The sequence below is a fragment of the Anas acuta genome, chromosome 19 (assembly GCF_963932015.1).
Source record: "Anas acuta chromosome 19, bAnaAcu1.1, whole genome shotgun sequence".
Taxonomy (NCBI): Eukaryota; Metazoa; Chordata; class Aves; order Anseriformes; family Anatidae; genus Anas; species Anas acuta.
In genome coordinates this window covers 11548648-11612540 of record NC_088997.1, presented here as the reverse complement: position 1 = coordinate 11612540, position 63893 = coordinate 11548648, and the positions used below count along the sequence as shown (strand labels likewise).

At 44.7% G+C, this 63893-nt stretch overlaps 1 protein-coding gene across 1 annotated transcript; it reads left to right on the top strand.

The window, feature by feature from the left end:
- The first annotated feature begins 5140 nt into the window (after window positions 1-5140).
- Window positions 5141-60264, top strand: BAZ1B (bromodomain adjacent to zinc finger domain 1B). Its single transcript, XM_068656302.1, has 19 exons — window positions 5141-5420; window positions 11650-11766; window positions 13800-13944; window positions 14896-15094; window positions 19033-19154; window positions 20035-20232; window positions 22464-24159; window positions 34149-34287; window positions 34777-34907; window positions 36590-36701; window positions 43063-43161; window positions 43563-43740; window positions 44711-44896; window positions 49282-49429; window positions 51033-51180; window positions 52978-53096; window positions 55512-55663; window positions 57328-57431; window positions 58035-60264. Exons 1-19 carry the CDS (start codon window positions 5308-5310, stop codon window positions 58399-58401), a joined length of 4473 nt encoding a protein of 1490 aa, XP_068512403.1. The 5' UTR covers window positions 5141-5307; the 3' UTR covers window positions 58402-60264.
- Window positions 60265-63893: the final 3629 nt, after the last annotated feature.

Sequence of the window (63893 nt, the reverse complement as noted above, 5' to 3'; positions counted from 1 at the left end):
GTGAATTTGGATAATGCCCGTAATAATATATTTTAACTTTGTGATAGCACCTAAGTAGTCTGACAATTGGACTTGATGATCACTGTAGATCACTTCCAACTGGAACCATTCTACCTGAATACACCTAAGTGTAGGAGGATGACCAGAATTAGATCCCAAACTGATGCTAGTTATGTCCAGCAGCCTCTGTGATGGGCTGTTCATCCAAGACTGCCCCTGGCACCCTTCCAGCAACTGTGCCTCTTGCTCATCTCCACTCTTCTTCCTTTGAGCAAAAAATTGTCACCTCTCCCAGACCAAAGGGCAAGAAAGGTGAATGAGTATGGGACATGAGTTGGAGTGAGGATGCAGCCCCTGAGTTGGATTGGAAAGGGGACAGAAAGCCCTGGACAGGATGAGGATTACATGGGGGTGCTGGTGCAGGCAAGGGAGGACAGGGACAAAGGGGAAGTGCAACAGTGGCTGAGGGGTGGGAGCGTGGAGCAGAGGGAACTCCTACACCTCCTGGTGGGGACTGGGCTGTCAGGAAGGGTAGGGAGGGAAGGTTCCTATCATGTACTCCCTGCACAAACAGCTAATGGCAGTAGCCATGGCTCTGACTGGGAAGGCTTTTTAGTGTGAGCTAAGTACTTGCAATAAGGCTTTTACCTGGCTTTGATTAAAGCCCTCAAACTTGGAGGCACTGAAGCTGCACAAGCCTCCCATCTTCAGGTCCTCTGTGGTGATACTTCCGTGACAGGGATGCTGTGCCATTGCTGATGTTTGCACCATCAATACATTCTCTGATGAGCCTACTGTACTCATTGCTGATGGCTCACTGCCCTAATTTATCACTTTATATCTCACAGCATGGACCATCACCTGCTGCAGACACAGCCCTCTCTTCTCCTCAGCAGAGCCAAGCACATGACCTACAACTTGGGTTTTATTCCAAGCTTCAAACCACTCTTCAAAAAATCTCAAGCATGATCTGGGGAATGCCTGCATACATTGTCCAAATGCAGGACTGCCATCTCCTGGGCAGCTGGGAAACTCAGTCTACAACAGCCCCTGAAAACCACCCTGGAATAACTCAGAGGCCATGTGACCAAGAAGGCACAGCCATGGTGGGTATAGCCCAAGGAAGAGAGACACAGCATTGGGGTACTTCGGAAGCAAATCTGGCCTGCTCTGTGTTTAACCCATGCACTAAGCAGAGCATGAGCAGTGTCTTTGGGCTCTCAACCAGAAATTAGAGAGCCAGATGGGCCAAGCAGGCTGCTTCCTGGGTGCTCAGCACTGCTGTATCCCTGCCTGCCTCTTTGGAGCAGTTTCCTGCACACCTCTGACCTTCCTGAAGGGCGGAAAGACACCAGGCCGAGCTGGGTGGCCCTGCACCGTGGCTGGAGGGTGCTGGCAGGACAGAGGCACTGGACTGGCACTGGGTTCAGGGAACCGCAGCTCTTCTCCCACCCCTCCCCATGGGTCCAGCCCCCTCACCCCAAGCTATTCTGTGGTCCGGATCTGCACCTGATCCCCGCAAAACCCAAACTCGCATCTGCTTTCCTTACACACCATTTTTCCTTCTCATCCTCACTTTACCCTGCAGCCCGTGGAAGTGGACAGGAAAGTTCAGCCCAAGAAACTGAGGTCTGATAAAGCTGCAAGCAAGGAAAGCAACACTTATGGGATGTACCATGCAATCCTCTTTCAATGGCTGTGATCCCACTCTGCTTTGAAAATAACTCCTATAGCTCCTACAGCACCTGACCGAGGTAAAGAGAAACCTCAACAGAAATTCCTAAACTCACCATTATATTTATGGCATTAAATCCCAGTTCTGGTAGCAGAAGTAAATAAGGACAAGTGTTAGCATAATAGAGATTCATTTATCTCAGCATTAGTTCTGTGCTCTATTAATGTGTGCAGGGAGCCAGGTATGGAGTGGGGGGAAGCCCTGGCGGGTCCTGCCCCACACACTGGCAGGACAGGCCTGGGGGTTGGCAGTACCAAAGCAGGATGTAGGAACCAAGTGAGAACTGTGCGTGTTTGTTGGGACCGAGCTGAGCATGAGCAGAGGGTGAACCACAGAGCAGACAGTGGTGTGGCTGATCTTGGAGGGGCTGAGATGTAGCCAAGCACAGCAGGACACCAATGTGCCTTTTGATGTACGAAGGACAACACCAAATTTAGTCCAAACACAGATGCCAGGTTAAAGACAACAAGTGTAGCAACGCAGTGAAGAGACAGACTATTTCTAGCAACTGTATACAGACTATCAGATAAAGAGAGAAAGAGAAGCCAACTGAATGCCCCCTCTGTGACTGCGTTTCTGCTATTAAGTTACCCTGTGAAGTCAATTACTCCTGCATGGCACAGCATGTGCACAGGGGAATAACAGGAGCTCTGCGCTCCTCAGCACCCATTGCCAAGTGAGGTCCATCAGACCCACCTACGTACCTGGATCCTCCCTGGCACCATGAGAGCATCCAGGACACAGCTGATTTCTGTTGTCTCCTTTCTCTAAGCACGCCATTTGATCCCTGCATTGCATCTTGTGGAGTTAGAGAGAGAGATGCATTTGTATCTGCATCTTAGGCACTCTTATTCTGTTAATTAACTTTATCCTTACATTACAGCATTACCACTATCTCCAGCTTGTTAAACAATCATTTAAACATACTTTCAGCTGATTTCTGTATGTCAACTGGCACTGTGTTCAGTATGGTAACTGACATGTTCAAGGGAGACTCAAAGCTTTCTGAGTACCTTAAACAAATAAATGCCCCGTGAAGTTAATTTCTTTTCCCACTCCACCAGCAGAAATGATGTGATACTTCTATTAAAATAATCTGGTAAATACATTTTCCCATGTGAAGGGTGTGATACAGAAACTATCGTGTCTGTTACAGAAACGGATAACAGTTTTGGCTCTGTTGCTTGAGAAAAGCACATTTTGCACAGCTATTTGTGCCAAAACCCATGCCTACTTGTATTGGGTTTACATGGCAAGGTTTTGGCAGTGGGGGGCTCCAGGGGTGGCTTCTGTGAGAAGAATCCAGAATCTGCCCCGTGTTAGATAAGAGCCCATTTCAGCCAGCTGCAAAGGGACCTGCCACTGGCCAGAGCCAAGCCAATAAGTGATACTGTTCGTGCCTCTGCAAGAGCAGACATACATGTATAAGAAAGGGAAACAAACAAACAAACAAACAAAAAAAAAAAAAAAAACTGCTGCAGAACAGCAGCTGGGAGAGAAAGGAGTGAGAAACACCCTGCAGCCACCAAGGTGAGTGCAGCAGGAGGTGCTCCAGGCACGCAGCACAAGTTCCCCTGTGGCTTGTGGAGAGGCCCCTGGTGGAGCAGGCTGTCCCCCTGCAGCCCATGGGTCCCACATGGAGCAGATCTCCACGCTGCAGCCCGTGCAGAGGAGCCCACGCAGGAGCAGGGGCCTGGGGGGAGCTGCTGCCCGTGGGGGACCCATGCTGGAGCAGTTTGCTCCTGACAGATGGACCCCGTGGTATGGAGCTACGTGGGAGCAGTTATTGAGGAGCTGCTGCCTGTGGGCAGCCCCTGCAGGCTGTTTGGGAAGGACGGTATCCCGTGGGAGGGACCCCACAGGGAGCAGGGGCAGAGAGGGACTGTGAAGGAGCGGCAAAGACAAAGCAACAAGGACTGACCACAGCCTCCATTTCCCATTCCCCTGAGTCACTCAGTGGGAGGACATGGAAGAAGATGGATGGGGAGAAGGTGTTCTTAGTTTGTTTTGAGTTTCTCACTGCTCTAGCATATAAGTAATAGGTGGCTGGAGTCAGATGGTCAAAAAACAAGCCATTAAGACAGGCTTCTTTGGCCTGAGGAGGTGGAGAGGCTTCACCCTTGAGGACCTTGTTAGAGCTTCAGCTGCTAGCATTTAGGGAGCGCTGTATTTCTGCGTGCTTTCACTGATTGCTTGCAAGGGGACTTGTTTTTACCTATGCTTTTCTGTGCTAGAGGAAGGAATCATGATAAAACAGTAACTCCTTGTTCTATGCAGTGCTGCTTTTTCAGTGGAGATGCATAATGGCAGGATATAGTGTTGATGTACCAGGTTGTCCAACTTCACCTAACTTTATGGTCTGAAAAGACGAATTTGTCCCACAAATCCCACTGTTCATTAAGGCTTCTTCTTTTCACTCTGAAGTAGTAATACCAGGTCTATGCAAAACAAACATATTCCTCAGTGCAATGAGGCAGTGGGGATCTGGGATTGCTAAAACATACTTATTTAATACGCTAGATGTTAGGTAAAATCAGCATTCCTGATCACTGAAAAAGGGGCTAGAAGGTGCACTCCTGGGCTCGTGTTTATGTGACAGCTTTTGGCAGGCTGCGCTTGAGCTGCTGCCCCTGGGATCACTAGTAAGAACAGATGTAACATGAACTCGGCACGAATGCTTTATTGTAATAAAACAAACAACAACAACACTCAATTTTGGATTAAAAACAAGCAATCTACAACAACAAAAAAGCACACAGTTCCTGGACTTACGTCCTCGCACAGAAGCAGCACCCGAGAGGATGCCCAGGCCTCACGGCACCCCGGCCGCGGCGGCAGCCGGCACAGCCCCGCGCCGTGCCTCAGAGCCGGGACCCGGCCCCACGCCAGCCCGGCGGTACCGGCACGAACGGGCGGGCCTGGCAGCACCGCGACCCCCCGGGCCCGCCCCAGTCACCGACTGAGCCCCGCACCGAGGAAACGGGACCGGGACCCTCGCTACCTCCCCGGCCGGACCCCTTCCCGAAGGCGGCGGCCCCCACACGAGCGACGCCCGCCGCTCCGCGGCGCCCCGCCTGCCCCTGCCCCTTTAAGAGCCGGGGGAGGGGGCAGCGGGACGAGCCGAGCGCGGAGGACAAAGCCCAGCGCGCGGCCCCGCGGTACCCGGATGGGCGGGGAGGGGGGGGCGCGCCTCGATTGGCCGCGGCGGGGAGGGGCGGGAGGGGACCGGGGCACAAGATGGAGGCCCGCTCCCTGCCCCTTACATAACGCGACCTCTCACCCTGCGCGCGGCGCAAGGCAGCTTGCTGCGCCGAGGGGGCGGGGCGATTGGCGGGCGGGCTAGCCAATCGGAAGCCGGCCTTTCCGGCGGCCAGCCAGTAGGCTCTCAGAGCCGCGGGGGGCGGGGCGGGCCGCGCGGCGCGGGGTGGGCAGGTTGGGGTGCGCGCGGCGAGGCCGGGCCTGCCGCCCGCCCGGGAGGGGGAGGGGAATCTCCCGCCATTTTTCAATCCTCCCGCCCGGTGCCGCCGCCGCGCGGATCCGCCGGCCGCAGCCGGGGCCCGTCTCGCCGCGCCATGGCGCCGCTGCTGGGCCGCAAGCCCTTTCCGCTGGCCAAGCCGCTGCCGGCGGGGGAGCCGGGGGAGCGGTTCATCATCCCGCACACGCAGGAGGCCTTCCGCACCCGCGAGTATCCGCACGGCCGAGGAGGGGGGGGGAGGAGGCGGCCGGGACGGCCCCGGGGCGGCGTCGCTGTCACCCGCCGGCGGCTCCGGGGCGGCCGCGCGAGCGGCGTCAGTGCCGGGTGGGCGCGGGCCCGGCCTTCGCGGCCGTCCCGGGCCTCCTGGGGAGGGCCCGTGCGAGGCGGCGGCGGGGCCGAGCCCGGGGCCGCGCCGAACGAAGCCGGGCCGAGAGGCGAAGGCCGCCGGTATCCGCCGGGCGGCCCCGGCCTCTTCTTCGGCGCTGGCGCGGGCGGGCCGGGGCTCCTGGCGGGCTTCTCCCCGCTTCGCAGGCGGCTAAAAGCGGGCGAACGACGGGCTGAAGGGGCCCGGGAGCAGCCTCGCGCACGCCGCGTCTCGAGACAGCGCCGGGCAGGGCGGAAGCCTCCCGGTGGGTGCCGCAGGCGGCCTCCTGCCTGCCCGGAGCGGGCGCCGCGCTCTGGAGGAGAGCCGCGGGGTCTGCGTCCTGCGGGGGGGGGGGGGCGGAGGGACCGGGGGCTCCCGCACGGGAGCGAATGAGACAGTGGCGGAAGGAACCTGCCCGCGGGCAGCCGGGGGGCTGCAGCTCAAACGGGAGGGGTTTCTTCAGGGCCGCCTTCGCGAGACAAGCGGCTCTTTGGGTCCCGTGGAGGCCGGTGCGCGCCGCTCTTCGTGAGGCAGGAAGTGGACGTGGGCAAGGCAGATCCTGACGGGAGCTGTGCGGCTGCGTGGGCAGCGTTAGCGGCTGGGCCCTGTGCCGGGCTGAGGGGCAGGACTTCTGCGTGTAACCTACAGAGCGCTGCCTCAGGAGCCTGGTTTGTTGCTTGTGTGATGATATGGCTCAGAATCTGAGGAACTGAGAACCGAAGGACTGAAACCATGGCAGAAATGCATAAATAAAGAAATGTACCTCAGAGATCTTGTCGGCGTGCAAGACACAGGGATTTGAGCACTTACACAGAGCCTCCTGGCATTGGGGATGTAAGCGTGTCGTGTTACTTCAGCACGAAGAAGAGAATGCAAAAGCCACTAGGAAGGATGAGCTCGCTTTTGAAGAGGAAATGCATATATGAGTGCAAATAGGCATTATTAATACAGTCTGACCAATAAAATTCACTCAATAAAATTGAGTGTTTGATACAAGGTAGATATGTGCTTTTTAAAAGTACTGTAAATTCAAATATATTCCACTTGAAACCAAACAGCATCCTATGTTTGTGTAAACAAACTGAAAGGAGCTCAGTCTTCCAACTGGCCAGGCAGAGGCAGACCTGTTCTCTTCCTCTTCATGGAAGTATCAGTGGTCAAAAATAGGAGTTTAATTTTAATTACTGCTGTTGTAGATGTTGCTTTAAGGTTCACCTGTCATGTAGGAATAGCTCAGAGGTGTTTAGGGGCACCTTATGAGAACACCAGTCTGTTAGCATGGCTCTTGTGGATCGATGAGCAGGTGTAGGACATGTTTCTGTGGACACTTGGATGGTATTAGCCTTAAAAAAGAAATGATGTTTTCTCTCTCCTGGGAGAGGATGCTGGTAGCTGCAGGGTCAGAAGGAAAGAAAGCACGTGCAAGCACAGAGGTCCTACAGAGATGCTTTTCTGTTGGAGAAAGTACTACATGGAATGCAGTGGGAGTCTGACAGCCTAGCCCGTTCTAGAAAGTTCGTGTTGCCAGACATGTCAAGAAGCTAAAAAGAGAAACTAAGTTATGTTAGGTTTCTATCTTACTTTGTTGCCTATGTATATAATACAAGCTAGGCAAAAAGTGGAACAGAAAATTGCAAATGAGTCAATAGGCTGAAGGGAGATGTTACCTAAGGAAGATTGGAGGGTTTTTTTGTCACTTCTGTTGACCCTGGATAGCCACAAAAGCCGTTCATTTGCACTAGCTTGCAGAGAGGGCTGTACCCAGAACAGCTCTTGGTGTGGGTAGTGCCAGGGCCTGGCAGAATGTGGTTGCCTGACCTTTTTCCACCTTGAAAAGCAATTGATCAGCTCTTGCCCTTAAGGTTTGCAGGCTCTTACACTGCACAGCTATGAATGTAGTATTTGAAAGACACAAACTTTAAGAATCTTTAAGATTTGCAGCTGTAGATTAGGTTGAATAAGAACGGAAATGGGGCTATTGTGTGGTAAATGTGAGGGAAGACATCTGTCCTGTGGGCAAGGGTTAAGAAAGTGTCTAAAAGCAGTGGGCAGATGGATAGACTGGTCATCAGAGCTCAGATATTTATTTGTCTGTGAAGTTTATTTCTAGTTTTACATGGCTTTCTTCTCTAGTTAAGTCCCCTGGAAATCTTTTAAGAGCAACTGTGCTGTGTAGAGTCCCTTGCATGCTAGAGAAGCCTTGTGTTTCAGAGTGAGACTTGTTCATTGTGTGGGGATAGATGAATCACAGAATGGTCAGAAATAGGCTCCTTATGGCTCGAGCTCTGTAGGATCTACTCTGAGATCATGTGAGGTATGAAACAAATAAATTATCCCTGCTTCAAGTATGGGACAGTTTTGTCCTGTTTATTTCATGTGTGCACCAGGGAAGGTGAACTGTCTGTGGTGCATGTACAGTGAGTTTGATGTCTATCAAAATCCAGAAGTCATGCTGTTGACACCAGGCCATCTCTTCCATTCATGTGGAATGAGCTCATTCATGTGAGCTCATTGAGCTCATCCAGAGCTCATTGACCAGGGCTGGCAAGATGGACTGTTCCAGCCAAAACTTTCCTTCAGTGACTCTTGGGAAGCTGTATTCTTCTCCCCAGGCAAAAGTTTGCTGTGATTGCACACATCTATCTTTAGTTTATGGGTTTGTACAGTGAACTGCAGAGAAAACATGAAGAATTGGACTCCATTATGGTTTACATATTGACGTGTAATATCAGAAAATTAAAATCTGGATGAAAGGTGGCAGCACCAAAACATGGTCATGTCATGCTCTGCAATTGTGTTGAAAACTTTGCCTCCCACCCACTTCGTAAATGTACTTCCTGGTAAGTTTGCCTCTGGCTGTTACATGTGGAAACAATTATGATACTGTAAAGCTATTTTGGAGTTGATACTAATTTATATGAGAGTATTACTAATCTGGGAAGGAGCAAACTTTGTATCTGTTTAATAGTCTTCTTGTGTACTTTTAAGCATTTTTCTTTAAAATAGTCCACTGTTTTTAATTTAGATTTGTTTCCTGACTTTTAACATTGAAGTCATGTCAGGAGGATAAAAAAGGAATGTGATTTGTTAACTGTTGCACAGTGGGTAGTCATCAGTATTAATGTATTACAGCTTTTTGGGGAATGTTCACAAGTAGCTTTTGTCCGGGTTTTTTAGTTAGCATGCTAGGGGTTTGTGGCAAAAGCAGTTCCAACTGTGCTCTTGGTAGAAAGATGGGGTGGTTGTGGCATACCAGTGAGCCCTCACTTGTAGCCCTATACCAGATCTGTTGTACAGTTTGAAATAGGTTGGGTTTGTTTCCCAACCTATTTGAGTTGAAAGGACAAACAGCGCTTGTGTAGTGGAAAGTTTGAGCCACAGCAAACTGTGAAAACATTCTCCTGCTGTTCATCTTTGTGCTCACCCCAGGATTTAAAAGTAGAACCTGACTTGAGAGGCTTCAAGCAGAGCACAAAGGGAAGGATGAGGATTGTGGCCATGAGTCTCGAGCGCTGGTTAAAGAATGTGGCCGGGGTCAATGTTAGATGAGAGCTGACCAGCTGCAGGTGGAATTAAATTGCATTTTGAGGGACAGAGTTGAACTGGACAGGGGAATTGCTGTACCTGCCACTTCTAAATTCAATGTTGATCTGAGAAAAATGAGTTGTAGTATGGTGGGATTTCACAGGTTTTCATAAGTATGTACAGGCAGAATGCTTAGGGAAAATCCTTGTGAGCCTTCCTGTTAGTATGGGAGATGGTGTTAGGTAAAGCAATACATACATTTTAAGTATATATCAACTGGAGATGAGCTATTTTTTATTTTGTTCTCCTTGCTGGGAGGATTACTTATCTCCTCACAGGGACATAGAATGTTTTTGAGTGCAGGAAGTAGAACATTATTTCTCACTTATCTCAAACATTTCTTCATAGTTAGTTAGAATACTGAAAGCTTATTAAGGCAGTGTGGTGAACCCTTAATAAGGGTATTTTTCCTTTAGCGTTTTTTACTAGGCAGCTGCAAGTCTTTAGTAGTGTCCATGGATATGTCTAAGGAAATCCATGGGAGAGGGAAGGTGGCTTGCTGAAGGAAACTGAAGACCAATGTTGTTTGTATGTTCAGATTCCTGTCTATGGTAAGGATTGAATTTGCTTTTGACTTTGCTTCTTGTGGGAAAGGCATAGGAAAGAACAACATTATGACTTCAATTTAGTCATTATTAGAATCTCCAATTGCTGTAAATACAAGGAGGACTCCTGGCTTCTGGTTAGATTTTTTTTTTCAGCTTGATATTGTTACAGAAGCTTACTAAAATCACACTTCTGGCCTGGTCAGCATCTCTTGCAATGAGCTGCTCTAAGCTGCACTTTCTCCTTGACTCCTGCCACTGCCCCACTGCTTTGTGTCCTGCAGCCCCAGGCTGCTGCATGGGCTGAGAAACAGGTACCCTCAGCTGTGATAAAGGCTGAGGAAACTTAGGTGCTTTTGAAACTTCACAGGTGAGAGGGATAAGAATTAGCCAGAGGGCTCAAAGCTTAGTTGGATGATGCCTTGTCTAATGCAAATTCATCTGCCAAGGAGCAGGAAACACTCCGAGAAGGGCTGTTGGGGAAATGGGGGATTTTTCAGATTTAAGACATGTTCTGGGCAGACAAGAGTGCTCTCAGCAGTGGCAGTGCTGTGTTTTGGTATTCTTGTATAGCTCTGGTTGATGTAGCTATAACGTGCCTGTCAGTGTTTTCAGAGTAGCGTCTGTTCCTTATGTCCAAGAAAACTGGTTTCATTGGAATTGCAACTCGCCTTCCTAATACAAATCTCTTTTTAAAACCACCAACTACAACAAAACTTTAGCTGAGTCATGCTAAAATTTTTTGACAAAGTGTACGCGAAGCACAAAGCATGGCTTGCTGTGATTGGTGGCTCTGCCTTCGCAGGAGAGTGGAGCAATCTGCATGCTCCCACAGCAGCTCGCTTGTAATTAGCACTTGTGCTGCAGTGGGCCGAGCCTCTGTAGTTGTTACATGTTTGCTTTGAGCTCTTTGTTTGCTTTCTGCTGGAAAATGCACCAAAGGAGAAGAGAGAGAGAGACTTTTTTTTTTTTTTGCCCCTCTGTTATAATTTCTTTGCTTTCCAATGGTAATTTAAATAGACATCAAATTAAACAGGCTGCCACAGGGTAAATTGTTAAGAATTTACACTGTATTAGCTTTTCTGACAATTTTGCCTATACAGTCCGCAGGAAGTATGAAGTAGCTTATCTGTTTTTACTGACAGATAACTACCTCTTAGGTGGAATGGGTAAAGCATAGGCAGAGATGCTTATAACAGAGTAGCTAATGCTGTATTTCATACAAGTGTCTGCACTACAGCAACTCACCTCTGCAACTATTAAACTTAATGGGCAGAATAACTTAACTTTGAGGCTGGTTGTGGTATAGGAAGCAGGAGATGATGATGAAGATACTAATGTTGTGCTAACCCAGGAGGTTGCTTCCGTTGGAAACTACGGCAAACATGGCCTTCCTTGTGACTTCAGTTTCAAGGCTTCTGGTATTTATTTTTTTTCTCCCCAAAAGATTGGGGATACTGGGTAGACCGCTAGTTTGCATCTGAAGTTTATAATATCACCCTAAAGCATTGGAGTGGTAGTTCACCAAAAGTTACTCTCAGGCAATTAGTGATGGTTCATCTGTGCTTCCTGCATCTGCCTGTGATGTTGGTGCTGCTTTCCAATGAATCAGACTGGAATACCTGAAAACTTAGCAAAACTAAGAAGCGCTTAATGGTACGTATTTCCCTGGAGCATTTCAGCTGAACCAATGGTGGTGTGCTACCTTCTGTATGCCAGCACAGAAGAGGACAGACATTTCAGCTGCAGAAAGTTTGAAAGGGTCCTGGTCTAATAATCTATCAGATTTAGTGCAGCATCTCCATGGTAGATGCAGAGTCAAACCTTACCTTTAGTCTTTGTGCACTCAAATAGAATGAGCTTAGTTGAATTAGATTGTCTTGTGCTACTCCGGCTATGCTTTCTACTGCATAAATCCTGTTTTCCTGAGCTGCTACTGCTACAGAGAATATGAAGCGCGGTTGGAGAGATACAGTGAGCGAATATGGACATGCAAAAGCACAGGAAGCAGCCAGCTGACGCACAAAGAAGCTTGGGAGGAGGAGCAGGAAGTTGCTGAGCTGTAAGTACCAGTGAGAAAATTGGTATGTCTGTCTTAGGGGCAAAAGAGAGGACTTGGGAATGAGATATGATTGCTAGTTTTTGAAGTAGGTAACTTTTTACTGGCTTTGACTAGATCTGGGGATTCTGGAGTTAAAAGCAAAATCCAAATTTGATGCCATTGCTAATGCAGTTGAGTAATGCACTTCTGTGCTGTATCTTGGTATTACTTGAACTAAAATAGTTCAGCATATGCTACTTGATGAATTTTAGAGTTCCTTGAGTAATGGAAATTCTTCACAGGGGGAAAAAATCATTTTAAAAATAAGTTTTTGGAATTTCACATCAGTGAGCTCCACAGCTGTAATTATTTTTGGCACATCTGTATTGGAATCACTCATTGTACTAAATGCAACTACTTTGGAGTAAGCATTTGGGGATCTACTCTATTTGAAATGATAAATAACAAAGGGATAACAGCAAGAATAATTAATCAATTCAGACCTCCGTTGTTCTTCCTTGCTGGTGTGTCCATGACCTCCCCCTCTAGTGCACAGCATAGGCCCTGAATCCTTGGTTGAGATCCATGGTGACCCTTGCCATAAGAGAATTCTCTTGAAAGGTGCAAGTTGTTGGCTGAACTAACATACATAATGTATTTTGTGCATATCAAACTGTAGGAATAATGCCAGGCAAATGGTATATTTCTCTCTTCTGTGAACTGATGACTTGGATTTCTGTAACTTTTTTTTTTTTTTTTTTACCCCGGGTTTAAACTGGGCATACTGTAAGCATATGAGAGGAAAATTGAGAGGAAAGTTTCAGCTGCATCTCTTTCATGAAAAATCTAAGTTTCTGACTGGCAAAATAGTTAATAGCTTCAGTTTGAGGAGAAATTTTAAGTTTTATCCATTATTTAAGTTTAAACGCATCCTTAAAGGCAACAAACAAAAATCTCTTTTCCTAATAGTCCTAATGTTGATGAGGCTTGAAGTACTACTGTCACCCATCACTTCCTGCCTGTGAGGAGGGTGTGCAGCTGACTAGTGTCATGTCCTGTTGGGTAGTGACGTTTAATTGGTTGTGCACTTCTGAAAACATTGAAAAATGGAACATAAATGAAAAATGTATCAATAACATTTAGCTGTAGTCTCTTGAAATGTGTGTGTGGGAAACATTCTATGAAGTGAAATTTTGGACTTGTCTCTCTGAAACTGGATTAAAAGCTTCCTAGGCAGTTTATGGGCTGCTGATAGGAAAAAAAAAAAAAGTTTGCAAAATGGATAAATTTGTTCATGGCAGTTGCAGAACAGCAAATATAGCAGAGAAAGCTAAAAGGGAAAAGTGGAGTATTTTGTTCATTCTTACAGTAACTTGAAATAGATTTTATTTTCGCAATATATGCAGAGCCAAAAATCTTTATGCAATATACTTCTCAGCACTCTTATCAATTAACTGAACTGACTTGATCCTTTAGTAAGTAAATTAGTCGAGTGAACTTGTAAGTCTTCTCTCTTCTTTAAATGAAAAAGCTTTAAGATCTTGCCATGGCGTGAAACACACAAGATATTTTTCTCTGGAAAGATAACTTGATTGTGTAAGCCTAGACCTGCCTTCTTTCCTGCATTAGGAGTGTGTAAGCCCAGCGTTTGGGAAGAAAGAAAAGCTCAGTGTTCATTAGCATCATCTTACTGTTGGAAACAAAAACCTTAAAGTAACAAGTCCCAGAATGACAACAAGTTTTTGGTATACGTTTCCCATTTAATTGGGAGGCAGTAATAACCAGCAAGAAAGTCAGTGCTACTCTTCCCAGAATTTTTCACAGTGTTTCTTCTGGGAAGGACAAGCACAATTAGTATTGTCATGCCAATTGACAGTTTGGAGAGTGCAGATGGGGAGGGCATGAAAAAGCCTTTCTGTCTTTGCATTCCAGTGTGGCATTTGCCTGGAACATTGTCCTAGCTGTAAGCATTCCTGGAATTGCAAAACTGGAGGTTACTTTGCATTTTGGCCTTTCTTCCTTTAATAATGAAAGCTTCTTACCTCCTTGCTCAGCTTAAAGGAGGAGTTCCCCATCTGGTATGAGAAACTGGTACTGGAAATAGTCCACCACAACACTGTGTCTTTGGAAAAGTTGGTGGATGCAGCTTGGCTGGAGATCATGACCAAATTCGCAGTGGGAGAAGAGTGTGACTTTGAGGTAAGGATCCATTTTCAATTTTTTCCCGTGCTTTTGCACAGAACTAATTTTGTATATCTAAAGGCAGAGGTGGGTAAGAATACGTTAGCCACATGCAATATCAGAAAGATGGTGAGATTTTTTTGGAATCCTAGTGACATCACCTGCTTTTGAATGTGAAACAGTTCTATGGTAGAATAGAAGCACACAGATGACCCATACAAATGTCATAAGAAAAAGGAGTGACTTTTTTTTTTGGGGGGGGGGGGGGGCAGGGCAGAACGGGGACACAACAGCTTTGTTTTATAGTTTAAACATGAAATACATACACAAAGACCATTGCATTATATGTAAAATACATTTATATTTTAATTAATAGTCGTTTAAAATTATAATCTGCTGTAATCTTTTCACATAACATGTTCTCAGAAGGAGTGATAGTCTTAAACTGATGTACCTTGAGGTCAACTGCTTAGAAATATCTAACGATACTCTAGTAATTAGAAAAATTCCTCCAAAACTATGATTGATAGGGAAAACTCAAACTTATTAAAAGTAAGGAAAATTACTATTAAAAAAAAGTTCTGTTTTCAGTTTTGTTTAGGACATATTCTTTCATTTGTAGCTACAAAGGTAGTACACATTCATTTTGCCTACATACTCCTTCCTTAGGTTGAGAAAGCAACATTATTAAATGCTGAAGAAACTAGTGGGTTGGCAGGTTTCTCTCCCTTTTATTTTTTAAGCAATTTGTACAGAGCTGCCAGATAGGAGTAGTAGAAAGAAATCCTGTAGTTGTTTTATGACAGGGATAATAAGCTTCTTTCAAGTGTTTGGCCAAACTGCAGATTACTATTCCTTTTTTTGGTGTGGGATTTGGTTGGCTTTCATTTATTTTTTTTCCCATAATGTTAAAGGTTGTTAGTTCATGTGTCTTGCTCAGGTTCAGTTTTCATTAATATTTTGTTGCAGGTTGGTAAGGAGAAAATGTTGCCTGTGAAAGTTGTGAAAATACATCCCTTGGAGAAAACTGATGAAGAGGCCTCTGAAAAGAAGTCTGATGGAGCTTGTGATTCCCCGTCCAGTGATAAAGAGAACTCCAGCCAGGCAGCCCAGGACAATCAGAAGGAATCCATCCTAAAAGAAGATGACAATAGAAGGGAAAGTATGAGTAAGTAGTAAGGCAGCATGACAACAAGTCATAATGAGGTAACAACTAGAAATGAGTATTTCAATTCATATACATTTTGAATCTGGGCTGTGAAAGTTGTATGTGATATTTAAACAGTATTATGTAATCAAAATCCTGAGATTTTCATTGTTAATGGTGAAGCTTCAGTGGCATCAGTGCTGTTGGCTTTCAACTGTTCTTGTTGGTTTTAAAGCAGAAAACGTATTGTGGTTCTAAGGTGTAAGTACATAATGCTATGCATGAAATGTATAAAGATTTGAAAATACAACAAGCATTAAAAAAGGAGGAAAAATCCTCAGCAAAAGTTTGTGCAGCTGAAAAAAGCTAGAAAAAAATTATCTGCAACATTCCTTTGAATGCAATCCTTTGAACAAACATCTCTGATTCTAAAGGTTGTTGTTTTGCAATCAGAGACAAGCTCTCATTTTCTTTCATGTCCTAAGTTGACATAAAAAACGAAAGTGTTTTATTTTGGTTCTCCCCATTCCAATGTTCAAATGCTGAGTCAAAATTCATGCAGAAAAATGCATAGTAAACTTTTTTCAAAAGGTTCAGGATAAAGCATGCTATGAAATAGCGTTTCCCATTTTCATCTGTTCCTCCTTGGTGCAGAAAAAGTAGTTGTCTAAGGCTTTTCTTGTCTCTGAGAAGGTTCTCTTGAAAGAAAAAACAAATTAATTTCCTTTCTAACTTTTTTTTAAAATGGAATTATAAGACTCTTTAATAAAGATATGAAAAAGTGTGCTTAAAAATAAGAGACCCCACAGCATAGCTGTAATCTGGATAGCTTAATTTTAAAGGCACATTAATGTACCAAGCTGCTTACATTTGCAAGTAGCCACCCAGCATCTGAGGATATGTATAGCCTATATTGTATGGCCTCCTTTAATACAGAGAAGAGAGAACTTAGAAAGTAGCCCAGCAAGCTAACAGCAAAGTCAGGAGTAGAATACAAGTTGTCCCAAGTTTAGTAATTTCCAACTGTTTCTGATTTGTACTGGAAAAAGTTACAACAATCTGGCCCTTTGAAAACATAGGAGTGCTCGAAGAGGGATGGATAAATGTTTGTTTATTTTTGTTGTTGTTCAGTGATAGTTCCATTGAACATAATAGTCATGGGAAGTAGCTCTTATTTTAAGAATGTTCAAACTTGCAGCAGCATTTCTGGGCTTGGATGTTTTGCAGAGTACCATCATGTTCTGTTCTGTGGCATGCAGTGCTCTAACCAGCTGTGATCAGCTGTAGCCTTACTGAAGTTGCCGTTAGAGCCCTCTGAGAAGCAGTGTAGCACCTTGACTGCAAGAATATTGGAGGAATAAGTATTCTTTTTTCAGGCTGTGACTCGGCTGATTATCTGACCTCTCTTCAGCTGCCTCTCTTTAAATTGGGACTGTTCTTCCCTTTCTGTAGAAGATAAACCTCAAAATTTTCAAATCAATGATGCTAGTCAAGTTGTAACGTAATTAGTAGAAGCAGTAAGTACTTTTTTTTTTTAAACTCTTGTTTAAAAAGAGTCTACGTTTCTTTTGTGCATAGACTTTAATAAAAAGGATGTGTTATTGCTAAAACTTTTATATCCTGGGTTATAACAGAACATGATTAAAAGGAGGAAATTCTTTCCAAAATCTGGAGATTGTTACAATAACTATATAGCATTTGTTAAACTTGTACAGCATACTGCAGCACTATTGCTTTCATTTGGTGGGCCTGGAATTGCAGGGGTCAGGAGGCTGTATACAGTATCTGGGGGTGACCTAGTCACACATACTTTGACTTTTTCTTTCTAACATGTTACATCCTTGACTGCTGTTGATACCTGATGAGGTCACTAAACAAGGGTGTGTGTTTAGATGTAATAACTGCATGGTGTAAGAGATGTATCTTTCCATGCACACACAAGGGGGCAGAGTTAACCTTATCATTCCTAGTAATACTTATATCAAAATTTAAGGTTTTGTTGAAGGAGGAAATGTGCAGAGAAGGAACTCGGGTCGCTTTGTATAGGAGATTATTGTGCTTCAGAAGTTAATAATAATAATAATAATAAGCCCTTACACTAGAATTACTGTATCAGATGTGGAGTCTGAAGTAGCTTTGTATCTTTAGTTTAGTACCTTTAGGGAGAGCAATCTGGAAAATCTGCAGAAGCAAGAAGAAAGGCTAGATTTTCCTGAACACGGATGGTGAGCTGCTGAAGTCAGATTCTGCGGCTTGAGCTCTATGTAGAGCTAATACAGCTTTTGAAAATCCCAAATAATTGATGAATAGGAGGAGATGCCAGCATGTGGATGTTTTATGAGATTCCAGTATGTAAGCCTTATTACAGTACAATGAAACAAAAGAATTACTTGACATATGCATTTTATAAAAATAACTTTAGGAAGGAATGTGTAGTGATGTTCTAGCCCCCTTTCCTACTCTTCTTCCCCCCTTTAGATTTCCGGGGGTGTTTGATGGACTTCAATATAGATATCCCTAGGTCTAGAATCTAGAAAGTAAATCACTGAAGGAGAGGTCACTTACAGGCCTATTGCAGAGGGAGCAGTGTAATCAGGGCTAAGCAACACATTTTTAATTCTTAAATATAAACCTAGCATGCATGGTACACGCATCCAACAAAGATAACATTCAACCACTTAAGACATTGAAGCAGATTTCTAAAAGCAGATCTTTTACAGAGTTTGAAGTGTCTTGTATGCAATTTCAGTTGTGTTGTTGAGCAGAAAAATATTTTAGTATTTTTTTACTTACTGAGACTTTTAATACAAATGTGGAACAACAGCTGATAGAAGTCATGTCTTAGCCTGATCTGTGATGAAAGTACTAGTCTATTTTCATGCATGCTACTACTGTTAGAAAATTCAGGGTTTTAATTCTTTTTTTTTTTTAAAGCAAAACATCCATGATTGCAACAGAGAATTTCATGTGTTATCTGAAATGTATCACTAATGCAGAAAGTAACTACACATGTATATGGTGCAGGGGAGCCCATGGCATCTGTGATCTGTTACCTAGCCAAGAGTCCTGATTTTGGAAGAGATGTGTGGCAAAAATTGGCTTTACACCATGTAAACTATAATGTTGATGGAGTTCAAATGCTGTAGGGCTTAATAATATTACAACAATATACAAATTTAAAAATCTAACTCTATATCTAGGAATTTACAACTTGTATTCTATGTATAATTAATAAATAATTTTTCTCATCTATCATGCTTGCTTTAGGGTTTTCTTTGAGTCATAACCACAAAAACATTTGGGGATTGCTTTTTTCAGTGAGCTTGGATTTTGTCTTGGCAAGGAGATTTGATTTCTTTGTATTCCTTCAGTCATGTCTGTCTTGAGAATTAAAATAAATATATAGTTGTATAAATATACTTATAAGCTAGTTTAGCTGAAGATTTTATGCACAGGAGCATATATATAACTGGAAGTCACTTAATGGCTATGAAAATGAAATGGTACTAAAAATTGCTTCAGTTTGAAGTTGGTAATTCCTGCAGGAAAATTATTTCAAATGTGGCATGGCAGATGCAACTAGGGCTCTCAGCCGCAACTTGCTAAGATTGCTCCTTACATTATGAAGCTTATCTTTTCTTTGTAAGCTTCATAAAACTCCTCTCCCTCCCTGTAGGTAGTTGCAGCTTGCCTTCTGTAAAGAGATGCATTAAAAACATTCAAGTGATTAAGGTGCTTGAAGAAGCTTGTTGTCTTCTGTTTCAGACCTGTTTAAGGACTTCTTTCCCAGCCTGTGTCTTCAGGATGTGTCTAGAAACCAGTTGGGGATTTTTTTCCTTATGCTGTATTTATCCAAACACTGTATGGGTGATGTGGGGGGTGTCCAGTCCCAGTTATGATCTTGATTCTTGTTTTTATCTAATTCTAAGACACTTAATGTCTTGTCTTTTTTTTGTCAGATGATCGAGCACGTAGGTCTCCTCGGAAGCTTCCAACTTCTTTGAAGAAGGAGGAAAGGAAGTGGGTTCCACCTAAATTCCTGCCACACAAATATGATGTCAAGCTGAAAAATGAAGACAAGGTGAGATGACTGCTTGAATCTTTTCTGTTACACAGTGAACATGCAAGCTGAATTAAATAACCATTATGTGTACACAGCACAATGTAGTAGTACTTTCTGATGGAATTGAGGTATTGGAAGCAAGATGGCTGTGGTTTTCAGCAAGGCTGACTAGCCTCACTGTTGCTATATGTAATTTCATTTTGTGCATGGAGGCACCTGACAATCCCCTGGTACCACACAGGGAAGCTGAGTCACAGTGCTTCATTAGTTTTGAATCATTGCTGTTGACTAGCTGATCTCTGGTCAGGCTGTTAATGAAACTTGGTGAGAGGTAGGCTACTGATAATTGAGTGGGAGTTGCTGCTTTTCTCTGACTGTACCTCTTTGAGCATCCTGCACTTCAGGAAGCTTTGTGCAGCTGCAGCACTGCTGAGTGCTTTGTCATCACTTTGCTAATTTGACAGAGAGGCAAGGCTGACCTCAGTGAGTACTGCTTGCAGACATATTCCTCTGGTATCAGGAAAAAAATCAAAACAAAATAAACACTCACATGTAAAAGCTTCTAAGTTAGTAGCAAACACATGCTACATGTTGGGGAAGGTCAGAGACTTTCATTGCTGCCAAGTAAAGTGATGGGCTTTGGCAAGAAGTATGAAACAAACTAATGTTTTTGATGCTTTTTGTCTAACTGAATCCTCAATCTCTACTATGCATCTCAGTTCTGCAAGTTCTGTCTGTTTTGTTTTGAATATTTGTAAGAGTTTCAAAAGAGTGGAGTGGAGAGTTTGTGGATGTGAAGCAGTGTAACAGCCCACACTCCTTTTAGTGATATGACTAAATCTATATATATAATGTGTCTAGAAGTTTAACGTTAACGTTCTGTCTCTTTATCTCCAAGATCATTAGCAACGTACCAGCAGATAGCTTAGTCCGTACAGAACGTCCTCCCAACAAGGAGATCCTGAGGTACTTCATCCGGCATAATGCTTTACGGGCTGGCACAGGCGAGAATGCCCCATGGGTAGTAGAGGATGACTTAGTGAAGAAATATTCTCTCCCCAGTAAATTTAGTGACTTCTTGCTTGACCCACATAAGGTAAGAATTCCTAAAAGTATCTCCTGTGTTTAAGGGTTGGGAATGAGTGAGAAAGTGGTCCTGGCCAAGACTTCAGTGTGCCGGTTTGCTTTTGGTGCTCCTAGAGACATGCAGAGCAGGAACATCTGCTCTTTTGATCATTAACCTTTTATCCCTAAGGTGACACAGCTTGAATTTCTGAAACAATGGTTCACATTGAAAATTTGAGTTATGTACTGTGACTTGACTTTTCCTAACTCTTTCAGCAACAATTTGCATTACTTGTCTTGTGTAAGTAGTGACAAGATTCCTGGTCTAAGACAAACAGAAGAGCTATATTCCTTACCTGGTAAATATGAATTATTGCCCAATTTTCTTAATTATAGTGGAAGAGCTGAATATGTTTTACTTGGTACTTAGTGTTTTTTATGGTGCTGGACTGAGAAATGGCACATCTCAAATCTTGTACTGAATACTGAGTATTTTTGTGTTTTTCTTTTCCAGTCCACTGTAATGACTAGCCAAATCTACTGTTAGCTAAGTAAATGCAGTATCACAAAATCTTCTGTTTACCTTTGGTGTAGAAAACACTAATTATTGTTCTAGTAAATTCACTTGTTCATGGACTCAGTCATCAAGCTTTATTCTAAAACAGAACCAGAAACATTTGCTATATTTTTCTTCCTTATCAGGAGGACACTGCCCTTTTCCAGCAAGCTGTGGGCTCTTTTAAAATGCTGTAAATGTGCTTAAAGAGAAAAATAAATTACTCGTATTGCAGCAAGGGTAAATAAAGCTCACAGATTTCAGGTCACTGTCTTGCTAGAAATTAAAACGCTTGCTGATGGCCTACAGTCTTTTACTGAGCACACTGATAGAGGCATATTTTTGGTATAAGGAAAAATACACAACTGTAACATCTGTGTGACTTACAGAATTCCTTAGCTTTGTGTTTAAGGATGGCACTTTCTGTAGTTTTTCCCCTTGGCATAGAGATTGAATTTACATTGAATTTTAAACACCAAGAAGTGATTGGAGAATTTATTAATCCAAAGTCAGTGTTCTAGCAAAATAACTTCGTATAAGTGACAGTTTAGATTTACAACATATACTGTATATTAATATTTGTTTGTAATTATGATAATTCCAATTAATATTGGTTGCTTTCAGATTAAGTAATTCTCTTCAGCAGAGAATTAAACACAATTTTTGTAGAATGAAGTAATGCAGATGCTGGATTCAGCTTGGGTGCTGTCTTCAGTAAAATAAATAAATAAATAAATCTCTAAACAGCTAATGAGGACTTAAATTGGCATAAGACATTCAAGAGAACATTCAGAGGCCAGCAAATCTAATTTTCTTTGGCAGGATTAACTTGATCACATCTGTTCTTATGTAAATACTTCTTAGGTGCTTGCATCTTTAGCTGTGCTTACCACTGCAGAATTCTTTTTCTTGCTGAGTAATTCTAACTTTTCAGCTTCTGTTTTCTGATAATTTTATCCATATCTTAAAGGTAATATTCTTATAAGTGTCTTACATCTTTTTCACTTCTTCAAATGAGTTGGTATTCTGATTCCTGAAACTGAATTGAGATGCTGAAATCAGTCTGTTTGGCTTTATGTTAAACTGTTCTATGTTAAAAGTATGCTGTCAGGTAGGTCATTTCAAAAGCTTAAAAACAATCAGATATTCAATTGCATTAAATCAGAATTCTTTCTTTCTTCTTGCTTTCATTACAGACCTCATATTTAAAAAGCAATGAAAATACAGATCTTGAAACTTTCAGGCAGTTCAGAGACAAGTCTCTGAATTTCTGTTGCCTATCACATCTGTGCTCCGTCAGTTTCCATCTGGATGGAGACATGGGTGGGGTCCAGGACTGAATCCTACAGGACCTGCTAAGAAATCTCTTTGAGCAGAGGAATAGTTCTTTGAAATTGTCAGCATTTCCCAAAAAAACCTCTCCCCACAACCTTTTAAGTAAAAACACAGTGGTTTAATGCAATGCAGTAAGAAATATTGAAAATACTTTTTTTAGTATTACATTTTATGAAGTCAAATTGTAACTTTCTGGAATGAGCTAATAACCTCATAAGCAACCTAGTGAATGAAGCCTATTGAAAGCTACTGCAGAAGTCTTCGTTACCATTAAAATATTGAGTGCTACTTGTTCATGGAAGGGAAAAATGTAACAAATCTAGATGGCCTTTACATACCTTGAAATATTAATATAAAATCTTTAATTTTAGTATATGACACTCAACACCTCAACCAAGAGGAAGAGCTCTGGATCACCTGACAGAAAACCTTCAAAGAAATCCAAAACTGATGGTACATCTCTGGGTCAGCCACTGAGCCCTACTCTGTGGTGTCATGTGCACCTGGAGAAATCTATTATTGGCTCTCCACTGAAGGTGAAAAATTCTAAGAACTCAAAATGTCCCAAAGAGGAGTTGGAAGAGGTGATGAAAATCATGTCACCTGGTAAACTTGGTTCTAACTTTCACATTCCAAAGAGGAGCCGACTGGGAAAGGGCAGCAACAAATCCTTGGACAAAAAGCAGAGAGGCAAAAGGGTTTTAAATGGGCAGAAAACATCAGGGAAATCAAAGTCTCCTAGGAAAGGTTTGAAGACCCCTAAGATGAAAATGAAGCAAATGACGCTCCTAGACATGGCTAAAGGTACTACTAAGATGTCCAGGGCTCCCAGGAATTCTGGAGGCACCCCTAGGTCTTCAGGGAAACCCCAGAAGCATCTGCCTCCTGCAGCACTCCATCTCATTGCCTATTACAAAGAAAACAAAGACCGGGAAGACAAAAAAAGTGCACTTTCCTGTATCATCTCCAAAACAGCCAGGTTACTCTCAAATGAGGATCGTGCCCGTCTCCCTGAGGATTTACGAGGACTAGTACAGAAACGCTATGAGCTTCTAGAACACAGGAAGAAATGGGCCACCATGACAGAAGAGCAGCGCAAGGAGTATCTGAAGAAGAAAAGAGAAAAGCTGAAAGAGAAACTGAAGGAGAGAGCAAAAGAGCGGAAAGAGAAGGAGATGAAGGAAAAACTGGAAAAGCAGAAAAGATTTGAGGACCAAGATCTCAAAGGGAAGAACTTGCCCACTTTTAAGCTGGTTGATACTCCAGAAGGACTTCCTAATACACTCTTTGGGGATGTTGCTATGGTGGTGGAATTCTTGAGCTGTTACTCAGGTTTATTGATGCCAGATGCTCAATATCCCATTACAGCAGTTTCCCTGATGGAAGCGCTTTGCGCAGAAAAGGGAGGCTTCCTTTATTTGAACCGGGTACTGGTCATTCTTCTACAGACCCTACTGCAGGATGAAATTGCTGAAGATTATGCTGAGCTGGGAATGAAGCTTTCTGAAATACCGCTTACGTTGCATTCTGCATCTGAGCTGGTTCGCCTTTGCTTACGCAAGTCAGATGTACAAGAGGAAAGTGAGGTCTCAGATAATGTAGATGAAAGCAAGGATTCGGCAACTTTTGAGGATAATGAAGTACAGGACGAATTTTTGGAGAAGCTGGAGACTTCTGAGTTCTTTGAGTTGACTCCTGAAGAGAAATTACAGATACTTGGAGCTCTCTGCCACCGGATTCTAATGACTTATTCAGTGCAGGACCATGTGGAGGCCAAGCAGCAGACGTCAGCTGAGCTGTGGAAGGAGCGCTTAGCTATCTTGAAGGAAGAAAATGACAAGAAGAGAGCAGAAAAACAGAAACGGAAAGAAATGGTGGCCAAAAGCAAGGAGAATGGGAAAGATGAGAATGCACTGGGAAGAAATGAAAAGAAAAAAAATGAAATGGTAAAAATAGAGCATCGGGTAGAAATAGAAGCTGATGATATGATAAGTGCTGTGAAAAGCCGACGCCTTCTTGCCATCCAAGCCAAGAAAGAGAGAGAGCAACAAGAAAGACAAATGAGAGGTAAGAAAAATAGAGGAGAGAGTAGAGCATTTGTGTGTTGTGGAGTAGGGGAGAATAAATTAGTGGCAAAATCATCAGTCTGTTTCCAAAAGCATTAGCTGCTTTTAAGAGATTAGCTTACAGAAGTATAGTTCAGCTACTGTAGGACTTTATTACTGACATGTTGGGAGAAGTTATAGGTGTTTGTATGGTGGCTCAAAATCTGGAATGTTAAAAAGTAATAGTTGTTTTTAGTATTCTGTCTTTGTGTATCTTCTGAATAGTACCTTTCTAATTCTGTCAGGCTAGGGAAGGATGGAGTACAGAAACTGCTTTGGGGGCAGAAAACAAAAAAAAGGTATATGTCCATGTTCAAGCAGCTTCTGACTCGGGTTATGTTATATATGACATATATGCTATGTTATATATACTAGGAGATGTTTCCTGCCTAAAAGCTAGTTCCCACAGTTCTGCTGGCCCTGCTGCTCTGCACATTAAGTTGATGCTAGCAGGCTTCTCCTGGGACATGGGTAACAAATTTCAGTTTACATTTTTTTCACTTTAAAGAATTAGTTATGGAGTTGTATAAATACAAACCATTAACTGAAAACCGCTGTAGATCATCAGTTGCAATACCAAACTTTGAATATCTCTGTGTATGTAGTGGTGTACTGAATGTGTATGCTAAGGTGTACTGATTATGGAACACTAATGGAATTGCACCTCAGGATATGGCTTTTTTGGTTTGTAAATGTGGGTACAGGGCAGATGGAAGTAAACAGCATAGGCAGTCTATATTATTAGACAGACCCTCAGACAGCTGAGGGACAAAGATTTTGCATGGAGCTTGACTTACATGACTTAGCTAGAATCTGTGAGTATTTGTCCTAGGCAGACAAGAATAGATGAATAACAGAATAACCTGAGGCTCCTAAGGAAGTATCCTACTAGATACAACCGTGCCTTGCATTGAAAGTAATTAGACTTTTCAGATCTTCTAAGTGATGTAAGTCTTAGAAGTATAATAATTTCAACAGAATCAATCGGTCTCAGTAATAATGATAAAATGAGGTAACTGTTCACATGACTTCTTTAAAGGGAAGTCAGCAGATAATTCAGTAGATGCTTGCTCGCTTGTGCTACATCTTGTACAGCTTCTACCACATATTAGTTTCTGTCTAGGAGCCTCTTGTTAATATTAAGTGTGAGGAATTTCACTGCTCTGGCTTGAACTCTTTTGCCCAGATCATGGACATTCTGAATATTCTCTTTTCTATGAGCAAACTTTTTTTTTTTTCTGGCAGACAAGGAAGGAAGGATTCAGCCTTTCATTAAGGTTTGAATTCCTATTGCTTAATTTCCACACAACAAACCCTAACATTTTATCTGTTAAGCAGTTGCTAATCAGGCATTAAGGTACCATCAAAGTACCAAAGATCTTGGTTTATGTTGATGCAGCCCTAGTTTGGGCTGCAAAGCTAGCAGCTCTGAGCTAACCCGTAAGGACTTCAGACTTAGGGGCTGGTGCAATTACAGTTTGTGGAAAAACAAATCCTGATAACCACAGTGAGAGCTGTCTCTTGTGGCTTTTTGTGGCCTGTGTGAGTGTATCAGCTTTTGCACCATTTCAGCTGCATTTACTTTTTAGTAATGATAATATCTCTGGGGAAAGTAAAAGAGCAGTTGAGACAACACCTACAGTGCAGTGGTTTAGCTGGTGGGTGGGTGTGTATGTATTGCAGTCAGAGGTGTCTTTGTCACCACTCACATCCATAAAACTGAGTGCTAACTACTTTCAAGTTAAGCCTATGAAGATTGTGGCCAGTATTACCAAGATATTCTCAGCTTTAAAAAAGCACTAGTGTAAAAAAGCATAAATATATTTTTGTTCTTCCTTTGCTTAAAATAAGTCAATACATAACTTCTTGTATTGATAATGTGATTAATATCTGTACTTTCTTGATAGTAGAAGTCAAGTCACTTCCATTTCCATGTTACCCCAGCACTAATTGTTTTTTACTTTATCACTACATGATAAAGCAATATCTCCTGTACAGTATGTTGAAGGAGAATGGAGAGCTGGAATTTTACACAGCTAACAAAGCCTGCTAGAGATGAAAGGACAGAAACTAGCTTGCGATCACAAATTAAAATTTGTGGAGCCCTTTAATTTGATTTTCATAGAACATTAGGGATTGGAAGGGACCTTGAAAGATCACCTGGTCCGATCCCCCTGCCGGAGCAGGAACACCTATATTATGTCACACAAGAACATGTCCAGGTGGGTTTCTAAAGTCTTCAGAGAAGGAGACTCCACAACCCCCCTGGGCAGACTGTTCCAGTGCTCTGTCCCCTTCACCATGAAAAAGTTTCGTCTCATATTTAAGCAGAACCTCCTGTGTTCCAGCTTGCATCCATTGCCCCTTGTCCTACGACTGGATGTCACCTAGAAGAGCCTGGCTCCATCGTCCTGACACTCCCCCTTTATGTATTTATAAACATTAATAAGGTCACCCCTCAGTCTCCTCCAAGGTAAAGAGACCCAGCTCCCTCAGCCTTTCCTCCTAAGGGAGATGTTCCACTCCCTTAATCATCCTTGTGTCTCTGTGCTGCTCTCAAGGAGTTCCCTGCCCTTCTTCAACTGAGGGGCCCAGAACTGGACACAATTTTCCAGATGTAGTCTCATCAGGGCAGAGTAGAGGGGGAGGAGAACTTCTCTCAACCTACTAATCACAGCCCTTCTGATACACCCCAGGATGCTATTGGCCTTCTTGGCCACAAGGGCATAGTGCAGGCTTATGGTCATCTGGCAGTCCACCAGGACCCCCAGGTGCCATTCCCCCTTCACTGCTTTCCAGCAGGGCAGTCCCCAACTTATACTGGTTTCTGGGGTTGTTCTTGCCCAGATGTGGGGCTCTACACTTCCCCTCATTAGACTTCATTAAATTTCTCCCTGCCCAACTCTCCAACCTGTCTGTCCTGCTGGATGGCAGCACAGCCTTCCAGCATGTCAGCCACTCCTTCCAGTTTAGTGTCATTAGCAAACTTGCTGACAGCGCACTCCAGCCCCTCATCCAAGTCATTGATGAATATATTGAGTAGCACTGGTCCCAGTACTGACCCTTGAGGGATACAGACTAGACTCCATCCCATTGACCACAACTCTGGCTTCTTTCTTTCAAGCAGTTCGCAGTCCCCCTTACTACCTGATCATCCAGATAGCATATAGTCAGTTTAGCTGTGAGGTTGCTGTGGGAGACAGTATCACATGCTTTACTGAAATCAAGATAGACCATGTCCACTGCTTTACCACCATCTATCCACGTGGTTACTCTTCATAAAAGATTATCAGGTTGGTCAAGTATGACTTGCCCTTGATAAAGCTATGTTGACTGCCCCCAATGACCCTTTTATCCTTAATATGCCTAGAGACAACGCCAAGGATGAGTTCACAGAATCGCAGAATTTCTAGGTTGGAAGAGACCTCAAGATCATCGAGTCCAACTTCTGACCTAACACTAACAGTCCCCACTAAACCATATCCCTAAGCTCTACATCTAAACGTCTTTTGAAGACTTCCAGGGATGGTGACTCCACCACCTCCCTGGGCAGCCCGTTCCAGTGCCTAACAACCCTTTCAGTAAAGAAGTTCTTCCTAACATCTAACCTAAAACTCCCCTGGCGTAACTTTAGCCCATTCCCCCTCGTCCTGTCACCAGGCACGTGGGAGAACAGGCCAACCCCCACCTCGCTACAGCCTCCTTTAATGTACTTATACAGAGCAATAAGGTCACCCCTGAGCCTCCTCTTCTCCAGGCTGAACAAGCCCAGCTCCTTCAGCCGCTCCTCGTAGGACTTGCTCTCCAGGCCCCTCACCAGCTTTGTCGCCCTTCTTTGGACCCGCTCAAGCACCTCGATGTCCTTCTTGTAGCGAGGGGCCCAAAACTGAACACAGTACTCAAGGTGCGGCCTCACCAGAGCCGAGTACAGGGGGACGATCACCTCCCTAGCCCTGCTGGTCACACTGTTTCTGATACAAGCCAGGATGCCGTTGGCCTTCTTGGCCACCTGAGCACACTGCTGGCTCATATTCAGCCGACTGTCCACCATCACTCCCAGGTCCTTCTCTGCCTGGCAGCTCTCCAACCATTCCTCTCCCAGCCTGTAGTTCTGCTTGGGGTTATTGCGTCCCAGGTGCAGGACCCGGCACTTGGCCTTGTTGAACTTCATACAGTTGACCTCAGCCCATCGGTGCAGCCTATCCAGATCCTCCTGCAGAGCCTTCCTACCCTCGAGCAGATCGACACACGCACCTAGCTTGGTGTCATCTGCAAACTTACTGAGGGTGCACTCAATGCCGTCATCCAGATCATTGATGAAGATGTTAAAGAGGACCGGCCCCAGCACCAAGCCCTGGGGGACGCCACTAGTGACTGGCCTCCAACTGGACTTGGCTCCATTTACCACAACTCTTTGGGCCCGGCTATCCAGCCAGTTTCTAACCCAACGAAGCGTGTGCCAGTCCAAGCCAAGAGCAGCCAGTTTCTTGAGGAGAATGCTGTGGGAGACGGTGTCAAAAGCCTTGCTGAAGTCAAGGTAGACCACATCCACAGCCTTTCCCTCATCCACCCAGCGTGTCACTTTGTCGTAGAAGGAGATCAGGTTCGTCAAGCAGGATCTGCCTTCCATAAACCCATGCTGGCTGGGCCTGATCACCTGCTTGCCCTTCAAGTGCAGCATGATGACTCCCAAGAGGATCTGCTCCATGAGCTTCCCTGGTACTGAGGTCAAACTGACCGGCCTGTAGTTCCCCGGGTCTGCCCTCCGGCCCTTCTTGTAGATGGGCGTCACATTTGCTAGTCGCCAGTCAGCTGGGACCTCCCCCGATAGCCAGGACTGCTGATAAATGATGGATAGGGGCTTGGCCAGCTCCTCTGCCAGTTCTCTCAGTACCCTTGGGTGGATCCCATCCGGCCCCATCGATTTGTGGACATCCAAGTGCCGTAGCAGGTCACCAACCAGTTCTTCGTGGATGGTGAGGGCCACATCCTGCTCCCCGTCCCCTTCCACCAGTTCTGGGTACTGGGTATCCAGAGAGCAACCGGTTTTGCCGCTAAAGACTGAGGCAAAGAAGGCATTGAGCACCTCTGCCTTTTCCTCATCTCTTGTAACTAAGTTTCCCCCTGCATCCAGTAAAGGATGGAGATTCTCCCTAGTCCTCCTTTTTGTGTTGATGTATTTATAAAAGCGTTTTTTGTTATCTTTAACAGCAGTAGCCAGATTGAGCTCCAGATGAGCTTTGGCCTTCCTAATCTTGTCCCTGCACAGCCTCGCTACATCCTTATAGTCCTCCTTGGTGGCCTGCCCAATTTTCCAAAGATTATAAACCCTCTTTTTTCTCCTAAGCTCAAGCCACAATTCTCTGTTGAGCCAGGCTGGTCTTCTTCCCCGCTGGCTCATCTTTGGGCGCATGGGAATAGACCGCTCCTGCGCCATTAGGATTTGCCTCTTAAAGAGCGCCCAGCCTTTCTGGACCCCTCTGCCCTTCAGAACCGCCTCCCATGGGACTCCACCAACTAGTGTCCTGAGCAGCCCAAAGTCAGCCCTCTGAAAGTCCAATACAGTGGTTTTACTGGTTCCCTTCCTGGCCCCGCCAAGAATAGTGAACTCCACCATTTCGTGGTCACTCTGCCCAAGACTGTTCCCGACAATCACATCCTCCACCAGTCCTTCTCTGTTTGTGAAGAGAAGGTCTAGCAGGGCACCACCCCTGGTAGGTTCACTAATCAGCTGCGTCAGGAAGCTATCTTCCACGCTCTCCAGAAACCTCCTAGACTGCTTTCTCTGGGCTGTGTTGTGCTTCCAGGATATGTCAGGGAAGTTGAAGTCCCCCACGAGTACAAGCGCAGATGATTTTGCAGCTTCTGTCAGCTGCCTGTAGAACTCCTCATCCGTCTCCTCATCCTGGTTCGGCGGTCTATAGCAGACCCCAACCAGGACACTAGCCTTGTTGTCCCTGCCGATCCTAACCCAAAGGGACTCGATCTTGTCATTCCTAGCCTCGAGTTCTACAACATCGAAAGACTCTCTAATATAGAGAGCCACACCGCCACCCCTTCTGTGCTGCCTGTCCCTTCTGAAGAGCCTATAGCCAGGCATCGCAGCACTCCAGTCATGAGACTGGTCCCACCACGTTTCCGTGATGGCAACCAAGTCGTAGCCTGCCCGCTGCAAGATGGCTTCCAGCTCCTCCTGTTTGTTACCCATGCTGCGTGCATTGGTGTAGATGCACTTCAGCTGGGCCTTTACCTTATCCTCCGGCCTTGCCGTTGCTCCCCCTGGCACAGCCCCAACAGTCCTTGCTTCAGCCCCATCCCCCTTCTTACCTAGTTTAAAGCCCTATCAATGAGCCCCGCCAGCTCCTGGCCCAGGATCCTTTTTCCCCTAAAGGATAGGGACCCGTCTACGGCCATCAGACCAGGTGCTGAGTAAACTGCCCCATGGTCGAAAAACCCAAGATTTCTGCGTAGGCACCAGCCCTGGAGCCACGTGTTTAACAGGTGGGCTTTCCTTGTCCTCTCCGTACCCCTCCCTGTCAACGTAGGGATGGACGAAAATACTACCTGCACTCCTGCTCCGTCCACTAACCGTCCCAGCCCCCTAAAGTCTCTTTTGATAGCCTTCAGGCTTCTGTCATCAATGTCATCACTACCTGCCTGGACTATCACAAGAGGATAATAGTCTGAGGGGCGTACCAGGCTGGGGAGCTTCCTGGCAACGTCCCTGACCCTGGCCCCAGGGAGGCAGCAGACTTCCCTATGGGTAGGGTCAGGCCGACAAATAGGGCCCTCTGTCCCCCTAAGGATAGAGTCTCCCAATAGAGTTGTTCCATCATCTTTCCAGGGATGGAGGTGAGGCTGACCAGTCTGTAGTTACCTGGATCCTTCTTCTTGTCCTTTTTGAAGACCAGAGTGACATTTGCTTTCCTCCAGTTCTCAGGCACCTCTCCTATTTCCCACAACTTACCAAAGATGATGGAGGAGTGGCCTAGCAATGACTTCAGCCAGCTCCCTCAGCACCTGTTGGTGCATCCCATCAGGACCCATGGATTTATGGATGTCTGGCTTGCTTAATTTGTCCTTAACCCAGTCCTCATCAACCAAGGCAAACTCCTCCTCGGAAGAAGCAGTCCTTGAATGCTAACCAACTATCTTGGGTCCTGGTACCTTCAAGTACCTTGTCTCATGGGATTTCCCATACCAACTGCTCGAAAAGGCCCTGCTGAAGTCCAGGGTTGTGATTCTGCTTGGCATTCTATTCCTGCCACTTGAGATCCTGAACTGCACCATCTTGTGGTTGCTGCAACCAAGGCTGCCCTCAACCTTCACTGCTTCAACCAGCCCCTCCTTGTTAGTGAGGACAAGATCCAGCAGTGCTCATCTCCTAGTTGGCACATCTGCCGTTTGCATCAGGAAATTATCATTGATACAGTGAAAGAACCTCCTGGATGGTGGATGGCCGGCTGAGTAGGCCTTCCAGCAAATGTCAGGGTAGCTGAAATCCCCCATGACAACCAGGGCCTGTGATTGTGAGGCTGCTATCAGCTGCCTGTAGAAGGCCTCATCACCTTCCTCATCTGGTAGCCTGTAATAGACACCCACAACAGACAACAGTATCGCCCGTGCCAGCTTGTCCTTTAATTCTCACCCACAGACTCTCAACTCATTCCTCATCCGCCCCTGCCCAGTACTCAATACAATGTAGTTGCTCTCTTATGTAAAGAGCAACTCCACCACCTCACCTTGCTGGCCTTTCTTTCTAAGCAGGACTCTTTCACCAACCATCCCAAGGCCTTGAACTCTTTCTTCATTCCCCTCAGACTACAGGACGCAGCTTCCTCCCAACCTGTCTTGAAGATCAGTAGTGGGTAGTAGTCTGTGGAGCACACCAGGTTGGGGAATGTCCTGGTAATATCCATGATCTGGGCTCCAGGTAGACTGCAGACTTCCCTATGATAAGGGTCAACTCTGCATATTGGTCCCTCTGTTCCTCTCAAAAGTGAATCTCCTACTACGATTACCCTTCTTTCTTTCTTTTTGGAGCTAGTCTTGGTCTTGAGGCATGGTGTCAACTGCCTCTTTCTACATGTCCTCATAGGTGGGCCTTCTACCATGTCCTTGCCTACCTCTCCTTCAAGATCAAGGGCCTCAAACCTATTACAGAGGGGCACCTGGGGAAGCGAGGTAGGTAGGGAGGGGGTTGCCTGTGGCACTGAACTGGGACTCGCTTCCAGCCCTTCTGTCTTTTTGGTCTTCTCCCTCTGCCTGACAGGGTGGGGGCTCCACTGGCCTCTGGGGGGCATTCCCCCAGTGCTCTTCTCTCTGGCACAACAGGGAGTTACTCCACCAGGCAATCTCCTTCATACTCTCCATGATGCTCATCAGTCTCTCTACCTCTTCCTTGAGGTCAGCCACTATGGTGAGCAGACCTTCCCCCTGAGAACAGGCAATCTCCCTGATGCCCTCCCACAGCAGCGGCAGGCACTCGCTGCAGCCAGAGGCCTGAACTTCCAAGTCTCTGGCAGGCCCTCCATCCGGGTTGTCACAAACTTTTTCGGAGTGATCTCTATGCCTAGTGGACACTGGTAGGTGCACGATCTCACAGACTGCCAAGAGTTAGTTTTATTATATAGTTGTTTTTATTATATAAAAACTGATCAACTGAGTTGGTGTAACAAATGCAAGGGTGTGTTTTTCAGCGTGTTTCCTCTAATCACTCAGGATTGATTACATTGGCAGGACTTCAGAGACGGTCCAGGTATTTACTCATCAACTGTTATCAAATCTATCTTGATACAGAAAATGGCTGCAAGAGAGAGTAAGTAACAGTCCTGGGAAAAGGGCTGCTTCCTAGCAAGGTTTCCTAGCAAGAAGTCAGCTTTTTCCTTGAGCTAACAACCAGCATGCAACCTCTCTGTTCTGGTTTTTATCTGCCCCTTTCCAGCTCACCCTTTCCATATGGTCTTGTTACACCTGCTTCGTTGTGGAAGTATACCTGTTGTTTGAGAGAATTTTGAACTATCAAAAGAAACATAAATCTCCTTGACCTTAATGTTTTGCCTCTTGGCAGTAGCTGTGTTTCTTCTTGTTCATTACCTAGAGATATGAAATAATGTGTTTTGTCTGTAAGACTCTCCCAAGGAGCCTGTGATGCCAGGATTTAGGCCATTTCAGGGTTGTTGAGTTTTTCATTTTTTGTTGACAAAAAAAAAAAAAGCTTATTGAGAGTTACTGAGATTGTAGTACTTCTGCCATGAGGGGAGAAACCTGAGGTTTCTGTTTTAATGCTCTTCCACGTCATAGCATATCTGGAAAAGAATGAGATGGTTAGGAGACATGACTAAGTCACTGTTGTGAGATGTTGGTGCCTGGAAGAGGCTTCTGTTGTGCCAGATCTGTTTGTTCAGTAGGTCAGCTTGTTGGGTGACCATTCTTCATAGCTACAGTCATGGAGATGCAGATGTCTGTTAGCCATGCTGACTTGATTCATGTTGTTGCTGTGCTGCTCCCAATGTTTGAGCTTGCTAGAGCAGAATTCGTTATTGTACATTCTGCTGTAATTAAAGAAAGGTCTTTGTTATGTGGAGTTGCACAGCAGCAAATGCCACTTCAGTAATCTATTATGAGGAAAAGTAATGAATACTTCCTCCGATCTATTCTTATCCAAACTTTCCTCTTTCCAAAAGCTGGTTCATCCTTATGCCTCAACTTCTTGATAACTTTTGATTTGTTGTTTTTTTTTTGTTGTTTGTTTGTTTGTTTTGTGTTTTTTTTTTTTTCTAGAAAGGATAGTGGAAGATTGTATGAAAGGTGGCTGGCTGCATTAAAAGAATATTAAGCAAAGTCACCAATAAATTATTTTTTCCCACCTGACCTAGTAAAATAAAAGAAAGTATTGATGTCTAAATACAGTAAAAGAATGCTAATACTTCTACATGCTAATTCCAACAGTGAGGATGGAGAAAGAAGCAGAGGAAGAAAGAATCCGGAAGCATAAAGCTGCAGCTGAGAAAACATTCCAGGATGGAATTGCTAAGGCGAAGCTTGTGATGCGCAGGACCCCAATTGGCACTGACCGTAATCATAACAGGTAGGAAAAGAAATGATTCTGTGCTGCTGGCTGTTCCCTTTGACAGTAGCTTTAGCAGATAGTAGCTCCAAATAATTGATAGGTATGGAGTATCATATTGAGAGTATTCTCTGCATTGGACTGTGAAGGAGAGCAGAAATTAGTTTTTGTGTATATAAAGTGTACCAGTTTTCACTTGTTTACGTATGAAAGGAAAAAGCTGACTGTGGAGGTTACAGTCCACTGGCCAGCAGAACTTCAAGTGCTCAAGAATCTAGTTACAATCTTCCCTTCTTCCTGTTTGTTACACTGAAAGGCTGCTAGAATGGATTTTAATAAAAGCTCTTCTAGTTTCTCAAAGATTTCTGTGCTCTTAAAGATTTTCTCAGTTTCTTTTGAGTCGAGGACACACATGCTCTCCTCCTTGTGCATATAAAGATGGATGTGTGTAAATGCAGCCAAAAAAGGGGACAGGTACCTGTTAACATGTATGTGTGCCATGCCCTGCAGGTATTGGCTGTTTTCGGATGAGGTTCCTGGCTTGTTCATTGAGAAAGGCTGGGTGCATGACAGTATAGACTACAGATTCATCCTTCCCCATCAGAAAAAAGAAGAAGTAAAGAAGGACTACGGCCAAGGAGGTATGGTCATCTGGCTTCTCTTTGGGTGTTTCGTTTGTTGCTGTCTAATCGTTAGGATGGGTTTGTCAACTTGAGAGAGAACTGGCTAGTCTCAGTGTCTTTGTGGGCTTCCTCTGATCTAAACTTACTGTGAACTCAGAAAACCTGCGCATGGGAGAGTTCATTCATTATGATTTCCTGCTACTGCTGCAGATCTTGAGACTGTCTGCACTGTACCATGTAAGGACCATGGGATATGATCACCTATCTTTTAAAAGCAGTTGATGTCAACTGTGTAGTAACCATACTGTTTTACTCTGTACCTGTTGGGCTACAGTGTACCAAACTTCTCGGACAAGTAGTTGATAGCCTGTTGCAGGGAGTGAGGATAGCCATCTAATGCTAATGCTAATAGAACCATGCTAATGCGCCACCAGTGGCACAACTTCCAGATTACTTTTCTCCTCACAGAGGACAAACATGCTGTTTATCTGGAGGAGCAATGAGCCAAACTTCTCACCATAGGCCTGTTCAGCACTTTCACACATACTCTACTGCAATAACGTCAAGCAGAGCAGGTGTCTGGATGTGTATACCTCACTGACTGAGGACATTTTGGCAAAGAGTCCCTCTCACATGCCCTCTCAGCCTGCTGTTCACCTTGTTCCGAATGTGCTGATGAGGGGCAATGATAAACTGAAGTTCCAGTGCTTTCTCTCCTATTCTCTCCTAGTCACCAGTTTTGCCTTGGTGACTTCAAGCCTGGGTAGCTGAGCATTGCAGGCAAAATTTGGACATGCTCAAAAATTCTTCTGTGTGGGGGGGTGAAGCATAACGTTATGTGTTTGTGGTGCAGAAGAGCATACTGTAGTCTAAGAATAGTTGCAGTTTCAGTCCTGATAATTTGTTGCATTTGAAACATAGGCTGTCATTGAGTTCATCTACAGCAATACTATGTGCAACAGGTTATACTGAATTAAATCAGAGAGCCCTTCTTTGGTGGTATCCTGTCTTACACATTGGTCAGAGTAGACATCTGTAATAAAACAAGGCAAACATACAGTGATAGTTCATCCAGTGTAACTTTCCAGCCTCCTGCATCTTGATGAGTTGTGTTAGAAGTTGTATCATTCAGTGATGCTCAATGGGTTTATTTTCTTATGTGAATTTGTTCAAATATTGATCTGCCAATGTTCCTGTATACCACCTTGCTTCCAGCTGTATTAGTTTATCAAGTATTTACTATGTATTTACTGAGCTATTATGCAAAGATTTTTCACACTTTCCATTTGAAACTTAATGAGCAAAGTGTTAAATTCATATCAGACTGTTGGGGTAAGATGCTCAGAAATATAAATGCATCCTATTTGTATCACCTTCAAATTTAAAAGTATGTTGTCAGTGTATAGCTAAAGAGTGAAACCAGTACATATTTGAAATAGTAGGAATGTTTTTTTATAATTCTGCATGCATGCTTAATGATTCAATAATATTTTCTTTATTTATCTGTATTTCTACAAATGCTTATATTGTGAGCTTTAGCAAACTAGTGCTGGAGTAGTTTTCTCTGGAAAATGTACTGCTAGACTAGGTGCTGAGCATAAATACTTAACTAAAGTTAGGTTAGTTTTTGAAAAATAAAATCCGTGTCTGAGGAGAAGCATGAATGAGAATACATTTGAGCTTGTGCTCTTCTTTTATAGACAAGCGGAAGAGCACAGCCACAGACGGCAGAGGGAGTGCACTTCATCGGTCTGTACATGCTGTGGACCTTCCTGCAGAGACCACAGCGCCCAAGCAGGGACAGAACTTATGGTAATACGTGCTGTATATCCGTAAAGTAATTAAAATATAAAGGTCAAGGAAACTAAAAAGATGTCATTTAATAGCTCCTATATACCTAATGTTTTTTCAGTACTTAACAGTTGAATGAGTTTATCGGACTGTCAGGCCTCTGTTGCTAGTAGCAAATGGCTAATAGAGCACCTGATCCAAGAGGCAGTAGAACCATTCTAATCAATGTTATTTAGAGCCAGTATAGATTAACCTAGTAAAACACCACTGATGTACTGATTTTATATATTTCATAATCAGAAGAATTGTTAATTGAAAAGATTTGCTGTGGTATTCTGAAAAAGCTGGGGGAGCAGTGACCTGTCTAACTGTCCAGGTTTTCTTTCATGGCTTGTCTCAGCAGACCTGAATTGTAGTACATGGGGTCCTCGAGCATGTGAAATTAGTTTTCATTGATATGTTTGGAGCCAGACATCCTGCATGTTGTTGCACTGCGATGTGGAGTCACTGCAATGTGGAGTCATTCCTCAGTTCTGTTTTAGTGTTAGCTTTCTTGCTTTCCACCAGCATAGCATGTTGGTGGAATCCATTTGTTCTCCAATAGCACCATATCATGGAATTAATTTTTTGTTTTTGTTGCTACTGATGATTGTTTTAGCTTAGCGAAACTATTATTACATGTGAACAGTCTGTTTTCCCTTTAATAATTCCCAGTGCCAAGCAATAGCTACCAACATGTCTTCCAAGTGAATCAAATCTAAACAGTTTGCCTTTGATTGTGACTTAATCCAGTGATTGGCTCTAGTAAGGTCTTTAAAGAAAATCTGTCAACCATTTGCCTTGTGTAGTAAGGAGTGATTAGCAGTGTTCCCATGAGAGAAGAGAAATTGGCTACATCTTTACCTACTTAAACTACCTGTGAAAGACTGTGAAGGTGTTTTTAGGTAAGCCTGAGAAGTAATTCTCACAAAGTACTTGTTCCTTCAGCTCCTCTGTTACCAGTGGCTTTTCTCTGGAGTTTTCCATTGTTGACTCACAAAGTGGGATTACTTCATCTTTGCTAAATACCACTAGTTTTGAGTTTAGCTCCAAAGCGTAGTTCCACTGAAGTCAGCAATACTTTACTATACTTTACATGTTCATGCTCTCCCATCAGGAACTATCAAAGAGATTGAAATTAGTGGACATCTTGGTCAATGCTGATGGTTTAGATGAATCACTGATTCCTGATATGGCTGTATCCTTTCTCTTCCATTGACAAGGAGGTGTAGGAGATAGCAGTTTCCTCTGCATGCCTTTACTCTGTCTAACATTGCCATAGGGAATCTCCACCCCTTTCTCAGTCTAGTCCTTGGCACATCTCATCGTATTGCCAAAGTTCAAGAAATTGAGCATTCCTAGGGTGTAGGTGCTAAACAGAAGATCATAAATTGTATGATCCACAAGAAAGTTCTTTCAGCTTCTTCTAACTACCTCTTCTAATACTAATTCATTTAGCAGAGTTGGCAAGGTGCCTACCAGTAGAAGGACGAATTATAAATGGATAACCATAGTTTTAACTATTAGTGCATGTTGCTATGAATTGAAGACAACATACAGCCAAATCAGATGAGTGAAGTAACACAGAATCCCTATAATTTGTAACCAGTCTGTGTTTGAAAAAGCATAGCACTTGAAGTTACACTGCTGAATTGCTTAATCAGGTTGGCAACTCTCACTCACATGCTGAGGAAGACTGATTTAGGTACAAGTGTCTTATGGAGTAACTAGTCATACAAACCAGGAGAAACAGCTTTTTTGAACCAGCTCCTGTATAGTCTCAGGACTAAATTATATTGTGTTGTTGAAGAGAGGCTTTGTAAGAATTGACCACGGGATGCTTAGATCTAGCATTCTTGTATTATAAAGAGAACAAAAATTAAAAAGCTTAATGATTATTATAAAGCTTAAACTGTCAGCTAAAAGCCTAGAATGCTTTCAAAAACATCATCTTAAAGTTTCCATACTAGGTGCTGACTCTTACCATTGGGGTGAAAAAAGGTTGAGAAAACTTTCGGGGTGGAACAGTAGCAACAATAAGAAAACATTCTCACTATGGTTCATATAAGGATTATAGAAATACTCTTTGTATGTTCAACAGGGAGATAGAGAGTAGTGCTAGAGGAGAATTGAGAAGTCTCCTTAAGAAAGTATTATCTTTTGATGCAGAAACAACAGATCAGAAAACCAAACTAGCAAATGACAGTGGTTTGTGATTGGTTGGTTGGTTTTGGTTTTCTTTCGAAATAAGGGGGAAATTACTTCCGATCAGCTGACGTACCTTCCCCCAAAAAAGGTGACAGCCTGAGATCACTTGTTTCAGAGGATAGCCAGCAACTAGAACTTCCCTCTGAGGAAATCCATATTCCTACTATAGTAGTATTTTTGCTCTCTGATGATTGCCATCATCTTGCCTGTCTCAAGGACTCCCGTGAGCATAGGTGATTAGGTAATTGTCTCCTCCTTGGCTGCATTTTGCACATTGTCCTTGCACAGCATGAGAAGACCTCAAACCATACTGAAGTCCTTGGATACCTACATGCCCTGTTGTTTGGATGCAAGGGCTGGTTCATCTTGAATTCATAATGTTAGCATGTGGTACATAGGAAGTTTCATTTCTTTGTGTTCTTCTTTAATTCCTGTCACCTGTCTCTTTCGTGGTAGAATATCTAAAATGGGATTAAGTTTAGCCTCATGTAGAATAAATACCTTTAGTTTTACCCTGCTATACTTAGATTGAGTCTTTGGAATGAAAACCAAATTAACTCCATGAATGGTTGTAAATCAGTCCTGCCCCTTTTCTCATTGAGGCTGGGAGCTTGTAGGATATTGATAAAGGGTGCAATAGAATCCATAATTCCACCAAGAGCTGTAGAAACAGTGTCTCGTGGAAGTGGTTTCTGCTTTCAGTACTTTGCCCCCAGAAGAATACTCACTGTTCCATCCTAGAAGTGAGTCATTGTTCTCATTCAGAATCATAAATGTGTGGTTATTTGTCTAGCTTCTGTCTTATCCAGATGGAAGAACCAGGACCATATCGTACACCACTTTCACTGATGTAGATGCTTATTAAAAAAAGAAAAATCTTATAAAGCCTCTGGACATATTGGTCCTTGAAATGTACACGTCTGCCTTTCCTGCAAGAAACTCAATTTAATTTAAACCTGTGCGGTATGTTACTGTGCAGGAGACTTCTCACTCATCCTGGTCAGAAAGGAGTTGAATTTTAAAAATAGTGGCATCTCTGCAGAGTAACTCCCGTTGTTCTTCATCTATTAGGAATACACCATGATATGGCGGCTCCCCTCAGCAGACAATTTGAGTTAACCATGAGTGGGTGCTGACAGACTCCATTCTCACGACTATATTCTACAGTTGGAGTTTCCCTGTTTCTACCAACCCTCCAGAGCAGGTACTGATCCTGGGCTCCTCGAGATGTTGTCCTCTTGATTTCTTCATTCCCTAGTCTGCAGTCCAGATTTTATACCTCTCTTTCTGTCCCTTGCAGCCTGTAGCCTGAGAACATGCAGGAATATTCAACCTGAATGAATACTGATAGCTCCTTTTGACTTGTGTCTTGTGTCCCTTCTGTTATGATTGCTGACCAGTCTGGTGGCTTGCTCTGCCAGATACATAAGAAAAGAATCATGGCTGTTACTTAGGGATGCAGGAAGCTATTACCCCAGACAGGTTTCCCCCTTTCAGGTCAGTTTGAAGGCCTTCATCTGGTCTTGACTCTCCCACAGATGTCTTTCCCTTTATTCTGGATTGTGTTACTATGCATAAGCTCTGTGTAAAGCCACATTAATGGCACCAATTACTTCCCCTTCCCTCTTATCAAGACTCGCAGTCTCACAGCCTTGTTGCCTCCCCCAGTTAAAATGCTAGCCCTATTTTATCGTGTCCATGCTCCCAAAGTCATGCTGGTTGAACCCTAGCTGGAGGTGCAGGTGGTGTCTTCAGGGGGTAGGGAAGTATGGCGTTGGTTTGAGAATCAGGAGCTGGGGCTGTACAAAGCAGCAAGGTACCACCAGACAAACACAGGTACCTCTTTAATGTGTTTATAGTATGTGCATTTGAGTTCAACCTGATGTAGAAGAGTACCTGCTCCTAGAAGTCCAGTTCTTACTCACAGGGAGGACTGGGAAAGCTCAAGTGCATGTTGCAGATGATCTCCTTTTCCTGTCCCGTTTCCTTTTCATCAGAAACAAAGTTGTGCTATGATTTAGCACTTCCTACCTTTCTTAGAAGGATGTTACCTGCTTTCTCACTCTGGCCAGCAGCCTGTGTTGTCTTTCCCCAAACCATGTAACTGGAGAATCTAAGTGCCATATGTTAACTGTTTCCAGTGCCCTTCCATCTTCATTAGAGAAGAAAACTGTGCAGGGAATTCTCCTAGATTTGTACCCTTGAGGGAAAGCTGAGAAATCTTGGGCAGTAGTGTCTTTTCAGGTATTTTCTAACTGGATCCCATGGTGTATCACTTGCAGCAATCAATACTTTTTCATCATGACCTAGGCAACCTCAACATGCTGAGAAATAGTAATCTGCTCGGTATCTGCAGGACAACTGTTTTGAAGCTTGGTTTATGCCATTCCCATACTGTGACAGGTTCTTCACACTGAAATATGGTTTAGGATTAATCTTGACATTTTCCCCAAGGTTTTGGAAGCGATTTGATATCAAATATTCTAGAGAAATTTCTCTATGAAGTCCAGTAGAGTTAGAAATGTTAGTTTTTGCAGTGGTCTCTGGGTAGACCTTGGAATGCTAATGTGTTACCATGGGTGGTATCTGTTAGCAAAAGACAGGAGTTACATTGTTTGACTTAGGGCTGTTAAGGGTTTGTGTGAATGTCTGTTGGATCCCATGACCAGCCCAAAAGCTCACGCTTTTGAAGTGCATGCACTAGGCTCCGGTGGGTGAAATACCTTTGATATTTGGACCTGCTCTGTCCTGGTTCTTGTAGAGAGGGTGTGCAAAAGGTAGGGGTGGCCAAAAGATTTGATCTCTGTGCACAGTGAGGATGCCTTGCAGGGTTGGAGTGTACTGAAGCAGATGACTGGCAAGGAACCATTTTTCTTCCATTTTTAAACAATCAATCCTGTATTTTATTAGAGTGATTAATTTACCAAAGAAATGCAGGTTGTCAGGCCATTACCCTAATGTGAGCATGCTAGAACTCCAAAATACTTCTGTTTCAGATAAAATATTTAGTAAGTATTTCTGCCAGAAAAAGAAACTATTGCAGATACTATTATTCTACAAGAGCCAGGACAGCATCCTTCTCTAGTTGTTGCTTGGTTCGTCTGAGCTTGTGCCCAAGAAGAAAAACTAGAACTGGAGTCTTCTCTGTGTTTGGTAAGGATCACATAGTGATCCTTTGCAGTTGATTCCATTTAAGGTTGACTGCTATTCCATTAGATCCCTGTTTTAAGGAGTGATCATCTATTAGATGCATATTTTCCATATTTTCTGTAAATGCACTTTGGAACTCAGATTGTATACTAATTCTCCCACCTCTGTCCAGCACACATGCATGTCTGAGGTGAGAAGGCTCCATGACATCACAGAAAAGTGTTGAAGGGAAAAAAAAGAAAAAAGGCACAGGGTTTCAGGTTGTCTCAAAGCTATTTTAAATCTACAAACCAGCATTAAAACTAGTGTTTTGGTTGTACTCTGGAATTGCTGAAAATGCCTTGTGTAGAGAACTGCATAAGTGTAACATTGCCCTCCTGAGGGACTTTCTGAGCAAAAAAGTTTAAAGCTAATGAATATAGTTTTCACGTGCTATATTAAAGCTTTCAAGTTAATGCAGGTTTCTTAGGAAGGAGGTCTACACTTGCAGAGGGCATAGCCTTCACTGTCTCAAATCTGTAACAACAGCAGTCATGGTATAAACTGACATTCTAGAGAATAAGTTGAAAGCTCTGCAGAAAGAATGATTAAATTGTCATACTATGCAGTACATAGCATGTTAATCTTTCCTAGTGCATCAAAAATGTAATTTGGGTGACTTAAACTGACTGCAGTTTAGTGAATCTAATCCCTGGGGTAGATGACTAAATTCAGATGCCAATGTTTGAATAAACTTAATGCAGGAAAAAAACTCTACAAATCAGTTTTGTGTTTTTGTTACTGTTTTTGTTGCTCTGGAATTAGCTACATTTGGGAACCTTGAAATGAGGTCTCCAGCATTACTGGAAGTTTTTCACCTTACTCCATGGGGTTTGATATAAGTTAATTGTCATTCCTGTCTACTGATATTTGAGAACTGTTTAAAAGAAGGAATTGTTGCCACAGAGATAGAACATGCACCAAAATCAGGTAATGTATCTTTCAGGTTTCTATGTGACAATCAGAAGGATTTGGATGAGCTGCTAGATTGCCTACACCCACAAGGAGTGAGAGAGAGTCAGCTGAAGGAACGTTTGGAGAAAAGGTTATTTATTGTTTCTTTTCTGTGTCTCTTCTCAATGTCAAAACACATCGCTATTGTACCAAGTTCTCAATTCCTGGGGCAGCATTCAGCACTTTGCTTTGATTGTGTGTCTGCTGAAGAGGGGAGGATACTGAGAAATTGTTCCTTCTTAGATGATACTGTAAATATTACTTGATAAGCAAAGCTTAAATTTGTAAAGAGGTTGGTCTCTCTTTAAGTTGCTCCCTGCAACTGGAAGCAAAGGCAGTGCTGTTTTACCCACAGAAGCAGAACTGCCCCATGCTTTAAAGCATCTTTCAAAGAACGTTCTGCACTGGTGGAGCATGTAGATCACTGAATGCCCCTACACCCTTGCAAGACACTGGTCTGCATGTATTCAAAGGTTTTTCTTCATTTTCCAGGTATCAGGACATCACACATTCTATCCATTTGGCTCGGAAACAGAACCTGGGCCTCAAATCCTGTGACGGCAACCAGGAACTATTGAACTACCTCCGAAGTGATCTAATTGAGGTCGCAACTCGTCTGCAGAAAGGAGGGCTGGGATATGTTGATGTGACACCAGAATTTGAAGCAAGAGTGAGTGAACAAAGTAGTACTAGGAAAGACTGACTTCATACTATCTTTGGAAGGTTTTGACTCTTTGGTTCTCCTTTAAAAAGAGGATCAGGAAAATCAAATTTCTTGTGTATTCTCTCTTTCTTAACTGATGTTTCAAGTTTACATAGCTACTGGCTTGAGGTCCTTTTGGTGTAGGTGAATTATAACTTTGAAGGTAGGTGTCCTGCTCAGCTGTGAAGTTGTCCTGTTTCCCTCATCTGGTGGAGGACTTCTTTATGGAGCTTTAGCAGAGCTCTTTGTAGCTGCTTTTTAGCTTCTGTGTCAGAGCCAGAATGTTTTGTTGAGACAGTTGTTTTCTATTTTGTCAATTTTCATAAATTCAGACCACTTTAGGTTTGGGATAATGTTTGTGCTCCACTTCCAGAAGTTAAAGGACATTCTGTTGGTGGGTATGTCAGCACAAGGAAGTTACTATGTTTGGCCTTAATCACATAGGCATTTCTGGTGTGTTGTGTGCCTTTAGGACTTGATAAACCTGTCATGGGTATATGTAGAATACACAGTCTTACAACTACTGTATGCTCCTGTACCAAAGGATGACGGTGTCTATCTTGGAATGGTTAATAATCTGTTAAATTACATTCTGAGTCACTGCAGAAACTTCTTTTTCTGTATGGGACCTTCAACGTTAAGTGAATGATGGGAAAAGTGAAGGGTTTAAAAGAATGGAAGAATTGCTTCCCCTCCACACACCCCAAATCATCATGCTTTTTTCTGAACTAACGAACATTCATGTTCTATACGTGAATGCGTGTATGCTGTATGTGAACTCTAGCAGAAGCAGTGGTAATATGCTGATTCCATAACCAAGAGTGGAATAGCAATGCTGCGTTAAGTATCCTACATATCCATTTGCAGGACAAAACCACCTAAAAAAGCACAGAGAGTGATGTCCAAATGTTAAGTGATTGTACGCTCTTTCTATCAGGTATACTCACTAGAGAGCTTGAAGGATTTTGGAGAGTGTGTGATTGCACTCCAAGCTGGTGTTATTAAGAAGTTTCTGCAAGGCTTCATGGCCCCCAAGCAGAAGAGGAGGAAACATCAAGGAGAGGACTATATTGCCAAGGCTGAGGAGATTGATGAAGACAAGAAAATGGCAGAAGAAGCTAAGGTATTGTTCATTTCAGGGCTCTGTTTCTGTCTTGTAGTGCTCCTGCTTAAAGAAGAGTTGTATTACATTTCATATGGTACTATATCCCGTGCAGCTTCTCCCCATTGCAAGCTTAGAGTGCAGTGGGTTTGTTTATGGGGCCAGATGTTTCCTGGTTATTTTGAGAAGTAAAGGTATTACCAAAGTAAAAATAGTACTGTGTAACTGCAGTTAATGATTTCTCTATGAACGGGAAATGGGTCGAGTATTTGACTTTTTTGGGGGATCTCCTCACAAAAACTGGATACTTGAATAAAAGCATATTACAAAACATTTTTAGAGAACTTAACAGGAGTTGTATCCATTAGAGAGGACTGATGGCAGCTTAACACCTTTATTCCATAAAAAGAAAGAGACATGCTGAGGTTTTCGTGGCTGCAAGGGAGTTAGGTTCGGGTATATATCAGTGTTATGCAAGAAGATGCACAAGTCTTGTTATGTGTAGAGACACCCACAGAAGATGCTAAACTGAGGGCTACACCCAACTTGTGTGGACATCTGGATGAAAGAGCTTTATGTTGCCTGCATGAGAGAAGTGATATCGTGGGGGTACTGGCATAGCCTCCCAAATCAAAGCTGAGAAGGAATGGAGGGGAACTGCAGAGGCTTTGGTAGGGTCCTTCAGGCAGTTGAGCTGTACTGGTATTTCATCCTATGAGGGATACTTAGACTTAAGCAGAAGTAGGCAAGACCAGAACTGGAACAACAGGTTAAAAAAAAAAAAAAAACAGCAGGTTGAAATTAAATAATGGGTGCTTGACTAGTGTTGGTGTTTTTTTTATTTCTGTTTTAAAAGCTCTTGTCAGCATATGCTGAACCCTTGTTTGAACATTAAGTCTTTGTTATGCAGTGGCATTGCCATGTTAGCAGAACGTTTGAATAGGCACTAGAAATTTTCACATTCTTCAGCTGTAATGAAGTATTAAAATTTTATTAACTTTGTTGAATTTTCAGGTCCTTAATATAATGAGAATGGGAGGCTACCCTATCCTGAAAGCCCTCAGCAGGATACAGAGCTATAAGAATCAGTAATCTCTGGGACAGAAAGGATCTGGATCATGACATTTCCTTTATCTACAGCAACACCATATTGTGCTTTACTCCCAGGTGTCTTACAGCTGTAACTGTAAGGGTTATATGTGTAGGGTATACTTTAAGGATAACATCAGATCTAGTACAATATCTAAATGAATAGTAATTCAGCTATGTGAGTTCTGTATTTGAGCCCTTGTCACTTCCCTTCTAATACTAGAGCTATGTTAGACTTCAAACCTGAGTTCTTACTTGTCAGAAAATTGGTCCATTTTAATCATGAGTGTTTGATTAGTTTTTCCATTCTACCTTAGAAATTTGCTCCCTTACTTGATGAAGTGGTTGCAGAGCATCATTCTTTTTAGCAAGGCCAGGTTTCTGTAATTTGCTTCACTTTAGCAATTTCATAACTTTCAGCTACAGTAGCCTGGTTAGACAAAATGCTCTGTATGACTGAAACATACTGATTAGTAATTTCTTCATCTGAAAACCAGCTAGAACAGTAGGTTTTCTGAATATTGCAAGACTTAAATTCAAAACAACTTACTACTTTTTCTAGTATTACTCAATTTGTCTAATGTGGCTGCATACTTTGTTATACAACTCAGCCTTATAGCAGCATGGCATAGATTTCAGTATTGCCCAAGTGCGTGGTGTTGCAGATCCCCCTCTGGAGCATTGGCTTTTGTGTTGCGCTGATGTCTCTGGAACATTTACATAGTGCAGTGACTTCTTTAACTGGCTCAGAGTTCCCTAGACAATCATGGTTGCACAGGGAATGCTCAACTTGTTTGTTTGTTTTCCTTACCTCAGATTACATGGAATAAGCTTTCTTTTTACCATTGCAGAAAACTGTTATACATGACCTTACAAGAGCAGCCCAGATCTTAGATGCAGTTATCTGTTGAAGAAGCCTGGCTGGTAGGCTTTTAAAAACAAATGTCCTGTACAGGACAATAATTCTGAAGTCTTTTAGAGACAGAATTGCACTGAGTATACAGCGGGTAAAATATAGTATAGCTGTAGTGCAAAAACCTTAGTGTGCTTGCTGACTACACCAGAGAAATTGCAGTCTTGTGGCATCATTCTGTCTCATTTTCCCTGTGAGAAGCAAGTTATGGCTTAACAGGCACCCGTTTGCTGACATAATTGTCTATACTAAGGGTTCCTGCTGGCTCGGCTACGTAGCTAGAGAGCACCACTGCTGAGTGGCAAAAGATTGCAATGTAGACCTGGCTTATGGCAGTTTCTGAAAATCTATCTTTTGCCTCCAAGTTTGTGCAAATGTTCCCACTTCAGGAGATGGTAGCACTCTGCACTGCCCTAGAATAGGACAGGGAAGTAGCAAAGGGAACTGTTGGGTTATCCACCCCTGCTGCTTGCTGGTTGGGAATGTTCACAAAGGAGCAGGCTGGAGAGCACTTTTCACCTGTGTCACTGGAGTGCACCAGGCCCTGATGGCAGACAAGATCTCAGAGCAACTTCACAATCAAGCATTCGTGGTTTCAACTGTTCAGAGGGATTTTTCTCTCTTACTGTCTTAGGAAGCCTCTCGTCTGGTATCCTAGCTGGAGGTTTGTCCATCTTTACCAAAGTAGACATTTTCTGTCAGTCTCAAGTTGCAATGTGACTGAGGCTGCCTCTGGTAGTTTTATGTTGTTGTTGTTGTTTGTTTTGTTTTGCATTTGTTTTCTGTGCTAGAACACTCCCTTCCAGCTGGGAGGTTATTTAAGTAACTTGTTTCAGTCTCCTGTTTTGCCTACTTGGCAATCTGAACTCCCTTGATAATGGTACTGCTAAAATGCCTGAGTCTCATGGTGCTTGGGAAGCAAGGCTGAAAATCTGTTAAATTCTGTAGGCTTGGGGAGAAAAATCTAAGCAAAACGTGCCAACAGCTTTTGCAGATTTATCTTGGCCCAGCAGTTACCCAGTATGTTAAGAGCAAAACTCATGGAACAGTTACTTGGAAAATCAATTACACAGTATGTGAAGCACCTCAACAATGTTCTGCAAAGAAATAGCACAGCACTGTGTAATCTGCCACAGCAGGCTGTGGAGGTTTCCATTTGTCTTGAATGTCTTGGGCTCCAGGTTCTACACTAGCAATGACAGCAAGGATGTTGGCTTATTAGAACAGTTTGTTTTTCCAAACATCTAATATACACTGTGCTTCCTCAAATTTAGTGGGAGGAGAATGTGCAACTCTGCAAAATTCCTGGGTTTTGTTTGGCTCCCAAATTGCTGTCAGCTGCAGAGTTTAGTTTTTCCCATCTGACACTTCAGTGTTTGTTTTTTCATTCTCCTGTGTTACAACACTAACTTGAGTCCTATTATCTCCCTGTCATGTCTAGGCCATCACCTCATTGTTAAAAAGCAGAGGATTAATATTTGAGTTGAACATGCAATGGCTCTGGATTACTTCTCTGTTCTGGTGCATTTCCGATCCACTGTAATGTTTTTTTTCTAAACCTTCAGAGCTGAGTTTGAGGTTTCATATGAAGCTTGCTATGTGCAGACTAGGTATAAATCTCAGATTTAATGCTCTCATCCTCATTTGCAGCTAGTTACGGGATTTCACTTGTGCTGAGGACATCTTGTCTCAGGATAGGTGCTGTTCTCATATTTGGGGCTGTCAAATCTGGTAGTAGTTGCTATCACAGTCTACTTTCCCAGCTGAGCAGCTCAAAAGACCAAGTGGTGTATCTTGCTGATGGGCTCAAGCCTCTCTGCAGTACCCACTGGAGGGCAGTACAGGCTGCTCCAATCCACAACGCTCAAGTGGTGCTGCCAGCTGTCTACTGACTTTCATAGAATCATAGAATATCCTGAGTTGGAAGGGACCCTTAAGGATCATCAAGTCCAACTCTTGACACTGCACAGGTCTACCCAAAAGTTCAGACCATGTGACTGAGTGCACAGTCCAATCTCTTCTTAAATTCAGACAGGCTCGGTGCAGTGACCACTTCCCTGGGGAGCCCTACATTTTATAGTGCTAGATTTCTGCTTTTTAATTTCTTAGCTTGCTGATTATTTGGGTTAGACTTTCAGAATAAGAATTTGGTGCAGTTCACATAGGTTGTTTTATTTTGGCTATAAAATGCAGAGGGGCTGTATTACTATGAACAAATTGCCTAATCCAGTAAGGCTGACTATGGATGAACCACAAATAGGACTGCAGAGGCTATAGAGAAGGAAAAAAAATAAAGTTGAGTTTTGGTTATTAAGGGCCCCAGATAAAGGATATTAAAAACATCTTCAGACTGTAGTGAGGTGTGTCTGTGTGCTTCGTTGTAAGTTGTTAGGTCTGTCTGCAGGTTGCTTCAGCCATGGAGAAGTGGAAGACAGCAATCCGTGAGGCCCAGACCTTCTCCCGTATGCATGTGCTGCTCGGGATGCTGGATGCCTGTATCAAGTGGGATATGTCGGCAGAGAATGCCAGATGCAAAGTGTGTCGCAAAAAAGGTATGCATTCCTGCCCCCCGCCTGCGTAACAGTCGGACGCTGACACCTCTCCATGCCTTGCTTAGGCAACATGCCCGTGTTGTTGTCACTTGCTTTGGCTGTATTTTGAGTTTTAAAAATGAGAATTTACACAGAAGCATTCATCTCACAGAAGCATTTGACCCTGACTCCAATAAACCATTCTTACGAAACCAGTAAAAAGTCTTGCAGAACATTGCAGAGCTGCTATTCCCTGAATATTTACAGTACTTGGACACAAGTCATCTACAAATACTTCTGGGAACTTTTGTGCCACTGTCCATTTCCCTGTTTAATTTTTGAGTTGGAATGGTCAATGGGTCTCTGAGCTTTGTCAGTTATTCCTATCTCTTACAGAAGTAACAAGCAAGAAGAGGTTAGGAAGATTAATGCATTTTGTAACTCAATAGGAGAGAGAAGTAGAATGATGCTAGTTTGAGGCTATAGTGGAAGTAGAAGTGCTTGCTGAGCTAGAAGAAGCAAAATGTCTCTTGTGTGTGAGAGCAGAGAAACGAATCTATCTGCCTTTGGCTGCTGCTCTGGTAAGGCTGGGGAAATACCTGAACAAGTGACAAGAGACCATCTTCTCTGTGTGCCTGACATGATGAAGGGCTTTGGAGTCATGCAGGTGGAGGGGAAAGCTAGGGAGGGTGTCACCAGTAGTGGAGTACTAGTAATTGTTCTGCCATAACCTCCTTTCGGATGGAAGCTTGGACAAAAGAGCTTGGTAGCACATTCTGCCTCATTGTGTGCTTTTTGTATCATTCTGTATTTGCTGAAACACTAGCAGCAGACAGACCCCTGGGGGAATGGTAGGCCACTTCTGTTTACCAATCAGCTATGCTGTCCATCTCTCAAGAAATTAGAGATGAATTGGTGCAATGTCCTTCTTCACTATGGAGCCTCATCCAAACCAATGTGTAAACTGTCCTGTCTGCTGCTGAGAAGGGGAGTCTAGGCAGATGTAAGGGGAGGCTTACCTGAGACTAACAGACTAGAGTTTCACAGAACTTGAAAACTGGGATTTTAGAGACATGCTGTCAAGCTCTCTGCATTATTATTATATATTTTTTTTCTCAGTAAATGAAGTAACTGGCTCAGAACTACGTTCTTGTTTCCCTGTATCACTGAGAAGCACAGAGAACTTAGTTCTGCTGCACACACTTTTTTTTTCCCCTGTGGGCTTGCTGCCTTAAGTAGAAAGAAGAAGCTGTGCAAGTTGATCAGATTGAGGCTAGAATAAGAATGGTTCCGTTCCTAGCTTCTTGCTAGGCTTTTGGGCATCTCTGCAGCGTAATTCTTTCCCTATGTTTGGTTTGAGATTTAGTCTGGGTGGAACGTATTTGGCAGGTTTCTGCCTTTGGCCTGCAAAGATTTCATTTGAGTTGAGGGATGTTACACTGTTGTATTTAATTCAAATGCTGCTTGTTTCCACTGCAGTGGAAACTGAGAGGAAGGGTCCCTGTCATGAGAGGGCATTTTGTGTTTTTCTTTTGCTTCCTGATCTCTAGCCCTGTGGCAGTTTCTGCATCACAGGTTGAGCAAGGCTATGACACTTGGTTACAAGTAAGTTGCACTCTCCTAGGTGAGGATGACAAGCTGATCCTGTGTGATGAGTGTAACAAAGCCTTCCACCTGTTCTGTCTGAGACCGGCACTCTATGAGATACCAGATGGTGAATGGCAGTGCCCAGCTTGTCAGCCTTCCACCGCCAGGCGTGGTTCACGGGGCAGGTAAGTGGCGCTCCTTTCCTTCGTGCTATCATTGATGCAGAGTTCTAGCCATGCTTCCACAAAATAACACAAAAAGCATTTAACAGCTTCTTTAAAAGGATTGAAATAGTCAAGTTAATTCAATTGCACCGGAACAATAGAAAAGCAATTTTTTCAGGCTGTAACTTTAGCACGCCTGTGTTGTACTGTCCCATGACAACTTCAGTCATTTTAATAAGTAATTTCAGTGTGGCAGTGGAATCATGCACAAAACATGAACCAAAATTCTATGTAATAAAGACTGTTGCTTTGTTTGACAGAGCAACTTGCTGGGTTGTTTTTATGTGGGAGTGTAGTTGGTAGTGCTACAGCTCTGTAGTCCCCTGAGATAAGTTACTCTTGTGGCCTTGTCTAATTAAAGCAGACATTGTTCCAGGTTGCAGCTCAAACCCTACTGGGTGACTAAAAATCTGACTATGAAATGCTACCTTGTCAGTTTTCTGGACCGGATGAACATTGACACCTTAAGGCAAGAGCCCTTACTGACTTCAGAGAGAACATGATTTGAGGAGGAATCAAAATTGTTCTATGCAGCAGAATTGAGTAGTTGCCCACTGACAGCAAGTGGTTGAATTGTTTTGTGAATTGCAGGCTAACTGTATGCAGAATGTATTTTGTTTGCTTACAAAGTAAGCTAATTGTGACTCTGCTGCATCTATATGCTTGTCAGCAAGATGAGGCTGTCAAATGACACCTGATGCATAAGCAGTCAACTGATTCTCCCTTACAAAGTGGCAGCACAACAAGAGGAGTACTAGCTTGTAGTGTGTAAGGTGGTACACAGCTTTGAAAGTATTACTTAGCTCCCTGGGCACCATTTAAGAGTTCATCAGAGTAGTACAAGAATTACAGGGTCTTAATGCAGCTGTTTTAGCCTGAGATCATAGTTACTTTGATGTGGTGGAGTCACCTGGAAGCTGCTTGGCTCCTGGATGACAGCCATCAGGTGGAGCAACACCTGTCTTTCTGCTATTCCTAGCTGAGGCAGGAAGAAAATGCTGGCCTGCAAAGACTTTTGCCCTGCTTTTGCTCCTGTGGGAGCTGATTCTTATTCCGTTTACTGCTCAAGATCCTCTTTCTCCAGAGGACTGACTCCCACAATAGCTTTGCCTTTGTCCCCTTCTGCCTATGCATGCTACTTTTTGTTATGGTTTAAATGTTTAATAAACACTTGCAGAAAATTGGAACTCCTGGGCAGAGTCTTTGTGGCTTTTGACATCAGCACATGAGAAGCCTGAACTGATGATCTGCTCAGTAATAAGCTTAGCTATGAATAGCACTAATCAAGGTCTGTTTCCTATAGTGCACATGCAAGTAGCCTGACAATGGAAGGTGATGACAGGAAAATATTCCAGCAGGAACAAAATAAAAAATCTGAAATTCCTTAGGCCAGGCCTGCAGGCAGACCTGTGTAAAACAGCAGCACTTTCTCTCAGGGAGGAGTACGTGCATAGCAGTCAGTATCAAAAAATACTTTATCAAGTGGTCAAGGTGTCTGGGATGGGGGAAGGAATGCACAGATTCATCTGTTGGGAATTGTCAGCCCAGATGTTCAGATTGTAGCCTGGAAAGCTCTCTTTTAGGTGTAGCCACAGCTTGATACTCTAGGAAATAAAGTAGATTGCTTCAGTTTGAGTCTGGATTTTTATTTTACACACTGAGTTGGTCAGCAAGTCTGTGAACAAACAGTACAGAAGGCCTAGGGCTTCTCACACCAGGTTCTGGTACAACAAATATGTTTTACTTGCCTTGCTCTAGGAACTACACAGAGGATTCTGCTGAAGATGAAGGTGAAGAAGGTGAGGAAGCTTCTGATGAACAAGATGCTGAGGAAGAAGAAGAGGAGGAAGAAAATTATGAAGTTGCTGGACTGAAACGTAAGGCTTTGACCATGCAGGGAAGTAACAGAAAATGTTAAAACTCTGCCTTCCGTGTCCAAAAAATTAATCCAATTTCAGATTTGTACTTCTCCTCATACAGAACAGGTTCTTGGAAAATTGGGAGATTTCACAAGGAAGGCTGTGGTTGTGTCGTATGTTACCTGGGGAGCTGGAAGTAGCTCTCTTCCCTTTGTACAAAGACAGCACTTAAAGAGATTGAAACTGTAGTGAGCTCTTGCTCACTGTTGGTTGCTCCCCTGGGGGCACTGCTAATAATACACTGCCTGGCAGTCAGCAGAGGCTGCATCAGGGAAGGGTTAAATGGCATTATCTGTTACTGGTACTGACAGTCTGTGCCTAGAGAGTTTTTTTTGCTAAACTGAACACTGTTAATAGGTTCTCCTGAAGCTTTAATCACAGCTCCCTCTCCTTACTTTTTCCTTTTCCACCAGGTTGTAACCTCTTAAATATAGGATTTCTAGTGGCAAGGTGCCATTATCAAGTAGTAAGAACAGTACTTCATCTATCCATTCCACTGGGAAGGCACAGTATTGAAGGTGTAGTGTGGCCTGAACTGCCAGCACCTGTTAGTTGCATACAGAGTGCATGCATACATGCACTCAGGATGCATGCTAGCTCGTTCCTGGGCAGCTGAATGGAATAAAATAGCATTTTCTAGACTCTTCAGTGACTACTTTTCTATTCTAGTGTACAGTGTGATCACTTACCACTTATTAGTGAGTGTATCCACTTTGTTTTTAAGAGAGTTTGACTTTGTCTCCTTTGGGCAACTCGGTACACTGAAAAGCTCAGTGTTGGAATGGTGTACTCCCAGCATTTGCTTTCAGTCAAAATGCCCTTGACTAACATAAAATTAGCTTCAGACTGTCTTAACCAGGGCAGATGGTGAAATTCAGAGACTGGGACCTAAAGGCTTATCCCATGTTCTTTCAAGGGTTTCCATCTGTGTCTATCAGTCTTGATTCCCCTGCTTCATTATAGTTTCAGGGATGTTCACTGATACCCTAGCTATGTATGCTGCTTGTTGTTCTGTGGTGTATCTGTGTCCACACTTGGAGCATGTTCAGTCCATGTTGCATGGCCAAGTCAGGAGCAAAGCCAAGGTTTCCAAACAATAGCGGAAGAGTTACAGTTGCTAAAAATAAAGTACTAAATGCAACTCCTGGTTTTAAAGAGCATTGACATGGAAAGGTCACTGTGGAAAACTTTTGTTTTAATAGACAAGTCCCATTAATCCATGTGGCGTTTATCCTGAGGGATATAACTTAGAATGTTGGATTGTCAGACATCTAGCACGTGCCTCCTGCTTGACACACAAGCAGGAGTGACAGCAGACAGACGTCCCACTGCCCTGACGCACACTTATCCTGCGGGGGGAGCCTGGCAAGATGATTTATTGGACAGGGCTGGATTAGAGGCTGCAGATAAAGTGCTACAGCATGCTGCATGCAGCTTGCTGAAGCACTTGGGACCAGGTGGAAGGAGCTTGTCTGGGGACGAAAACCAGCATATTCTCCTGATACACAGGGGTCATGAGAGAAACTTCAGACAAGGGAGTTGAACAGCACACTTGCATTTCCATCATTGTAGGGCTCTGACAGGGAGACTTAGCAAACAAGCAGGAACATTACTGTGGGACATAATGCAGCAGCCCTGGTTTGGGGGATAAAATCCTATTGTTTCCCACTTGCAGCACGTGGAGCAGCTCCCTGCTGCAGTAACTTGACACTCCCTGTGCACACAGTTCACTTTTCAGGGGGGCTTAGCAACTGGTTTATCCCACTGTGTGGGCCGTTCATAAATGTTTGGAAAAGAACCCATCCACAAATGGCTGAGGAACAAGGGGGCAGCAGGAAACCAGAGCAGTTGTGCAGGTTTCTGTACCCAGTGCTTTCAAAAAAGATGTTGCAGTTATATTTAAAACAACTGTCCATCCTTGCATTACTTCTCCCACCCTCCCTCAAGTCTTGATGTGTCAGGTATTTGGCACTTAATTCTGCAGGCAGAGGGTCTTTCTGTCACAACACGCAGGAAGCAAGCAAAGCCATACCTGTGGCAGAGTATCTGGAAGCCCCCAGATGTCCCTTAGAAGTAGAGGACTGTGGGTTGGTTTGTGTGACCACCCTTAGTTAGAAGATTGTTGCCAGACAGCATTGGCCTCTGGACGGGAAGTGCATACTTCATCTGAAGAGGGGTACTGAGCACAGCTGACATGGGCATGTGCTGGGTGAGGATGGTGATGAGAAGCTGGATCATTCCCCTCATCCGTGGGTTCAGTAGTTTCTCTGTGCTGTGAGTGAGACTACCTGGTGTGTATGTCTGGGGAAAAGGCTTGTGATCTCTGATTCCAGGTTAACCCATGCCTCTAAGCCCATGGCTTATGTGTTTCAGTGAGACCCAGAAAGGCAGCCCGGGGCAAGCAGAGCACAGCCATGTACTCCTCGAGGCAGGGAAGGCACCAAAGGAAGAAGCAGTTGCTGCATCCTGCCAGGGGACCCCAGCAGCGGGCTGCACCTGTCAACGGCGCAGACATTGATGAGCTGGTAAGAGCCAAATTGCTCCCTGGGGGCTGCTCACATCATGAGTTATAAACGAAACAGGTGTCACACTTCCTCCCCTCCCCTTCCCAAATAAATGCCCTGAATTGTATTGTGTAACCCGTGCTGGGCTGGAGGCGGGTTAACAAAGGAGACATATCCTTAAGGGCCCGGTGCAAATCGAGCAGAGATATGCCAGACATCTTTCCCCAGCCGCTTCCACACATTGTCCCTCCTTGATTAGCAGGCAGCCTGCAGCTTGTTAAAGGGTTTTAAATAGTATCCATATGTCTCTACAGAGAGATGGGGGGGACTGAAGGCAGTCCTGCATGTTCAGAGAATGCCAGCAATGTAGGACCCTCACTCCCTGGCCTTGGCCATTTTCTGGCAGTTGTTGTCCGTATGGTCACTCCCCAACCTCCAGGATATAATTTGGCTGGCTTAGGTTTCACTTGACATTTAAAGAATAAAACCTTCTGCTCCTGAGCAATCTTGTGCGTGCGTGCTAGTTGGGGTGGAGCTGCCGCATACTGTCCTGTTTATCCTGAAGAGGGATGCACCACAGGGGATATGTGAGGATACTCTAGCCCTGTGGACCACGTCACTAGCTTCTGCCATATGTCTGCTGAGCAGCACTGCTGTGGCTGTATCCTGTCACTCCTCTCAAGTGGTCTTGACTGGGGTCTTTGGGCTCACAGCTTCTTGTGCTGGGTGTGGGTGGGCTGGTTGTGCTGATCTGCAGCATCTTTTTAGCTGTTTTTTGTTGCAGATTGGAGGGCAACCAAACCAGCAAGCCCAGCATGGACTGCCACAGCCTGCTTAGAGTGATGTTCAAGTGGGAAAAATCTTACTGGAACAGCTGGGTCAGGAACTCTGACTAGGGCTCTTTCACTTACTATTTGTTCTGGAAAGAGACCAAAGCTTTCTCAGGAATGGCTCCCTGTGTTGTGGAGCCTTCTGATGTACCCTAAGCAGAGCAGTGCCTCATGAGCTGTGGACGGTCAGAGCTGAGATGTCGCTGTGCTGGTGGCTGACCTATAGATTTGTGGGCAAATGGCTGACCTTGTGTTTTGCCTCTGTATCGGACAGCAGCACTTGAGGCATCAGCTGCTCTTTGGTATTTAAAATGGCAGAGTAGGCTCTGGAATTGGCCCTCAGTACAGTAGCACAAGTGCTTTCCCCCTCTGCTTCTCACGTGCTGTCCACCAGGGGCTCAGAGAGGGAATTTACACTCTCCATTTGCTGTCCATATTATTTGCCTGCTTCCTTTGACCCTGTTGTTTTTAAACCTATCTTGAAAAAGCTTGCTGTGCCAGGAGAAAACACAAGCAGCCTGTGAGCTATTCCCATCAGAGCTTATGGATGGGGCTCCCATTCTGTAACTCAAGCTGCCACCGTGTGTCTTGGCTGTTACCATGAACATGGCCCTGTAGCAGAGCCGTTTGCCTCTTGATTATTGTGGAAGATGTATGCATTTGAAAGAGCTGAGCTGTTTCTGTGCAGCAGTATTATGTATCCTCCACCCCAAAAGACACTGGCTTGTAAGCAAGAGAATTGAAAAGAAAATGTCTGTTAAGAACCAACTACTTTGGCCTTGAAACTGTTTAATGAATACTACAGCCCATGGTGGTTCCCCTCCTTTTAACAGCATCCCTCCTTTGTGTGGGCAGGTCATTCAAACAAAGAAGACAACACGTCGCCAAAGCCTTGAACTGCAGAAGTGTGAGGAAATCCTCAGCAAGTTGATCAAATACCGCTTCAGCTGGCCCTTCAGGTGAGGGCAGGTAGCTTCCTCCTCCATGTGCACAGGACTGTACCTGGGCTGTGTGTAGGTGTAGGATAGCCATGATGCAGTCCTGCTGGATCCACTTGCTGGTTGTGAGACCTGGGTTTCAAAAGCAAGTTACAGATTGGAGTGAATCTGCTCCAGTAGAAATCACCATACTCTCAGTCCTCTGCTGGACTGAAGACCTGGGGCCCTTCTGAGGTGGTATAACAGAGGGTGGTAGGCTATGAGCCAGAGAGGGGAGGATGGGATCAGTGCTTTCTGCAGCCCCCAGGATTTGCAGGTGCTCTGTAGGAGGCTTGACTGAGACAAAATAGCCTTACCTGCCATGTACCAGTCCCTATGCCTGGGCCAGTACTCTGGGCAGAAGGATGAGCTGCTGTCATTTCTGTCTTCAGCACTGCAGCCAGCACAGGGCTAACACTGTAGTGCTGTTGAGGTTTGTGGGTTTGCTATGGCACTGCAGGGGGTGCAGGTTGGGGCTACTGCTCAGCAAAGGGGGTGGGGGTGGTTTACACCTCCACAGCTCTGCACTGCACAGTGCCAGGGCCCGTCATTTTCCTCCTATCTTTGTGGCTCTTCGTTCGTCAGGGAGCCAGTGACCACAGAAGAAGCCGAAGATTACTTTGAGGTCATCAGCAATCCTATGGACTTCCAGACTATGCAGAGCAAGTGCTCTTGTGGCAGTTACCGCTCAGTGCAGGAGTTCCTCTCTGACATCAAACAGGTGTTCTCCAATGCTGAGTGCTACAACCAGAATGGGAGTCATGTACTGTCCTGCCTGGAGAAGACAGAACAATGTTTGATCGACATGGTGCACAAGCACCTTCCTGGCCACACGTATGCACGCAGGAAACGTAAGAAGCTCTCTGCCAGGTGCCAGGGACTGGAGGAGCAGGAAGGCGACAGTGAGTCAGAGCCCCTTGAACATTCCCGGGGGCGGAAAAGGAAGAAATGAGGGATGGGGGGGAACTAGGGGGAGAGCCAGAGCTGGAGCAGGCCTTCTGGTGCTGCTGGGCAGCAGGATGGGTTGTCTGAAGGGAGTTAGGAAGCAGCAGGCACTTCTCTATTAATACAGCCTTTCCTTTGGCGTGTCCTAGCTTTATTTTTTCTGCAATTTCCTCAAATATTTGGTCATCCATTGAGTGAGCAGAGATGACTTAACTGCTTCCTGCAAAATACACAAAGCTCATACATGTCTGTCCTGCTAGGAGGGGAAGGTGGGTGGGAGGGCAAGGGAAAGGCCTAGCCAAAGTGTGTGAAGTCCGCTCTAGCTTGGGCGCTCTTGGCTTTCTTGGAACGAGCCACTTCTTCCACTCTGAAAGCAGCCAGCACTGGAGCATGGTGGAACCTTTGCTGTCTGCTGCCTGTGATGTGAAACCAGCCTTGAGCTGGTGCAGGGAGGGATCTTACTGCTTCACAGATAGACTGGGTGTGATCAGGCCAATGGGCTGCTAGTTCTTGTATGTATATATTTATATGGTATTAATTTTGAGCCCCCACTGAAGGGTTGTGTAGGGCGAGCAAGCACTTACATTTATAGAGACACAGCTTTCACCAGCATCCTAATACAATTGGCTTCAAGGTGCTCTTGCTTCCCCCCCCCCCCCCACTCCCCCCCACCCTTGGGGAGCAATCTCTGGAGGTTGTGCTCTGAAGAGTTCTGAGATCAGCTCTCCACACATAAGTTGCAGAGAATAGGCAGTTGGTTTCCCTGCTCACCTTGAACAGCACACAATCATGTAGCCCTTTGGATGAACCTAGTGCCAGAAGTATACCAGAGAGCATGTCTTTCTGCACACCCTGTAGGGCACTCCAGGGCAAGGGGAACAGCAGAAACATGTTCTGTGTAACTTTTTAAAGTAATTTTCTAGTTATTAAAAGTGGCTTGTTTCTAGCTGTGATCTTGTATAAAGAACATCTGTAAGATACTGTTGTCTTGCTTTGGCACATGTACAGTTTATATCAAATTGTGTTTGCTGTATATTTTCCCCCCTCTGAAAACTCATTTTCCTATCAGTAGCTGGAGTTACACTGGGGGACTTGTTGGTGGGGGTTTCCCAGTCCCTCTCTAGCCATGCTCTCATCTCCTTTTGTAGTAACACCTTCCCTAGGTCACCTCTCTTGCACCCCCCCAGCACCATGAGGACCGTCCCACACAGGCTGACCAGTGGGGAAGCTCTGTCCTGCTGGGAGGCTGCTCTGCCATGGCCCCAGCAGTGGATTCTGCCACTTGGGATACTGACTTTTCTCTAAGAAAATAATGTTCTTTAATCACCTCTCCCTCTCCATCATTACAGGTTTTGATCATACAATTAAGGCTTGAACTTTTTATTATAGAATTCTTCAGTTTAGAACGAACTAGTCACAGTGCTGTTCTATACTGGTTTTGTAACACAGAAAAACAAAAGCAGCTGTTACGGCTCCTGTGATTTGAGAATAAAATTGAGATCCTCGATTAAAAAATTGCAGCCTAGTTTTGTGAACTCTTTTATTAACAGGTATTTGTTTCAGTTCTGGACTGATGGCTGTTGAGACTAGACAGGTTTCCAGCCACTTCCCTCTTCCCCTCTCCCCAGCCTCAGCTCCATGCCCCACAGAATAGCACTGACGTTTGTATTTCGCACGTCCCCTTCAGAGGCTATGTTTTGTCCTATTAATAGAGAACATTTTCTGCAGGTCCTACACAGTGAAACCTTTGGAACTGTATGTTTTTTAAAAATAAATGTCATTTGTGGTGGGAGGGGTGGTCTGCTAAGGGCTGTACTTGTAATAAATTGGAAAGTTAAAAAATAAACATTATGTACTTGTGTTTGTAAAACTGTCTTGCATCAAGTCCTTTGTAGGTGCCCTCTGTGCAAGACTGAGACATCTCATGTTCCACAGAGCTCTGCTTTCCTCAGAGCCTGCATCAGAAGTGATACAGCTGTCTTAATTCTGGAGGGAAAAAGGAGGCACAGAGAAAAGGATCAAAGGAGCACTGAGTCTGGGTTAGGTCAGCTTACAACTCTGTAGAACCATTTTATAGGCTGAGCTCTGCTCACATTTGGTTATACCAGCTCTTGGTCTGTGCCTCTGGTCCAGGTGGTGTACCTGCTCAGACAGGTGGGTTGTGCTGCTGTTAACATTTCTGTGATGGGGCTGTCTTTGCACAATGCCTTTTCCTAAGCTTTGCTGGGCAGAAGGTTATTTGCTGGCATGGAGGTGTGTGCTTTGAGCTGGCCCTATTGATTGTCCTCCCCAAAGACAAGGGGATGTGTTCTTTTTCCTCCTGGACAGTGAAAGGGTCAGGAGGGAGCAGTCCTTCAGCTGGCTGCCCCTTTCACTCCGTTCTCTTCCTTTGGACTGCAGGTATTGTTCCTGCAGCAAGATGCGGGGCTCTTTACTGCATCATGGCACTGTGGGTTGTTCTGAAGGGAATAAAAGGGAGTGATGAGGGGAGCTAAATAACTGCTCTTTCACCTCAGCATTGTGTGGCTGGATTGCCATCTAAACTTCCTCCCTAGGTCTGTTAATGTGCATTTTGTAACCACAGCCCTGTTTGCTGCAGTTCAGAGATCAGTGAGGACTGTTCCTGCTGTGTCTGAAAAGCATGGCTCCCAAGGGGAGCCATCGGCTCTTTCCCAGTGTGAGTGGGACACTGCTCTGCCATGCTTCAGCACGAGGCCAAATAACCCGTTGTTGCTGATGTACAACCAGTCAGCTATACAATGAAGGTGTTGGTCAAAGTTTGTACTTCTACCAGTGTCATAAGGTGAGAGGTGTGATGCCTTCCTGGGTATTGCCATTGTCCTGATTATTTAGGAGCAGATCTGGGAGTGCTCAGGAGCTGATCTGAGCCAAGTGGGGTCCAGATCTGCTGGGCTGAGTGGGCTTTAGACCCCCTCCTCCTCCCAGGGCTTTGTGGGCTTTCAGATTACTGGCAAGAGATAAATAATGCTTTCCTTGGAGAAGCCTCATCCCCACACCACAAGCAAAGGTTCTGCCTGTTGGATGTGCAACAGGACCTGGGTGAACCAGAGCATGACTCAAGCTGGGATGGGTCCAGGCCTCAGTGTGGAGACCTCACACCAGCATCTGCTGTAAGACCTTTTCTGAGATTCGCTTTTTATAGCAGCTCCTGCATGGCATTAGTGTCCTATAAATAGCTGTCCCTGCTCTGTGCTGGCAGGCAGCTGTGGCACCCCTGGTGCTGCAGGCTGGTGGGCAATGGCAGTCCCAGCTGCACCCACTGTTGCTCTGGGTGACAAACCAGGGCTGGGGATGCCTGCATCTTCTGGATCTGCAGCGTGGCCTCAGGGAGTGGCTTACAAGGACCCTCTGCCTGGGTCCCATCTCGGCTTCCTTGAAGCTTAATGATTAATATTAAGCAACTAATGGTCCGTGTGACTTGGGATTTTTTTAGCACCTTTTCAGAGCACAGAGAATTTATTTCTGTTGCTGAAGGGACCCGGGACCTTCTTGCTTTGTGGGGCAGGGGCGATAATGTCTGCAGCTCCAGGAGTGCTGGGGAGCGGGAGCAGGAGCCTGGGCCAGGACTTTGGGGTGGCCTCAGCCTCTGAAGCCTTGCCTCCTGTGCCTCAGGCAGTTGGGACAGGCAAGCAGAAGGGCTCCCTGTGGGGATGGGACAGGGCCGAGCTCGGCCTGGTCTTTAAAACCAGACCAGCTTCAGCTCGAATCCTGCGAGGGCTGAGTGCACAAGTGTTGGCAAGTGGTTTGGGGGGGTTGCTGTGGTTTGGTTGTGTTTGTGGCTGCTCCAAGTAGGGAGGGGAGATGGCCTGCAGGGTCTGGGGTGAGCTGGGGGTGTGGGGGGATGGGCAGCTGATTCTCCACAGCACACCCTGGGCTTGAGGAGCTGCAGAAAAGCAGTGACACCAAAGTGGTCTGTGCCACGATGTTGAGAGCTGCTGTGACAAAGGCAGGGTCCCCAGCAGAAGGCAGGTCAGATGGGCATCTCCAGCTTGGTCTGGCTCTGTGGCACTAGCAGGGCCAGCCCTGCTAAGCTCCTGGGGCCTGCAGTGGAGCCAGCTGGGCTGCTGGGCCTGATAGCAGGCAGTAGTCAGGCGCCGGCAGCTCCACCACTGTGTGATAGCTGGGGCCTAGCAGCATGCACTTATCTGGGTGAGTGCTTGAGAGGCAGCGAGCTATTTGGCAAGCACCAGGGTGCTCAAGGGCAGGGTGTCCCCACCAGACTCCACAAGCCACCCAAGGAGGTGGAACATGGACTGCTGCTCTTGCTGTGCTGTGTGTCTGTGTTCATGCTGTCGCTGCACTGAGCCAGCTTGGGCCTTGGCACCACGTGCTTCCCTGCACACCAGAGGTCTGGCAAGGCCCTTAGTAGCAGCATGGCTGGTTCATGGGTTGCACCTCTGGTACACGCATGTGGCACCCAGGTGAATTGCCCACTGCCCAGCTCCCTGTCAGCCAGCTCCCTGCGCTGGACTTTGGAGCCTGTCCTGGAGCCAATATTGACTCTCCTGCCCCAGGTCATGGCCCTTTTATCTGCCCAAACAGACCCTCCATGGCAGGCCAGAGATCCCAGGAGGCTACGACGCCACCCACCCAAGCCCTGCAGCAGGGGTACAACATGGGGGTCCCTGGCCCGGGACCACTGTGACCAGCCTGGGAATGGGAATGGGACCTGCCTGCTCAGCACCCGCTGGGCTCCAGCATCACAAGAAGACGTCCCAGCTTCAGGGCACCCACCACTGGGTGCCAGGGGATGCCCTAGCACCACAGGGCCCCTGCACAGGAGCTGCATGCTGGCAACTGCATGTCAGTGCTGTCTCCAGCTCTGCTCAGATGTGGCTGACAGCAGCACCAACTCCTGGGGGTGGCAGACAGTATCACTCACCTTCTCCCAGTGTCCCAGTCCCCCCAGCACTGGTGGGGGCATAGATTAAAGGCACTTTGTTTCATCAGTCACACCAACAACCCTGGCGCACAAAGCCCTGCTGAGCTCAGTGGCTGCAGCAGGCAAGGGGCTGGGGCTGTGTAACCCATCCGTGCTGCAGCCTTAGGGCTGGCTGCTCACAGCTTGCCCTTGGCCATGGGCCCCTGCCACTGCTCCTCCAACTACAGCTGGGCAAAGGGTGCAGCTCCCTCGGCCAAGCTCTGCCTGTCTCTTTCAGCAGCCTTCTGCAGGGTGGCAGTAAGACAGGCGGACCAGGACAGGCTGGGGTCAGCACTAGCCCCTGCCTCTGCCCAAGGGTGCTTGGCAGGGATGAGGAAGCCTCCCCGTGACTGGGTTAGGGTACAAGGGCTGCTCTCATGCTAAGCACATGTTGTTAGCCTGGCCCTGCTGGGGCTGGCAGTGGGGAGACCTATACAGAGGGGATGTGGGGAGGGGAAATGGCTGCCCCCACAAGCAGCTTCCTAAGCTGGCAGCTCTTGTCAGGGCTGTGATCTCAAGGCCTTTGTTGGAGCTGGTGCTAACCTGGGTGTGCTAAG

Coding starts and splice junctions, on each gene's coding strand:
- BAZ1B (XM_068656302.1), top strand. CDS start 5,308: ATGGCGCCGCTGCTGGGCCGCAAGCCCTTTCCGCTGGCCAAGCCGCTG. Junction 24,160..34,148: donor ACAAGAAAGACAAATGAGAG/GTAAGAAAAATA, acceptor TAATTCCAACAG/TGAGGATGGAGAAAGAAGCA. Junction 44,897..49,281: donor AAATGGCAGAAGAAGCTAAG/GTATTGTTCATT, acceptor GTCTGTCTGCAG/GTTGCTTCAGCCATGGAGAA.